General features: G+C 32.6%; 3 protein-coding genes across 6 annotated transcripts; 2 read left to right on the top strand and 1 right to left on the bottom strand.

Moving 5' to 3' along the window:
* The first annotated feature begins 3,830 nt into the window (after positions 1–3,830).
* On the top strand, positions 3,831–18,815 carry LOC114754801 (golgin subfamily B member 1). 3 transcript variants are annotated; one of them, XM_028943635.1, is made up of 5 exons: positions 3,831–3,846; positions 15,006–15,380; positions 15,479–17,495; positions 17,670–17,876; positions 18,398–18,815. In XM_028943635.1, exons 2-5 carry the CDS (start codon positions 15,046–15,048, stop codon positions 18,713–18,715), a joined length of 2,877 nt encoding a protein of 958 aa, XP_028799468.1. In that variant the 5' UTR covers positions 3,831–3,846; positions 15,006–15,045; the 3' UTR covers positions 18,716–18,815. The 3 variants fall into 3 exon arrangements, with proteins under 3 accessions (XP_028799468.1, XP_028799467.1, XP_028799466.1); XM_028943634.1 differs by lacking the exon at positions 3,831–3,846 and adding an exon at positions 13,239–13,339 and having other exon boundaries at positions 14,945–15,380; XM_028943633.1 differs by lacking the exon at positions 3,831–3,846 and adding an exon at positions 13,666–13,754 and having other exon boundaries at positions 14,945–15,380.
* A 13,870-nt stretch (positions 18,816–32,685) lies between these two features.
* Positions 32,686–41,165, top strand: LOC114754759 (nitrilase-like protein 2). 2 transcript variants are annotated; one of them, XR_003741248.1, is made up of 10 exons: positions 32,686–32,920; positions 33,581–33,717; positions 34,248–34,376; positions 35,847–35,905; positions 36,498–36,610; positions 36,681–36,773; positions 38,024–38,126; positions 38,778–38,860; positions 39,851–40,019; positions 40,762–40,841. XR_003741248.1 is itself a non-coding variant. In XM_028943580.1 (9 exons), exons 1-9 carry the CDS (start codon positions 32,696–32,698, stop codon positions 40,801–40,803), a joined length of 984 nt encoding a protein of 327 aa, XP_028799413.1. In that variant the 5' UTR covers positions 32,686–32,695; the 3' UTR covers positions 40,804–41,165. The 2 variants fall into 2 exon arrangements, 1 of the variants encoding a protein (XP_028799413.1); XM_028943580.1 differs by lacking the exon at positions 39,851–40,019 and having other exon boundaries at positions 40,762–41,165.
* Positions 41,166–41,804: 639 nt separating this feature from the next.
* Positions 41,805–48,784, bottom strand: LOC114754758 (cell division cycle 5-like protein). Its single transcript, XM_028943579.1, has 4 exons — positions 48,248–48,784; positions 45,606–47,324; positions 44,755–45,036; positions 41,805–42,869 (listed from the first exon to the last, which is right to left on the bottom strand). Exons 1-4 carry the CDS (start codon positions 48,422–48,424, stop codon positions 42,132–42,134), a joined length of 2,916 nt encoding a protein of 971 aa, XP_028799412.1. The 5' UTR covers positions 48,425–48,784; the 3' UTR covers positions 41,805–42,131.
* Positions 48,785–72,089: the final 23,305 nt, after the last annotated feature.

The raw sequence follows: 72,089 nt of genomic DNA, 5'->3' as shown, positions 1-72,089 counted from the left end.
AGCTCATCATCAAGAGCTTTCATTAACGTCCTCTGGCTTTCTTCAAGCTTCTTCACAAAACGAGCCCTCAACTCCTTCAATGCCTGCATATACAGTAAATGAAGATATTAAAAAAATTGTTCACTGTTATCGAATGCCAGTATCTCACTGGTCATTTGTAAATAAAGTCTTGTCATCTCAAGTATCAACCTTGCTAATAGACTGACTTAAACTCAGGTCACGTATATTTTCTAAGTTCCCACATACCAGATCTAAAGACTGCAGAATTGGACTGTCCTTATGTCCTGCTGAGTATACCTCGCTGCCACTGCTTCCATGCAATATTCCCATGCTGCTACCTCTCTCTTTCTCCACCCTCTCCTTTATCTTCTCCTCGGTCCAATATTCAATGGCGCTTGTTGAACCCCGGTCAACAGACAATCCGAGCAGGAAACGCTCAGCAAACTACAGCTGCAAAACCAAATAAAGATAGGTCACACTTCTGCAACAATAACATAAAACAAAAATATAGTGAACCATAAGAAAAAATATTGACTTACCAGCAGCAAATAAAGACACCCTCCAACATTGCAGGTTCCTTTCTTCTTCTTCTTTGTCATCTTCACAAAATCTCCCATTTCCTTCCACAGGTTCTTGATTATGTACGTTGACCAATCATATTTCCTAAACCCATCCATTGTGTGACGCATCACTTTCAACAAACGTATATGTACAGTTGTGCTTGACCCAGGACATAAAAAAACTCCAACTATATAAAGCATAAATAGGAACTCAAAATTGTCGCTTTCTTTCCCAGATAATATCCTCTTCAGTATCTGGGTAAATGGAACCTTCCAATAAGTGTCCTTCAACCTCTTGTATTCTGAGTCATCCTCACTAACATCAGATTTCACTTCCTCCCCACTGTCAGGTACACCTAGAAACTCATGGGCATCTTTTGCCTCAATTTCCTGCCCTTGCCCTCTAATAGTCAAAAAATGCGTTGGTGGGTCATAGCATCTCAACAATGACACAAGTAGATCACGTGGAAGTTGCTTCACATTCACATTAAGCAAGTGCCCAAATCCCATCCTCTAAACTTTTTGCCTCAACCGCCTGTTCTTCTTCACATATTCAGCCAATGATAGAAATTCGGGCAATGAGCACCGGGTGTACAAGGGAACATCATACTTCTTCTTCTCACCTTTCTGTGGCTTCGTTTTCCTTGCCCTCTTATTATACCTATCTTTCTCTTCTTCACTCAGGGCCTTCCATGCCTTCCCCACTTCAATTTTTTCTTCTCTTGCGTTTTTACACTTCTCCCCTCATTTTGCCATATACTCCCTTCTGAACAACACAAGCCCACTGTGGACTCCTTTGCTTGTGGACCCTTCCCCTTCTTCCAACACCATCTTGTATAGTTCTGCAAAGTCATCAAGGTACCATCATTAAATCATAATTTTTATACATATACTAGATATCTAGTTCTTTCCAGATTCGTTATGGTCATTTCCAGTTCCTTCATTGTCATTTACAATATGGCCATTACAGACTGACAGTAAGGATGCTACTATGAATATGGTCGTTTCCAGTTAATTTATTGTCATTACCAATATGCCCATTACAGACTAACAGTTAGGTCATTACTATGAATATGGTCATTTCCAATTAATTCATTGTCATTACCAACATGGCCATTATAGTCTGACAGTAAGGTCGTTACTATGAATATGGTCATTTTAGGTTCGTTCATAGTCATTTACCAGTATGTTATTGTCATTTCCAGTTCTTCATATAATCTTTCCAATCAATCAGACAATTTTCCTACTGATTTGAAAACCCATTTTTTCCTAACATCACAGTTCTCAACTTTGTTATAAAAAACAAAATAGCTTGCCACAGAGACTCAGCATAAACCCTTAATCGCCATTCCTGTCATTCACAAACTTCATCGCGTCATATCTAAATATTGCCCAATCATTGCTTCCCAGACTCACCCAGAAACGTCGACCACAACACGAAACTTAAATGCCTAAACTTACCTCACTGAAATGTTGTTGATGCTTGTTAACTGCAATGGTGAATCACCGTGCGCCAAGCTTTGTCTTTCCACACAATCAGTCTCACGCGACCACGTTTGCCCTTCGAACAGCACACCCTTCCACTTCCAAATCCTCTGCTCTCTTACACACACACTATTTTGGGGTCCTCAATTGTCCAGCTTGCTGGTGTTTTTAGGGCAACAATGGGGATGGTGGAAGTGAGAAACCGGGAAGCACGACGGGCAGTGCACTAGTGTTCGTGCCTCTCTCTCTCTGCTTTCAAACGATGACTGACAGAAGGGCTGTTTCGTAATTATGCAACATTTGCATAATCCCAAATCAGGCAACACTTCCCTATCTGATAATACATTTGCTTAGCTTCCCATTTTGGCATTTTATAATTTCAGGTTTCTTTATGTGTCATTTTTCCTAATAAATATGCAAAAATTGAAAGTTTTTTCCCCCAAAATACCCTCATTCATGAGGGAAAATAGGATAAGAAAGAGAATAAAAATTATTATAATAAAAAGAATTATGAAAGAGAAAGAATGTGTGATGGAGAGAGATAATGGTTTGAAAAATAAAATAATAAATATATTCATTATTAAAATGATTAATTAATGAGGGTAAAATATGAAATTTGCTACAAAAATTTAAGACAACTTGTAAATGTTGCTTATATCTAGGGACAACAGGAGAATGATAGTTGTTGATTATGAAAAGGGATAAAGGGAATAATTATATATTGTACACTCAACAAATATATTTTATTCTAAAAAAACCAGAATAGATATTCTCCGATTTCATTATATATTAATTTTTCACAAAAACAAAAATTACGCATTTCACTTGACCGCCACAATGCGGTTGGTATGATTATCTGATCTGATGATCTGATGATTTAAACAATAAATATAAAAGAAAAGAAAAATATTAAAATAGATGTTTTTCTGATGTCATTGCATATTATTAGTTCATAACAAATATCAGAAAATGTAAATTTTTTTATGTTCAGATAAAGGAAAAAAATTAGGAAAAAATCATGAAAAGATTCATGACGAAATAATGGGATTGGTTCATGACCTGGAAGAAAGAAACAAGCTATTTCAATACGAATGTCTCTCGAATGTCCCTGAATCACCAAAAGGCTATTTAAGTGCAAATTAGGAAAACAAATTCATAGGAAGAATAAAACCACTCTAATGCTGTATCAATTGCATGTGTAAAAAAGATTGTTTTTTTTATTGAAATTTAAAATTTCAATAATCTAAATTTTAAAAACAGGATAACAACAATAGTATCAATCAATTAATGAATTAACTAATAAAAAAAGTCGTGAATTACCCTCTAGTCCCCTTGTTATATGAAATTTTTAGAAATAATTTTTTATCCTAAATAATTATCATCTTTTGATATGTGAGAATTAGTTGATTTTTGGTCTAAAATAGTTTGAATTGAAGTTTAAATTTTAATAATTCAAATTTCAAAAACAGGACAATACCAATAGTAGTTAATTTCGCCATACCAATTAATCAATCAATCAATGAATTATCTAATCAAAAAGTCATGAACTACTCTCTCCCTCTCTCGTTCTTGTTATATGATATCTTCTACAACTAAATTTTGGTTTCAAGTAATTGTTATCTTTTGGTATACATATACAAGTTAGTTGATTTTTGATCCAAAATAGTCTGAATTGAAACTTAAATTTCGATAATCCAAATTTTAAAAACAGGATAAGAACAATATTAAATCACAAATTTTTGGATTTTGTTATCATCAAGATGAAAAGTCTTTCTTGCCATCAGAGAAAAGGCCAAGCAAGGTGCACATGCTTATTTTACTTTTTCTTTAGGGTCAGATATAATGACAATCTGCTTAAATATTTACACATTTTTAGGGATAAAATACGTGACCCATTACTAATTAAATACCCTTTAATTTAATAGCATTGAGAATTTGTACTTCTTTGAAAATGGGAATTTTTATGTATGTTTTCCATTATCTTTTGATCTTTTAAATAGAATAACACATCTTATAGATAACCCAAAATTCAATGCATCTCTAAATACCCTTTAGTTTAATAACACTGAGAATCTGGACTTCTTTGAAAATGGGAATTTTTATGCATGTTTTCCATACATGTTATAGATAACCCGAACTTAAATGCCCCTCTCTCTTAAACAGAACTTAAACATTGATCTCCTTTTACTTGATTTTAAGGTTTTTACATCTAGAGCAAAATTGTGAGAAAAGCTCCATATAACAAAAGGATTGGCTGCATTTGATAGTCAAAACTACTTAAACCTAAACCATATACACAGTTACATTTTTACCCTTGGCAAAAAAAAAAAAAGGTTACCTTTTTTCCCTGGTCATCCATTCTATGAGTACAGTATTTTGTTGTTTACAATAAAATTATCCATGTTAAGGGAAATAAAGTAGGGAAAATTGCAAAAAAAGACCTTGGAATTGTAAAAACGCAGATAGGGACCCTTGACAACTTCACTTTAGGTTTTGACAAGAATAATATGCCCTGAAGTTGTCAAAACTCAAAGTGAAGTTGTCAAGGGTCCCTATCTGCGTTTTTGCAATTCCAAGGTCTTTTTTTGCAATTTCCCCAATAAAGTATATATGCAAAGCGCAAATAAACATCTTACAGTACCACTTGGGCTCGTAATGCATGGTTAGAAAGTAAAATTGTAACAGTAGACTCCACTTTTTTGTTTGAAAAATAACAATATAATTCAATTTCCATGACAAGTGTAATAATACATTTTTTGAAATGAAAATGTGGGTGATGATTTTGATTTCAAAACAAACAAAAATAAGCATTTGCATGTTTTAGTCGCCCTTCAACTTCTAATTTATTGTTATGCACAGCAAAATAAATTTCGGTCATTAGCAAAAATCAAATAGGAAGTTTGCTTTCTCCTAAAAGCATCCACTTGAATGACTGCAAAATATGATAGGAATACTGAAGGGCAACATAATTTGAAATCCTATTATTACTGGCATCCGCTTATAACATATTAAACTTTCCATTACATATAACATTAATATAATTAAAAATCCTATTATTATTGGCATCGGCTTAACATAACAAACTTTCCATTATATAACAGAATTAAACCATTTAAAAATACTCTATCTGATTCTAAATATAAGACCCAAGACTTGAGAAGTATATAATCGTGAAGCACACAAAGAAGGTCCAGCTTCGTTTCGTTTGGTGGATGCATCTTGTGGTGTAGTATTCCAAATCCATAGTGGTTGATCATCATTGAACACAATCTTGCTGGTGTTCTCATGATTTTTCAGCATCTTAATCCCTACACATATCCAAGAAAAAACAAAGAAAGAAAGGAAAGAACATAATGTTTCCAAACAGTTCAAATACTTTATCATGCTGGAATATAGTAGAAAAAAAATGATTAACAAAGAAAAAAAAGCCTCTAAACACCAGTGAAGACACAAGATATATCAAGGTTTTCTCTTACATACTGAAAGGGTCTGAGTAATAAAATAACATGAAATCTCACTTTGCTTGTAACCTCATCCTATTGCCTAATCCTTTAAAGTGAAAATAAATAATATATGAAGTATACTTACGTGTGTTCTTCCAAAGTTCAAGAGGTGGCCTTTTTTCTGATATGACCACTAGACCTGGGTGGCTGATTGATTGAGGATCGCAGGAGGGCCAAGCGTGAGTAATACGGTGCTGGAGCCAACACAATTCAATATGGACGACGTCACGATGATATAGAGACATCCGATTACGGAGTAAGAAAGATAATGACGGATATGGAAGGGATAGCAATATGGAGTCAGCAAGAGGGGAGATCTCCAAATTTTGCACCAGGAAAATAATAATAGCAAGAAAGAGGCACTCAAGATAAAACCAAACTTAGAAGAAAGCAAGCCAAACCGACAAACTCAGAAGACGAAGTGAAAGCGGCCAATATTCTCCTTTCTTCATTCGCCTCGATTAGGACGAGTGGGTTCATGGGTGAAAGAAAGTTATAGAGGAGTGGCTGCAAAACTATGAAACGATGATTACTACCTAGAAATATCCACCATGACAACCAGATCTTATTGCCGACAAATAAATCTCAAAGACACTCGAATAAGCAAGAGAAAACAACATCGCAAAACCCCACCAACCTCCGCATATTTATAAGAACACCCACCACTAAAATGCAAAGGAAAACGCGAACGCCCTCATTAAATGGGAACAGACCATCATTCATGTATTGATAATCAACACAAGCGAATGGATGAGCACGAATCAGTTCACCTAGACGTGGAGAAGCAGAAATCGGTTCATGAGAAACCAAAAGCCCAACACACACGTGGACAGAAAAAATAAAGCTAACCAATCAAAGTACTAAACTAATGATGCGGCTGATTCATGAACTTGGAGAAAGAACAAAACACGAAGCCTGACCCCTAAACTTCCCCAAAAAAACTGATGAAAGCAAAACTAAATATTCACAAGCCACAAAATACAATCCACGTGGCCCAATACCTGCACATCTACATGGACCAATCACAAAGCATTCACAACGTTTATAGAGTATAGATTAATAGATTAATAGATTAAATACAAAAACGTCTATTAAAATTATCAAATCATTTTGAAGTCCCAAAAAACCTCATTGCAAGATACTCCCTCCGTTCCTTATTATAAGAAACAAATAACCGAAGTACGTTGATAAAAAAAAACAGTTAAAATTAGTTAAGAACAATTAATGTGTAAAAAGTATAATTTTTTTTTCAAAAATGCCCTCATTAATAAGGAGAGAGAGCATGAGAGAGAACAATTAAATTATTAAAAGAAAGAGAAGTGAGAGGGAGAGAGTGTGTGAGTTGGAGATAATAAATATGGGTAAAATAGTAAATCAACACAAAAAAGTAGAGACAACTTGTAAGTGTCTCTTATATATAGGAACATGTCATAAGTATCAAATGTCTCTTATAATAAAGAACGGAGGGAGTATTTTATTTATTTCATTATCAAATTTTCCTTATCTTTTTTTTAAAGTATATATTGACAATTGAAAATGTATCATTAACAATTTAAGGTGTAATGATTAACAACTATCACGGCAACTATTGACAACTCATGCATTGTATTTTTATGATGCACTGAGAAAATGTATTGTTAATACCTGTCACGATAATTGTTAATTATTACATCTTAAGTTATTAAAGACTACTCTTTTAGTTGTCAATGTATATTTAAAAAAAAAGTAATTTGATAATTAAATAAATAAAATCTTTTACAATGAGGTTCTGTGGGATTTCAGAATGATTTGATGATTTTAAGGAACCTTTTTATATTTAATTCTCTTAGATGGGGCCTTATGACAATTTTTCCTATTATTTATATAAGATGTAGTCTCATTTTCTTAAAATTTCATATCATACATAAAAGAATGTCTACTAAATATGGAACTAATAACATTTTTTTTTGATGGCACTGTTCACAAATTATTAATCATACATTTAATGAAATAAAAAATTATTATCTATCTTTTCAAACCGACGGGTCAAACATTAAAGGTTATCTCTTTACTTGTTTTTTTTTTAATATTGGCACTGCATTCTATTTTTATCAATAGATTAAAAATTGGACAAGCTAATAAATCAGTTAAAGTAGTAATTTAAAAGTTAATGATCTAATTGAATTAAATCAGGATTAACACAATTATAATTAAAGTAATATAATTTAATTAAAAAATAATATTAATATATCATCTTAAAAGGAATAATATTTAAATAAAAATATATTAATACACAAGTAAATGAAACATTCATATTCAAATAAAATATAATCTATCAAAATAGAGTTACTAAAATATAAATTTGATGGTTTGCCATTTTATTAAATGCAAAACGATATCATTTGAAATTTAATAAACACATAAAAAAAATATAACGTTCTACTTGATTAATTCATCCAAAACTCTTGAACACCCTAATTATAAAAAAAGAGTAGTCAGCCAGTTCATGAGCAGATTTAAACTGGATTTTAATACTATCTTCTATTATTAATATAAAAACTAATTGACTAATATGAATAAATTAAAAAATAAATTAAGTTAGTTATTTGTAATAAATAAGTATTGTTTTTTTAAAATATCTTTGTTAATATATAAGTTAGAATTACCATTATTATAATAATTATCTTGAAAAAAATATATAAATATAAAAGATAAAATAAATTAGAGTTTTATATTAGAGATTAAAATAAAATCAAATTAAACCTTATATTAAAGGCATAACTTTTGTTTTTATGCCTTGACAAATTAAAAAAAGAAAAATAGAGGAAGAAAAGCTGACGGGCGCATCTTTGTAAGAGGACTTTATAGTAATGATAGCGGGCATCATGAAGCAGCAAAACGAATGATTTCAGCTTTGGCGCGCAAAGAATGAAAAGGCAAACCATACCAAAAAGCAATTAGGAGGGAAAAATACAGAACATAATGATGTGACGTAAAGGGCAAACACCACCAGTGGAGTTTCCTAGTGGCGTCCAAGCATTTCCTGGCTTGTGTTCTTATTTACGGAGCATTTGACATTATTATTGTTGTTATTTATATTTTCAGCATTCTAGTCCTATTTATAACTACAGAAAATAATATTAGGGTATTAGATGTATCAGTAAAATACTTTCTCTGGTCTTATATATAAGTTTTAAATAATTGAATCATGTTTAACGAATTAGCAGTTAAAAATAATAAATAGGTTTAAAATGTATTTTTTTCTCAAATTTGCCCTTATTTATTAATAGAGTAAATGAGAGAGGTAATAAATAAAAAAAATGATTAAAGAGAATATATGAGAGAATGAGTACTAAATAAAGTCAACTAAGCAAAAAATAGAAATAAAAAGCAATAAATGTTCACACAGGGCTCAGTTTTAAAAGTGAAGTTCATATATACAATTGAAGGGAGTAATAACATCAGGGTATTAGATACATAATAAATAAAAAGTACAAAGTGCTTAAATACTTCGAAAATATACACAAAGGAACACTCAGTATTTGAAAGTTTTTTTTGTTATTATATATTCTGAAAGTCTTATTTCATAACATTTCTATCATGAACGTTATTTGCTGTTAAGTTTGACCATTAAAGATAATAGTCAAGCTGCATAATTTAATGATCAAACTTAATAACAGATAATGACCAGGGTATTTTTGCTGCAAAAATAATCTTTTAGGGCAAATAAGAGGTAAAGAAAACTTTCAGATACTGATTGCTTCTTCATAAAATACTTTTGGAATATTTAAACACCTTATTTCTAGATGAAATTAAGATATTGAATACAAATGAAAAATAAGTTAGCATGCTTATAAAAATAAAATTTAATGTAATGTATAAAAAAAAACCATAAATATGATCGAATAAGGTATATAAAAAATTTAGGGGAAAAGTAATCTGCGGGTCCTTAAAGTTCTACAGGATTTTTAATTAGGTCCCTAATGTTTTTTTCTTTTTCATTAAATCCTTATACTTACTAAGATTATAGCCGTTGGTCCTTCCGGATGAAAAACGTTACGGAATGCTAATAAATTGAAAACGGCATTGGTACTGAGGTGGAAAACCCAAGAGCCGCGATATACATCTTCAACGAAGGGGCAGGGTATAAGATCTTCGGCACTAAGGAACACCCGTAAATGTTTCTCCAGGAAGCCATTGCCCACTTTTCGATGACCATGGAAGTCCAAGGAAGAGCAAGTGTTGCCCAGTGAGGGAAGGGAGTGAGGAATGCTGATGTTGGGTATTGATAAATTTCGCAGGCGAGGGGAACAAAAATAACACTTGTTATCACCATTCTCTGTTGTCTTCCGGCTAAAATCCGTTTCAAAGTTTAGGCCATTCCTTCCTTTCCTCCACTGAATCCAACAGATTGTTTTGCTCAATACCCAAGAGTTACACTTACGTATATAGAAGTTATGAAAAACTGGATCATATCTAAAGCTTCATGCTCAGGTCCCAAAAAAAAAAAACAGATCCAAAGCTCCATGCTTGTGTAATCTATTATATGTTTATTGGTTTTAAGCCTACCTCTGTTTTTTATCCTTAAAACAGGGATAAATAGAGTAATACAATTTACCAAAACGTAAGATTGAAAAACCAAGAGATAATATTAAAAAGTATTAGGTACTCTTAATTAGCGTAAGGGGATAAAATTATCGGCTTATAAAGACTGGGTATTGCACTTTGAATTGAAGAAACTCTTGTTTCAATTCTCCAAATATATCAGGAGATGCTTCTATAGCACTTTGAACATAGGTAATGATTGGAACAATTTGTATAATACTGCTGCTATAGCTAAGTATTAGAAAGTTTTGGGATATGCATTAAAGCAAGAAATATATTATGACAATAGTGAGAGAATGATAAACCGAGATGCTTGATAAACGGTCTCATCAAGTTAACCAATTCTTTCTACTTTGACGCAGTTGTATTAAAATTCCAGCAACGAGCAGACGTTCACTAGGGACCTCAATGTCAGCGCCGTTTACTATCTGTTAACATTTTATAACGTATTTCGTCTGAAGGATTAACAGCTATAACATTAATAAGTATAAGTATTTAATAAAAAATAAAAAAACTTTAGGGACCTGATGAAAAATCATGTAGAACTTTAAGGACCGGCAGGTTACTTTTCCCAAAATTTAGCATAGTTCAACAATTTCTCCTAAGATATAGGAGAATATAAGGTAGAAACGCTTTAAATTACTCGTTCCGCAATTGGAGTTAATGACTATGTACAATAACACATTGGAGCTTAGGTATAATTAACTTTTTCAATATTTATTATCATCAAAACTTATATTAAACACAATGTCATAAATTATTATGTCAAACAAAATAATACTGAAAAGAAACTCCCAAAAATAATTTTACTTTCCTCAGAATATTTCTAAAAACTGATATCCTGTCCTTTGTATTTTCTCCTATTTTTTCCTTATCCAAACCAAGCGTTAAATATTCAGCATTAATTGAGTTTCAAATTCTAGAAAAATTAATGAATGTGTCTTAATTAAGTTTGATTCAATATTGAGAAATTATAATTGACAAGGCAATTATGAGATGAGACAATCTTTAATAAAATTGCCCTTGTTATTTAACGTAAACGTGAGATTATAGACTAGCCATTAGGTACTTAGTATTATTAGAATATGAACTCATGAACCTATCGTTTTGTTGATATGAAATGAACCTATGAGACAATAATTGTGTTTTGTACAAAACTTATCCAAGAATATTTGTAAAAAGGCTCAATGATGAATTACCACTTCTATTATAAGGAATGTTTAAGTTACTCCTTCTGTTTTTTTTAATTAAGATTTGAATTTTTGAATAGATTTGGTCCCTTTCATAAGATATAGTTTTGGAATTGTTTGAACATTAATACATTTTTATTCATCCTTAATCAAATGCATCATCTTTACATCATACATTTTTCTTCACCAAAATACTTTTTCCCACTATTTCTCTCTTACTTACCCTCTTATAAATAAGAAAACAATTAGTTAAAAATATAAGCTACCTCTAATTCTAAATATAAAATCTAATTTATAGTATAAATTACACTACAAATTAGATTTCTTATTTAGAACCAAAAATAGTATTCCTCATATATTTATTATTTCTAACTAATATTGATGGATTTTTTAAGCCATACGATTTGGTTATTTGAATTTTAAGAAAATATTAAGGGGCTGGAGGGTTACATCAATTTTTTTTTTGTTTTAGAAAAATCATAGTCTCCTTTCAAAATTATTTTAAGGGAAAAATCGTTAAAAAAGCCCCTAAAAATTTTAAAATTACAAATAAGGTATTTTGTCAAAAAAACGTGTTGTTGTTTGCAATTTAACTAGAAATTTCTCCCTCATGCGATGCATAGACTGGTATAGTTGATTAGAGTTGTAATTGGATAATACTGACATTTAACTCAATCTATTCAAATCCTAGTTAAGATATTATTCAATTTCAAAATTAATTGCTAATTTTTTATTTGAGCCTCCAATTGAAATCCCATTTAATTATAATACTCTTCATTTAATTCAAAATATTTAAATCTCAATCAAGATACTTTTCAAATATCATTAATTCTGGTCAAAAAAAATATCATTAATTGAATATATTTAAATTGCACATTGTTATACTTGACTCATTTTTTAAACGAATCAGATATTACTAGATTTCTAGCTAATTAATAGTTAGCTGATTGATATTGATTAATTAATTTAAATTTCAATGAAGATATTATTCAAATCTTGTTAATTGAATATATTCAAATTGCATACTATTCTAACTTATCCATTTTTAAACAAATTGGGTATTACAAGATTTTAAAAATATACCTGACGGTAATGATTGATAGAAGTTGATGATTGGTTGGATGTTGTCAAAATTTATGAGATTGTTGCAATGGGTCCAACTTATGATTTTATAATTTCCGTGGTTTTTTTTCCTTTTGCAATTTTTCCTGTTTTACAAGATGCATCGCATTGACCAATCTGTTAATAAAGTTAAGTTATGATTACATAAAATAATTTAACCAAACTATTAAATTCTTATATATATTCATTATTGTAAAAACAATAACCATTAAATATATCCTTATCTATCGTTATGATAACATATATCCTCATCTATCAGAGCACAAAATTATCTTTAAAAAGTAAAATAAATTTAATTTATGATTTGTAGCATAAATAAATCAAATAAAACTAAAATTTAAAATTTTTTATAATTAATACGTGGGATGCACACGACAATAATAATTTAATCAAAATATTAAATTCTTATATACTCTATATTCTAAAAAGTACCATTGCTTGTAAAATCTTTTTAATTTATTTTTATTCTTAAAATATTGATTTCTATAATGTTTTCCTAATGTTATCATTATATTTTAAGAATCATTATCTATCATTTTATACGGCTATTAATTAATCCATATTTGGGGCCCACACGACGATGATTAGCTCGTTCAACTCCAATGCGCCTGATCCAAAAAGCCCCGCTCCTTCACCCCGCCTTTTCCGCGCAACACAAAACCTTTTGAAAACTTTATTTTCTGACCAAATTACCCTTTTCTTTTGTCAAAATACCCGTCATGATGACCCATCCGCTCACTCTCACGAAAGTTGAACTGTCGCTTTTTCCCTCACTGGCTTTACCACGTTGGCCTCCGACCCAGCAAGGGAGCGTTACGAGTTACGAATCTCTCGCTGTTCAAATTCTGTTTGAAATTTGAATTTTCTTGCTCAAACTGGATACCTCTCTTTAATGGTATGTCATTAACTCCTTGATATTGGTTTAATTTTTTCTGATTTCATATGAGCAACGGTAATTTTCTTCCCATTTGAGTTATGTTTTCTTGGGGGCTTGATTTTAGTTTTCTTGTGCTGTGCGTCTATATCTGTTCCATCGTCTTATGGTAGAAAGTAGTGGAATGGGTTGTTTTCTTTTCAGTATTTTCTGTTTGTTTACTGGGAAAGTGGAGTAAACATAGGCGGAGAAGTTTCCCTGTTCATTTTGAAGTTGAATTGATCAATGGAATTACACTGATTCCCGGTTTTCTTGCTTTGTTTTTCTGGAAAAACTTGAATTGTAAGTGATCTCGCTCTCTGGCTCGCTCCCTCTTTTTTCGCAGTGAACTTGCTTTGCCTTTTCCTTTACCATTCCTTGGCAGGTTCAGATAAAGGTATCAAAATCTCCCCAAAACTGTTCCGTTCTGTATATATTTGTATACCCTATGTTGTTTTCTGTATTTTATATCTTTCAAATAAAAAGTTGGTGGTTGATCTTAGTTTTTTTTCCTATCATGGTTTTCTCTGTTTTGCTGACTTATAGTTCAATTACATCAGATGAACATGGTCATCTATAAATATTGATTATTGACCTTTGCGTAGAGCTGTCAAAATCAGCTACCCCCTGAGTGGACCCATAAAATTGGCGGGTTGGGTTTAGATTTTACTTCTTGGTTTTAAAGTTTTTTTGTAACAACATGCATTCTCTACATAATAGCTTTGGATTTCTTCAAAACTAGGAAGCTATGAAGTACGTCTCAAATCTTGCAGATTCTTAGACATTGATTGAAAATGACATGCAACTCTATGTTAGTGTTAATTAAATTTATCATACAACATGATGCTCCTTGTGAAGTCTAGCAGACTAGAATAATGGACTGTTGTGCTAATTATTTGCAGAATTGTTGGGCTCATCTTTTGTACTTTCACCTATCAGCATGGATTACATTGAACCAATCCCTTTCTTTCAATAATTTTGTATTCTAGTTATCTAATCTACATCTACTATGTGCAGCAATGGTGATAGAAAATATTGTCAAAACATGAGCTCAACAGACAGTTCAACAATAAAAGCTGAACTTGTACTATAACCTAATTCAACTTAAACCAATGTAATTGTTTTCGCTTGGTGAGTTAAACCAGCCTATTGGCACCTCAGCCCATGATGTGTGGATTGGGATATACTTTTCGGATAGCTATAGGCTTATTATTAATATTATTTTTTGTGGCTGCCTTTTGTTTGGGCTAGTTATTTTCCTATTTAATTGTTTTCCTATTTAATTCAATTTTGTTAAATTATTTGTTATATGAGCATGCATTAGAGTTGGGGGTTTGAATCTCAACTCTTGTGTATAAGCAACCAAGTTGGGCTGGGTCTACCCTTTACCCTCAGTAAAAGAATATATCGGGCTTATTTTTCTTTAATTGTAAATTATAAATTATATTTTCTCCATGACGTCCTTTTTCTTCTTTCAGTTATGTTCTTCATCTAATTAAATAATTCTCCTTATTACTATTGTGTTTAAGCTATACATATATATTCTGCGCTGATATGGGCTTTTTGTGTTTTTCCTTTTATTTTTAGGTTCAGTGAGATCTGAGTTTTTGGCATGTTAGTTCCTTAGATCCCAGGAAAGCCGATCAAGTTCATGAGATTGTGTTGGAATTACAAAGGATCATTAACACATGAAGAAACTGTTCTTTTTTAAATCTTCTGCGTCTAGCAGTGGGAACAATAGTGCAGTTCCCCCAAGACCCACAAATAAGCAAATATGCTGGGAGAACTCGTCAGAAAGTGGATTATATGGTCAGGCTCTTGGCAGAGCCGAGGATAGCTTCCAGAGTCCAACGGGATTGTTCTCTAAATCCCATAAGCATGCAGATAGCCAGGGTTCAGGTAGTGGGCCAAGACTTAGAAGGAGCAGGTCTTTGTCAACAGCAGCCTACCAAGTGAAAGATCATAGTAGGTCTCCTAGTTTCATTTCAGGTGATCAATATCATCAGTGTGAGAATTCTTCTCAGTAAGTATTTATGTCACCTAATTTTGAAGTGCGCGCACACACGAATATCCTATAGAAGCTTATTCTAAATTGTTCGTATTTACTTTTTTTTTTGGCAGAGATTTCTTAGTTTCTTCCTGCTATCAGACTCTTACTCCTGAGAAGCAAAGGCAGTCACCTATCCACATTTCACATGGAACTGAGAGGCCTGGCTCAGCTTGCTCTTCAAGGTCTCATAATGATTCATCTGGGAACTCCTCCACTTCTTCTAGCAACATTTCAAGTAAGATTGTTGACCGTTATATTGATGGAGAGCAGCAGCCAGAAAAAAGCAGGTCAAGGAAAAATTTACAGAAAATTTATGGTGAAAATGGAAATCATGGTATGAAGCTCCCTCCAAAAATTCAGTACACAGCGCCTAATTCACCAACTGATGGTGGTGCTAGATATAAACCAAGAGCTCATTCATTTAGAGAAGCTAAAGGCGCTGATATTCACTTTTCATCCAAAGACTGGAAAGAAAATGGGTTTGGCCATGAATCTCCTCGGAGCCTCGCAAAAAATGTCATTGAGAGACTTTCTCAGTTTCATTCTTTCTCTAAAATCACTTCAAAAGAGGTTGGTCTTGATAATCCAATTACAGTTGAAGATGTATTTGCTAGATCTGTAAATGAAGGCTGTGAGTCAGATCCAGATGAGGCTCTTCCAAAAGGTTATTCTTTTGATAAACCTCACAGAATGGCAGGTGGTTATCATAGCATTGACGATCAAAGATTCCAGAAACATGATGTCTCTGCAGCAGCCAACTGTGACGGCTTAAGCTATGTTGTCCTTGAAGAGGATGTTGATGCAGAGCTACAAAGACGATTAAAGGAAGTCAAAGAGAGAGTTACTCTTTTTTCGAAGGAATTTGAAAGAGAATGCTTTCTTCTTGACAGTGGTTTTGATGTGTCTGTGTTGGTTCAGACAATCAGAAACCTAGAAGAGGAGAGGTTAAGTTTGGCAATGGAAGTTTCAGGCCTTCTTCAGTCTCGCATTGCTGAAAGGACATCTGCTAAGGAAGAACTTAGATCCTTAAAGGAAGAATCGGGGTTACAGGCTCGACGGCTAGAAAAGGAAAAGAATGAGATACAGTCAGGATTGGAGAAGGAATTGGACAGAAGGTCAAGCGACTGGTCACTTAAGCTCGAGAAGTGTCAGCTGGAAGAGCAAAGGCTTCGTGAACGTGTTAGAGAGCTTGCTGAGCATAATGTATCGCTACAAAGGGAAGTCTCATCCTTTAGTGACAGGGAAACAGAAACCAAAAAACTAATAATTTGTTCTGACCATCAACTCAAGGAAATGACTGAAAAGATGGAAGAAATGAAAGAGCAAAATTTGTATTTTCAACAAAATGTCTTAGAATTACAACAGAAGTGTAAGATAGTAGAAGAGAAAAGGGACATTTACCGAAGAAATTATGAAGAGAAGGAGAAGGAATGTAAAGAGTTACACAAATCCATCACAAGATTACTAAGAATATGCAGTGACCAAGAGAAGACAATCACGGGGTTGCGAGATGCATTTAGTGAGGACTTGAAGAATCCTTCTATGGAGAGGGTGGAGAAGCATGTTGCAAGAATGCAAATGGAGCAAATGAGGTTATCGGGTGTAGAAATGGCCTTGAGAAGGGAGTCAGAGTCTTATAGGATTGAAGCAGATTCTCTTCGCCAAGAAAATATAACTCTACTAAACCGCTTAAAAGGGGATGGGAAAGGAATTGTTGCTGCTACTTATAAGCTAGATAAAGAGCTGTTGGCCCGTATTTATTGTCTGCAAAATCAAGGCCTGACAATGCTAAATGAAAGCTCCGACCTATGCTCAAAGTTGTTTGAATTTATCAAAGGGACGGGAGGTCAGCTTCTTCAAGATTCACGGCAGGAAATGGAAGTGAAAAGAAATGGTCTAGATGGGCAATTTATTGTTGAATCTGAAAGTAGAATTCAGAGTCTTAAAAGTGGAATTGAAAGCTTAACTAGGAGTTTGCAGATGATGTCGGGTTTGGTTGCTGAAAAGTCAAGTTCATTGACAACTAAATTTCAGTCACAGTTTATTGATCCTGATAAACTAGCTAAATTGAATGATCAATCATCTGAGGTAAGTCACTGCTAGACCTTTATAATATATTATCTTAAGCAAAATGCGGATTGTAACTTGTCTATTTCTTATATTTAACCTTTAAATATAAGCTTTTTTTTTTTCCTTCTTTTTTTTTTTAGCACGTTCTTTTTATTAAAGACATATAACTAACCTTTTAAAAATCTTTTGTAGGATATGATAAAAACTGAACTTAAAGCAGAATGCTTGCTTACAAGTCTGTTAAGAGAGAAGCTATACTCGAAAGAGCTCCAAGTTGAGCAGCTGCAAGCTGAACTTGCTACAGCAGTAAGAGGAAATGACATACTTAAATCTGAGGTACAAAATGCACTAGCCAACCATTCATGTGTCAACCATAAGTTGAAGGACCTTGAACTTCAGGTCAGTCCCCACTATCAATTTTCGTAAATTATATAGGTAAGCAGGCCATTTTCTGTGGAAAATGTCTAATAAAATGTGCTACCTCTAATTCTAAATATAAGAACTAATTAAGAGATTTGTTTTGGTTCTAAATATAAGGCCTCAATTTACTTTACCTTCTAATTTTATAACCTCAAAGTACCTCTGTTGATTGCACATAATAAGAGGGTTTTCATTGAGAAGTGGTTACAATGCACATGATAAGAAAGGATACTTTAGAAAAACCAATATATTTGTTATAAATAACTAACTTAACTAATTTTTTTAATATTTATAAATTAATTATCTAGCTCTTATATTAAAGATTAGAGAAAGTAATAAAGTTTTCCGTAAGTTTATTTTATTTAAGAATTATCTTCCAACAAATGGAGTGTAGAGTTGGAGGGTTCCTGGCAGTACTTTCGGAAGTTGCTGTTGCTTGGACCTGGTCCTACTCGGCTAGGAGAAGTATGGAAATTAATTTATCATGTTCTGGGTAACAGATGTTGAAGAAAGATGAGAACATAAGCCACCTCCACAGTGATCTGAAGGAATCTATGAAAGAATTAGCAATCGTTAAGGGAATATTGCCCCAAGTAAGCGAGGAGAGAGATCGCATGTGGGAACAAGTGAAGCAATATGCCGAGCAGAATATGCTATTGGACAAAGAGATCAATGGCTTGAGGAAGAAGATAGAGGTCCTTGATGAAGATATACTTGTAAAGGAAGGTCAAATAACAATATTAAAAGACTCCCTTGGTAAAAAGCCCTTTGACCTCCTTGGGAGTCCTGATTCTATGCATGAATTTTTGCTTAACTGATTGCTATAAGCGCATATTTCTTTTTCATAGGCCAACTCATTATACGTTGTTCATAGTTCTATACATCAATGAGGTTTTGAAGGTTCTTTTCTTGAGTTTATAGATGAATTTGTGCTTGCATTATTTTGTACAAGCTTTGTTCTTTTTTTAAGGTCATGTTATAATATCTACTTTTTCCTATTTGATTGACTCTTGTTATCATCAGTCAGTGTATCATAATATGATATAAACTTCGATTTATTTAAAACTTATAAATAGTGTGGCATTGGGGCTCATTTTAATACCCATGCAAAGTATGAGACATCTAATTATTTTTTCCCCTTTAATATTTTAATTATGCATGATCGATCAACTTCAAACCTAAGGGGTCTATCTTCTTGGGAAATAGAATCTTTTCTTTTAACCCTCTACTTTGAGCAAGCTTTTTTTAATGAAAAAAATTACTCATAGTTATCAATTAAAAAAAATAAATACAAATAGATTTTTTGAACTTTAATTATTACTTATAGGTCCAAGGGGACTTGGAGTAATTTGAAGGAGAAATTCTTGTGCGCTCCAGGAGCACCACGTCATTTATGGTCTGACAAATAAAAACCTGCCATCTCATTAAACTTAATCTTAGCTGTAAACTTAGCTGTCAGCTTTTAATTTGTATTTACTTAAGTAATTTAATTTAACAATTTCTTTTAGAAAGTCGTTCTCATCTTTTGTTCCTGACTTTTTCTGCCCTCGTCGCTAGTTCGTCGTCTTCTCCATTTGTTTTTCCAAAACTCCCTTCCACATAATTTTTCTTCTTTGTTGTGTGTTTCTGCGTCAGGAGCCACCATGTTTCTCCCCTCCTCTTCCCTCATCACCCTTACCTTCTCTATATTTATCCTCTCCCATCTACCTCACCTTCACCCTCCAACTCCTCCCGCCGTCACTTCCGCCCGCCTTATCTCACTCCTGCCGTCAGTGATTCCGTCTAGTTCGCGTCTCTCCATTTGGAAGATTGTACATCATTGTCTATCTCCTTTTTCAACTCATACCCATCTTTTTTCCTCTTTCAAGTTCTTGAATCTGGTTGCTTACTTCTCTAGATCCAAAGCATGAGGGGAAAATTGATGTTCTTGAACCTGAGTCCACGATTTGAAATTTATGTTTGATTTGCTGCTCTTGTTTTGTGTTAAGCGAAGGAAGGAGGGTGCTGGACAGAGAAAAGAAACACTACTCTTCATCTCGTGGGTCCATGGAGTACATGGAGGAAAGAGAGGGTTTGTTGGTGGGGAGGAGCGAAGATGATGGAGGAGGGCAGAGAAGTCAGGAAAAAGGATGGGTACGAGTTTCTAAAAGTAATTGTTGAATTAAATTACAAAAAAAAATATAAATAAAAAAACTAACAGCTAAGCTCACAGATCAGATTAAATTTAATGAGATGGCAAGTTTTTATTTGTCAGACCATAAATGACGTGGTGCTCCTGGAGCACAGAAGAATTCCTCAATTTGAAGTTGGCGTGAATTGTGATATAATTTGTAGTAGGTATGAAATGACATCAATGTCTGTGTTAACCAAACTTGGATGATTGTTGACTGATTGCACAGACAGGCATTGATCAATCGACAATTGAACAAATTTATTTTATTTTCATAGTTTGAAAATTGGGTTAAAGGTAGTTTGTGCCCTGGAAGTTTTTGCGAATGAGTAGCGGGCATCAGAAAATTTTTTTTGGAGCAATATTGCCTCAAAAATTATAAAATTATAGTAATGTTACCTCTTTTTAATAGCACCAAACGGTCAACTGTCATTTGACCAATTTTGCTGAGTTGGCTCTACCATATAAGATATTATGCCATATAATATACCACATCAGATTATAACAAAAATGGGTGGGGGTGGGGGTGGGGGGAGGGACGTGACTGGCTTCTTTCTTGGCTTCGCATATGCTCTCTTCCGATTCATTCTTGCCACTGCAAGTAAATCACCTTTTTACTATGTCAGGCAAAAAAAAGTTCACCTTTTCACCATGATTTCAGCTCGCTAAGATCAGATAGCAAATTTTCACAGGGAAGCAATTGATTAATCGAAACCAATCATTATGCAGATCAATGAAACTCAAAGAATAGAGGGTAGATTAGCAAACAAAAAAAAAACCCTTCTATTATCATTAGCATCTATGAACTAGCGGGTTGAGGTATAAATTTACTCTGAAAGTTTTTACTCAAAAATATTGGTATCTAAAAGTTTTTTTGGGAACAAATTTTTTCCGTAAATTTAAAATTGTGACAATATTGCTCTTCACGGTTAAAAAACTTACGTCCGCTAAAATAGTTATGTTGATCATTAATATTGTTAACAGTAGGGGATAATATTGCCACAATTTTAAAGTTTCAGGGCAAATTGACTTCCAGAAAAACTTTTGGATACCTAATGCTCTTGAGTGAAAACTTTTGGGACAAATTTATACCTTAATTCATAAAAATTGATATTTATAAGTCATATTTTCATATTTATATGTGAAGTTGTGTCATTTATAAGTCAAATTTTTATATTTACAAAAATAATTGCATCATTTAAAAGTCAAATTTAACAATTTCATATCTATGAGTTGGGTTGTGTCATTTAGAATTGATTATAACTTTTCTCCCAAAAATTGTACAGGTCAACAAAACTGGTAAAAAAGGCACACACATTTTTTTGTTGTAAATGACAAAAATTTTACTTGTATTTATAAAAAATTGATTTGTAAACGTTAAATTAAATTGAATTGCAAATATGAAAGTTTGACGTGTAAACATCAAACTATTAATATTTGAGTTGAAGAACATTAAAAGAAGGGAGCATTACAATCAAGTCCCATAGAAAAGAAATAATTACTAAAAAAGGCCTAATAACAACCTGAGCAGCCTGTAGGACTTATCATTATAGTGGAGAATAACAACCTTTAAGACTTGTTTTGTTATTTTTCTTTTTATGGGACTAGATTGTAATTCTCCCATTAAAACAAAATATATTGTCTGTCTTACTGCTTAACAATTGTTCATTGGTGGCAGGCAATCAGTCAACTACAACTACAGACAACCATTGTTCAACACTAGGTGGGTGATTGCTTTTTTTTTTGGGAGAAAAAGACAAAATGATACTCCTCTGATCTTTAATATAAGACCTGTTTAACTAATTTGATTAGATTAACAAAGTTAGGTACGTTAGTTAATTATAAAAAATATGATATATTTTTCCTAAAACACCATAATCATCTTTCTTATTATCCTCCCTTCCTCTTTTACTTGCTTATGGTTGAGGGAGTATCTATAAGAGTAATTTAGGAAAAATTGATCAATATGAGAAATATGTTTTATGTTTAGAACTAAAATCAACTAAACAATTAGGTTCTATATTAATGACTGGAGGAGTATTAAATAATATAAGTTTACAAATTACAAATACTCAGAAGTAAAATGAGTTCCTAAGAAATTGTAAAATGTTGATATTGGAATGACCCCTAAAGTTAACAATAGAAAAATCAAGAAGCAATGCTAAATCTCCTACCCGACATTGAGAGTTGAAGAAACTTGTGGAGAAGTCTGAAGAAAAGATGTCCTAACACAATAAGTTGTTAATAGTGCCTTAACATCTACTTTTCTGGTTCTTAATATAAGACCCATTTAACTAATTTGATTAGATTAAGAAAGTTAGGTAAGTTAGTTAATTATAAGAAATGTGACACGTTTTTCCTAAAATACCATAATCATCTTTTACCCTCTCTTCCTCTTATACTTGATTATGGTTGAAGGAGTATCTATAAGGTAATTTAGAGAAAACTGATAAATATAAGAAATGGGTCTTATATTTAGGACCAAAACTAATTCAACAATTAGGTCTTATATTAAAGACCGGAGGAGTATTTGCAAGATCACTGTGACCTGAATCCAGAAAAGAGCAGCATGGTAGCATTTGAAAAGTAAAGTTGTCCTTGGGGTTGTTTTATTTTCCCACAAGAATTCCTTCATGGGATCCATTATGACAAATAATTCCATGGCAAAAGTGTTTCCCTGACCTCTTATACTTGTGAAAGAGAACATTCCATCGATCGTCATGCAAAGGTAGACTGGAATCAATAATGGATTTTAGTTTACCCAACTTTGCCATGGAAGAAGAAGTCGAGAATGCAAGATCCTGGTAGTTGACAATTTATTTTACTTCCCTAATTATTGTCAAATGGCTATCTCTTTTTCCATGATGTAAAGTTTAATTCTTTTTCCTCCGAAGAGTGTGCAAAAGACATTATTTGAGAGATTAAATTAAAAAAAAAATTATCTCTTTGGAGATTGAAAAGAGTGCCCTTAAGCCATTCCTTGAAACCAGTGAAAGTTAAAGAAGGAATTCTAATATTAACACATCCACACCATATACTTCTTGTTAAAGGACAATTGACAAAGAGATGATCCAATGTCTTTGCCGCATCACAACCAAAGACATATAAAGTAGATAAAGGGAAGTGATGCCTGGTGAATATGCCACTTGATGGGAAGACATTATGAAACAGCTTCGAAATGAAAAGAAGTTGCTTGTAAGGCAAATGTAACTTTCACAGAAATCTCCAGAAATGATCATCAGCAGTACCATCAGGCCTGGGATCTTGTAACAGTAGTTTAACACCATCCTTCATTGTATAATGTCTTGAGGGGTTGCTAGTCCACATCAAAGTATTTGGAGAGTTTAAAATGGAAATAGGGATACTGAGAATTTCCTAGGCAACATTGGCCGAATATAGAGAGCAAACTAGCTGTGAATTCCAGATAATAAGATTCCAAGATAATGAAACATGCAATAATAGATCAACTACTTGTTGAATGTTCAACGAAGAAGCTCGACCCTGCTGCATGGGCCACCAAAGGTCGTGATTAATCAGAACCATGGTACCATTCCCAACATGCTATTTTAATCTCCTGACAATGATTCCTGCATTTTTAGAAAGCTCCTTCCATATCCAAGAAGAATTGTAAGGATTCTTGACAATTGTTTCACTAGAAAGATCAATATACTTGATCTTCAATGTGGAAGCCAAATTGACTATTCAATGACTTGTCAAATTGTCAAATATCAAAGGTGTTATGAAGCCCCAAGTAACAAACATAATTATTAAAAAGTCCTAATAGTGACAAAGCAGCTTGTAATGACAAGTTCCAGAGTAGTAAATGATAACTCCCTTGCTGATAATTATTTTCTTTTTTTAGAACCTCATTGTAATTTTTCTTAATTTTAATAAGATTATATTCTATTCTTGACTAACTCTTACGAATATCTTTAGCTCTTGTTGATGACCAATGATTTCTATGCTCTTTTTTGATCTTGAGACATTGATGTTTGCATCAAACATTAAAATATATATTGAAAGTAGGGATAATTTCAATTAGGGACTATAGTTAACAATTTATTTCAAGCAGTCCTCAAAACATTCTGAAATGTCACTATAGGACCAAAGGAGCAAACTAAAATTAATTTAAGAAAGGAAAAGACATTCTTGCCCCTCAAACTGTGACTCTGAAGCTCTTCCTCCTCTCTCTCTCTTAAAACTGTCGATAACTCAAGCTCTCCTCTCTCTTACTCTCTGAAAAATCCATTGTTGTGTTGAGAGAGATCATTCGCTGTCATCGCTGTTTCGATAAGGAGAGCCTTTACCGTCACTACTATTCTAGTATGGAGTGTCTTCACCGTCGGTGCTATTTTGGTAACAAGAGCTTTTGTTGTCACTATAATCTCTCTCTCCCTCTCTCTGTGTACATGACCTCTTTCACTGTCTTTCCATTAAAAAATTTCTACTTATAATACTGCAAAATCCTTCTCCACTTCTTCTATTGTAGATTTTATGGGTTTGGTTTGGGTTGTTGTGAAGTTCTGAATCAGTAAGAAATTTTTTTACTACTCAGATTTGAGATAAAATTATATAGTGTTGAGTGTTGAGAGTATATCTTTCATTTCCTATCATGAATTGCATTTTGAATTTGCAAATTCCACTTCTCTAGAAAAAATGGTGATTTGGTGCTGTAAAAACTCGTATTATTGTTGTGAATTTGCAAATTCCTGTTGTAAACATATATTGTGTTTAATTATTAAAAATTAATTGGAATTAATACTTGAATGATGTGCATCAATGTATCATATATGACTAGCAATGGTGAAAAGTAATTATTTTATATCTTCCATGCGGGAGGCGAATTTGTGAAGACCTTAGAAGGCAAAATGATATATGAAGTACTACATTGAAATTGCTTGGCAACTATGTAAATGCAAAACAAATTAATCAACCTATAAACATATGTATTTATGTTGTTAATGGGTGTATCTGTATTACAGATGTCCTAATCCTACTTGTGAACTATCACTCTTAGACTTGTAAATTGTTCTGTTCAATTTTATGAATGAAATAATCCACTTGCAAATAGACGTATTTATGATGTTAATGGGCGTAATCATATCCCAGATTTTCTAATTCCACTTGTGAACTATCGCTTCGAGACTTGTGAATTGTTGTGTTTATGAAGTAAATAAATTCACTTGCAAATAGATGTATTTCTATTGTTAATGGACGTATCTGTGTTGCAAATTGCCTAATTCTATTTGTAAATAGTCCCTTCTAGACTTGTTAATTATCATGTTCATCTTCTTCAATTCAACTAGCTCGCTTGTAAATGGACGTGTTCTTGTTATTATTATACATATCTTTCTTACAAATTTTTTAATTTCAGTTGTCAATATGATAGCCACATCAATATATATATATATATATAAATACTCTTCCACCAAGCCGATCTCTTTATTTGGCTTATTGATGGCTCTCCTCACAAAACACTGTTCATAAGCTGCTTGGTTACCATCTCTGGCTGCGTTTAAGTCGGCTTCCTATCATTAATGTATTTGGCTTAGCAAAGGACCTGTTATGTCAGCACGTCAGAATTTAAAATTCAAATACTATTCAAGTGGGTATCTATTTTCCGCCTATTTCAATACTTCCTAATTTCCTATCTCGCTTTCGATGAGTCACACATTGGGATACATGATATTTTGAATCTAGGATCCCTAACCTAACCTCTCATCTCTTAGCCTAGGCTTCAATATTCAAAGAGCCTCCCTTTGATATCTTCTCTCTACTCCTTTCATCAATTTATTCCTCCCCTGTACTCTCTCCTTCATCGATTTCTTCTTCTTCTTCTTCACAATCTTCTTCATCTTCTTCCACTTTGATCAATGATTCCATGTAAGATCGCAGCCAAGGGAAGGGTTTATGGAGTCTTTGCATCTAATGGGATTGTGGTACTATCCAGGTGTGAAGACCCCAGAGGTGATTGTAATGAGTAGAGATCTCACACAGCTTCCTGAACTATGAGCAAACACTCGAACGTGAGAGCAAGGAATCACCTAACGAATGGACGAGCTCTAAGGAGGGAGGAAAGTGGAAGGCAGGAACCACGCTTTCAGTGTTGATTGTTAATTTTTCTCATTTTTTGTTGATCTTTTGACAACTTATTTTCTATTGTGTGTCTATTGGTTCTTACCCTCTTTTGCTTCAATGCATATATACTCCATTATTTTTACTTCCATGGTCTACCTTGCAATGGTTAGTCAAATATTGTGTTTAGGCCACCAGATACATCTCAGCTACAGGATTTGCTGCTAAATGGCTTGAAATTTTCAGAAATGGCTTGGTGCAATCTTTTATCAAAGTACATACTCTATCTGCATCAGGTATATATTTGAAAATTGCTATAAGGATAGGTAGTGGCTTCATATGGTTAGTAAAAAATCAATAATATTTAAATCATCTGATGGGGGTGTTCATGATTCTTTATAAAATTTTTGATTGAAACTTTCAACATCTATGAATAGTTATTCTCCCCACAAATTCTTATTGAGCTTTTTTTACCTTATCTTTTTCGGCATTTGCTCTTGAATTTGATGATACCGAGAAGTATAGGACTTATGAGATAATGTTATTTCAGGAAGTCCACAGTGCAATTTTAGAGCTCAAGGTATTTATACTTTCCATACATTTCCTAAATGGGCAATGTTCACTTGATCGGATTTGATAGACTTCATCATTCTTATTCCATGTAGTAAACGTTATACATTTCTATCATTATCTCTTTGTTCTGAATGCACTTTATGAATCATACTGTGAAATCCTTGGCTAAACCAGTTTTAGTTAATGAAAAATTTGATAATTATTTTCTCTTTACTGGAATATGTTTCTTGATATTGCATCAAGAGTTAACAGATTGGCTCACTTCTTTGGTTTTCACTAACAATGATTTGCTGTCTAGAAATATAATGATAAATGAAGATGAAGGCATTCACAAAATCTTGATGACAAGCGTATTCAATAGTGCACTCTAATTTTGCCAATGAAAGTATGTTTCTGATAGGAACTTACCGTAGTTAGTATACTCATGCTTTAGGGAGCTTCTTATTAATAATTAGTTCTACAGTCTTGCATTACTTTGTAAATGGGAACTTCCTGTAGTGAATCCAGAGAGTAATGCCATGAATTAATGTACTTTTTTCATAGATCAGATTTTTGCAGTGTGTTGAACAATATTGGGACCATGAGTTGGGAAATCTCTGGTGAAATGCATGAGACCAAGTTTATGTTATGTTTGTCTAGTTATACACGTAAACATTGCTATATTTTAGAAAAGTAGCTTCATAACAATACATTAAATAATTATATGCAATTATGACCCTCAAGATATCCTGTTATATAAGGATCCATGGTTTGGTGAAATATTAGACTAGAGAATTAAAATTAATAAAATGAGGGACATCTTTTTGCTCACCCTCAGCCTCTATATTTAGCTATGTATGAAACCCATGTATATATTAAAAGGAATGGTTTGGACGAGGCAAAAAATCCAAGTGCAGCGATAAGAAGCCACTGAATAAACAGATTTCAATACTTAAAGGTTGAAATTGTTTCTTATTTCAAGTTTATGTTATCTTTGTCCAGTTGATACAAACTCTGAAGATAAAAATGAAAGGAGATATGTGTGTTGTGTGAGTTGTATAATATGAGAGGATGAAATAAAGACAAGAGAAAAGGCATAGATTTAATCGAAGCTCCACATTTATACAGAGAGGAAAGAAGGGGGTGGACACTTAGTCATAAGTGTATGGCGAAGAGGACATAGAGAAAATTTGATTTATTTCTTTCCTCCTTAAATATAATTCTCCCTTTCTGAATTTTAATATAAAAGTTTCAAAACTATATTTTTTTGGCCAGAAGTTTAAAAATTAATTTAGATAATTGATGTTTTATTATTTGATATAATTAAGTATTAAATTGAAAGTGAATGCTCCCCGTGCAACGCAGGGGGAAGCACAATCTAGTTTCTAAAACATGAAGTTATTAAGCAATGTATCCTTATTGCAAATTCTCCAATTTCATTTGTCAGTGGTACATCATATACTTATAAACTAGTGGGGATAAGTAGAAGATTAGAATTAATTGACATGAAACATACTTATAATATATGTTCCCCAAAACTAAAATTGTACAAATTATCTATACACAAATTTGAACACATTCTAAAGTAGGTTAAATTACATCTCAGAAGAAATATAACAATTGCTATGTCATCGCTTTTTTTTTTGGTTGTGTCTTTATCAGTTGAAGTAGTTTCACAACAGTGCCTGACTTCATATTTTTTCTGTAAGTAATGAGCCACCACAACAGCTCAGACTTTAGTACAGTGTGTTGTTCCTATGGCACAAAAATAAAAAACCATCAATACATTCGCACAGGTACAACAATAAAAACTCAAAATAATCAATGAACTCACAAACATTTAATTCCACTGCTGCTAGCCATATATGATACGTTGCTGCACATCATTCAAGTATTAATTTCAATCAATTTTTAATAATTAAACACAGTATACATTTACAACAGGAATTTACGAATTCACAACAAAATATGAGTTTTCACAGCACCAAATCACTTCTTTTTTTCCTGGAGAAGTAGAATTTACAAATTCATAATACAATTCATAATAGGAAAGGAAAGACTTACTCTCAACACTCAACGGTGTGAATCTAAAATCAACCTACTATATAATTTTATTTCAAATCTGAGTAGTAAAAAAATTTCTCACCAGTTCAGAACTTCACAACAACCTAAACCAAACCCATAAAATCTACAATAGAAGAAATGAAGAGGGATTTTGCAGTATTATATGTAGAAATTTTTGAATGGAAAAGCAGTGAAAGAGGTCGCGTATACAGAGAGAAGGAGAGAGAGATTATGGCGACAGCGAAGGCTTTTGTTACCAAAATAGCACCGACGGCGAAGGCACTCCTTACTAGAATAGTGGTGACAGCCAAGGCTCTCCTTACCGGAACAGCGACGACAGCGAATGAGTGGTGACGACCAAGGCTCTCCTTACCGGAACAGCAATGACAATGAATGAGTGGTGACGACCAAGGCTCTCCTTATCGGAACAACGACAACAATGAATGATCTCTCTCAATGCAATGCGGATTTTTCAGAGAGTAAGAGAGAGGAGAGCTTGAATTATCGATAGTTTTAAAAGAGAGAGAGGAGGAAGAGCTTCAGAGTCACAGTTTAAGGGGCAAGAATGTCTTTTCTTTTCTTAAATTTATTCTAGCTTGCTCCTTTAGTCCTGCAATGACATTTCAAAATGTTTTGGGGCTGTTTGAAATAAATTGTCAACTATAGTCCCTAATTGAAATTTTCCCTTGAAAGTAATATCATTATGTACACATGGAAAAAAGGATATCTTTACCTACATCTCTCCACTTCCTCTTTACTTGTTATCTCTGCCATCAAATCAACTTCCAATAGTTAAGATTTAACATATTATAATATTATAACATTAAATAACAAAAATATGTATACCTAAATTTAAATTGTTAAAATTTAATATGAATTAAATTTTAAAAAAAAATTAGATTTATTTATGTGTTTTGTTATATAATATTATTATAATATATTGAATCTGAATAATTGGAAGTTGATCCAATGATAGATACAACAAGTGAAGAGGAACATGTAAAGATGCTAATTCAAACAAGTTAGGCTTATTTGAACTAACCCAAATTATTAGGATTTTTATTTATTTTTTAAATACTACGTCAATTTCTATCTTTAAAAAAGTCAAGTCTTAAAAGTCTAGTTTTTGTCACTTGTCCAGAAAAAAAAAGTCTAGTTTTTGTTACATATGTCAATATTAGCATCACATCAACACGAAAGAATTACATCATTAGGCGTGAGTTCAAATAAAACACAAATAATGAGATAATAATATGAACAATTACTAATTAATTAACAGTATAAAAACAAAAAATAAAATAAATCCATATTTGAATATTAAGCTAGCTTGAACTCGAATGGGAATGCTACGCCTATTCTGGCCAGCTCAAAAAGCCTTGTTATTAAAAATAAAAACCTATTTATTCTTTTATATATACTACTTTCGGTTCTAATTATAAAACCTCATTTGTAGTTTACAAATAAAGTTTTATAATTAGAACCAGAAGTAGTATAAGTGAAGACTATATATATTAAAAACTAAAGTTCCCCGTTAGAATAACTAGAAATAAAAAGTTCCAAACAAAGTCACTATTAAAACAACAAATATCATAATAGATAAAAATAAAATATAGTTTTTCCAATTTCGACACAGAATTTTTGTAAGTTTATTTAGTTATCATCTCAAAGTTTTAAATTGTAGTTGTAGAAAGATAAACCCTTTGCATTTTTACATTTTTACAACAAACATCCTTTTCGGTATGCGCGTCACATGTTCATAGTTGTGACGAGCACGCAAAATGGATGTTTTATATTTAAAGTTTTTAATCTAAATTTTTTAATAATAAATTTATTTTAAAGGAGGGGTCAATTATAAAATTAATTTTATTTTAAATTTTATATCTATTCTAATACAAATCTAAAACAAGAAAAAATTAAATTAAATATGGACCATGTAAAATCAAGATGAGCACGTAATCTGCTCTGCAAATTCATCGACAAATTAAATAAAATGAGGGAGGTTATTTATATAACTTGGGAAGGGAATTTATATCAAATTCTATAGCTCAAAGAAAATTATTTGCCAACAATTCAAATTTTGGGGAGGGCTATGTACTCTTTCAGTGAAAACTTAAAAATACGAAGATTCGCCTGAAAATTTGTGAATGGTAAGAATTAAATACAATCATAAAGTTTGACCAGTTCGGTCATTTTCTAAATATTGTATTTATAGCAGGTTGTAAATAATACTACGTCCGGTCCTTAATATAAGACCCCGTTTGACTTTTAATTTGATTCTAATTATAAGACCTCAATCTATTTTGTCTCTCATATTTATGCATTTTTTCCCAAGATAGTCTTTCTAATAATGATAGTTCTAACCAACACACTTAATTAGTAAGGATATTTTAGGAATGACAACACTTATTTGTTACAAATAACTAACTTAACTTACTTCTTTAATTTCCTCAAATTAGTCAACTGGGTCTTATAATTAGGATCGGAGGTAGTACCACATCTGGTCCTTATTGTAAGAGTTAGATAATTAATTTGGAAAGTGAAAAAAAAAATTAGTTAAGTGGGTTATTTATAATAAATGTGTATTGATTTTCTTAAATCAGCATTACTCAATCATGTGTATTAAAATTATGCTTCAGTGAAAATACTTTACAATTAATAAGAATATTTTCAAAAACATATTGTAAATTTGAAAGACAAAATGAATTAGGGTCTTATATTTAACACTGCCAACTAGTTTTTATATTTAGAAGAACCGGAGATAGTACTATGAGAATAAGATTGTACTAATCCATATGGAGAAATATGGGACAGTTTCACGTGGAACTTCTTCTATCAAGGTTTAATGTTTTTGATTTTAAGGGTTCAAACTAAAAATCTCTAGTTAAGTTGAAACAATTCTTTTAATAGCTGATCCAGCATTGAAGGGTATATCATGTTCAATCTAATCATTCAAGAAAATCAAGTAACCCACAAACTAGTAGAATCCGTCTCAAATCAATCAAAACTGATAGAATTGGACATGTTTTTTTTTTTTTTTTGAAAAAAAAGTAATTCATGTTTCTAAGCTATAGTTTATATACATATATGGCTGATAAATATTGGGAAATAAAGAGAAATGAACACAAAGAAATATGTATGTTTGCATATATTCTTCTTCTTCTTCTTCTTTTTTCCAATAGAGATGTTTGTATATATTCTAAAGTAACGAACCAATGTTTGAATTTTCGTTAGAAGAAGTGTTTACATTTAGTGTCTGATAGTGTCTTAAATAGGATTACCTCTAGTAGAAGAATACTCTGCCGTAGCAAAAAAGAAAGAAAGAAATAAGAATATAGATTTTGGATGAGAATAATAGAATATTGATAAATATTGTCTTCTTTTAATTATATAAATATTTTTGAATTTAAATATTTATTTGTATTATTGCAGATAATTACTTCCTTTTCTTTTAAGCGTATATGGTATAAAATATATAAATTCATTCATGACTGATTCCGCTACGAATCTGATTTCTCGACTCTGGTTGTAAATATTATAATTTGCCACCAATTTTTCTCTTTAATTTAGTATTAATATTGGATTTTAACAAAAGAAAAAAAAGGAAAAAAATAATAAATCCAATCCTTAATATAACTCATAGTTGACTAATTTGAGAAGATTAAAAAAGTTGTTTAAGTTATTTATTTATTTGAATAGTAACTCCTTAAAATAAGTACTATTATAGGAATTAATTGAGAGCAAAATAAATAAATAATAAATATAATAAATTAGAGTCTTATATTTAGTATCAAATTAATTATTATTCTAAAAATAAGAAATAGTATATTGATGCAGCTTAAACGTTGGCAAAAATAAATAAATAAAGCTTAAACGCACCGTATATGGACTGAATAAAATGAACTTCGTCTGAAGCTCTGGGAAAAGATCAATTGTTGTCATGCTCAGTGCTTCAGTGCATTCGTTTGGTGTAGTCATCAAGTCTCAGATTCTGCCATTGGCGTTGGGCCATAAGCGCCAACTCATCGCCTTCTTGACCGCGCGTGCTCCCGTTGCCGGCGAGTCATCAACTATGGCCACTAACTCAGTCCGAGTCGCAGCTGCTCAGATGACTTCCATTAACGATCTTGCAGCTAATTTCGCCACCTGCTCTCGACTCGTTAAAGTAACACATGTTCTTCATAAGTTTCACTTCTTTGTCGCTCTTTTTATCTTGGTTTACTTTATGTTTCAGAATTTGTTTTACTGGGGATTTGTAATTAATTGCTGACTTTGGTTTCTCTCCTTTATGATGAGTCAGTTATTTATGGTGTCTTTTTTTTTTTTTGGGGGGGGGGGGGGGAGATTGTCATAAATTTAGTCGCAAAACATATCATTATAGTCTTTTTGACCTTTTAGGCCAACTATATCATTCTAGTCTTACCTTAACTTTGTTGGGAGCACAGAATTGACGAGGTGGACTAATAGATGCGAATATTTGCCACGGGCTAACACACAAATATTGATATTGCTATTTCCATGAATGAGTCTCAGGACTAAAACTAAAAATTTTTATAAAAAAATTAAGACGAAATTGGTGATGAAAAATTTTTATGGATCAAAGGGATGCCAATGAATTTTCATGGACTAAATTGATGACAGGGTTCTTTTAAATTGTTTTCTGTGGTTGGGCCAGATCTTATGAACTAATTGGCTAATAAGCTGGAAATATTGCAACATGAGACTGTAACTTCTTGATGTCCAACCACAATTTAGTTTACGCTAGTTCAGTTATCTGCAATATATTATTCATAGGAGTTCTTTTGCTGGCTAATGTTCGGTGAAGGAAGCAGCATCAGCTGATGCAAAATTACTTTGCTTTCCTGAGGCGTTTTCTTATGTGGGTGCTAAGGATGGGGACAGTGTTAAAATTGCAGAATGTTTGGACGGACCAATTATGCAAAAATACTGCCGTTTGGCAAGGTAATAAAATAAGGTGTTCCTTGATTGTTCACTGATCCGATATCAGCCTGCTCAATAGTTTGATTGCTAGTCATTCACTCTTTTCAATGTCGAATCATGCAACTGGGTTCCTTTCTCGCAAGTCATGCATGCTATTACTGATTCTTCTCTACATTTTCAATGGTTATTTGTGGAAACGATGCCACCTTAAGGTGCTCTTTAATTTTTGTTTGTTGTATGAAAGATTGTTTGCACTCCCTCTGTCCTATATTAAGTTCTTTTAATAAATTTTTTTCCCCCATTTTGATGGTCCTTTTATGCTTTCAATGCAGAGTTAAATGCTTTTTTCCAGCTGCATACACTTACCTTGTAATTAATATGGGAAAGATGGAGTATCCTTTATATATTCTTTCCCCCAAGATGACCAAACTGTTGCCAATAGGGCTCGCTTAAAACATGTGCTCAAGTCCACGCTGATTTTGCATTCTGAGCACATTGCTGATGAAGATTTCTTTAATCATGTAACTACATTGCATATTTTGATACTGCAGAGAGTCCAGCATCTGGTTATCACTTGGAGGCTTCCAAGAAAGAGGATCTGATGATGATCACTTGTGTAACACCCATGTTTTAGTCGATGACACTGGGAAAATTAGAAGCTCTTATAGAAAGATACACCTGTAAGACAAATAGTTTATGATATTTGCATTCAGAATTTGTTTGAACTGTTATATTAGTCTTATTGTCTTTTCAAGACGATACTACTTTAAGTTTTGATTGGGGATATCGTTTCATCAGATACACACTGGCACGAATACAAGTGCAGAAAGATGGTTTGAGAAGAGAGAATGGGGATAAAGCCTGATATTTATTATATGAGAAAAGAAAAAATGGATAGAAGGATAAATGGATAAAAGAAATGAAAATTACAGTTGCAATATCATTACATGTTTAAATCTGAGAAACCAAACTGGTTAGATTGCCACTTTGAGAGAAACCAAAACATTACATCCTACATTATTTCTTTTATTACAAACCTTAGTTTATCAACCAAGTGCTTTGGAGTAAGGAGGAGATGTTTAGAGGGCAATTGGGAGGAAGAATAGAGAGTGTCCTAAGATGTTTCTATGTATGCAGAAAATGTAAGTGATGATGTGTGTGAGAGTCAGTCTTGTATTTAGAAAGTAAAGGGTCATTTGATTGGGAGCTTAGTGTATCTAGATATTGAATATTTTAGCCATTACATTTACACTCAAGTAGATCTAATGGCTAAGGCACCTAATATTTGAGAGGCCCAGCTCTCTATAAAATTGCTCAAAGAAAATTAAGATGGTGAAAGATGATAGAAAGGGTTAATGTTGCATTGGATGTTGACTAGAGAGTGAGTTACATGTAATTTATAAATAAATGTGACATAAAGCTAACAGTGCGGGGCCTTTGTACATGTATTTTTTAGGGGAGTAGAGTTCGTAATGCTATATATGGGAGATGAATGATTTTTGTCCTAGGTAAATCTTTCTCTCGAAGGGTGTAGGATCCTCCAAATAGTGAGAGGAAAAAAAAATGATGTAATTGTCAACAATTTTTGCCTGCCACTTAAATAAACATAAGGGTTAAGGAGCAAATTTGCTACGGGAATTTCCACTTAGGAGTGTTGGACACTTGAAATTTTTCTGGGTGCAAATCTGTCTCAGAACTTTAAAATTGTAGCAATTTTGCCTCAAACCATTAAAAAACTATTGTTGACCATTAAAATAGTAACACTGATTGTTAAAGTTTTTAACAGTTGGGGGTAACATTGCTATGATTTTTGACTTTTAAGGCAAATTTGCACTCAAAAACTTTCAGGTGCCCAACGTTCTTGAGTAAAAACTTTAGGACAAATTTGCACCTTAACTCTAAACATGATACTGACCAAATGCTTTCTTTACCACTAGACCATTACCCTCACTCTTTTTAAAAGTAAATGCCAAGAAAATAAACTATAGGAATATAATGTCGTGGCATTTAAAAATTTACTCTGTCCATCTTAGAGCCTATTGAATTATTTGAGTCCTTCCCTCAATGTACTAAACTTTTCAACTGAAATATTAAATCTTTTTGTATGTCTTACTAAAGGTGTATTAACATTCATTTTGTTTTATTTTAAGGTTTGATGTTGATGTTCCTGGTGGAAGGGTATATAAAGAAAGTAAATTTACAGAGGCAGGTAGGATATCAACTCTTTACAAGGTATTAAACTAGAACTAGATGATTTATTTTCTTGGTTTGATCCTTACTGGAACTTCTCTTGTTTTATGATAGCTTTTCAAGCGAAAATTAATAAATAAATAAAATGATCTTTTAATGTTATGGCTGCTTTTAGCTGACGAATGAAGTATTATTTGAACGGGATCCTTACATACTAGGCCAGGATCTCTGTATTGATTATCATAAGTTAGGTCAATTTGAATCCAATTGATACAAGCCTTGTTCACTAGTAATCAATACACATTTTAATCTTTTCATCACATTCTTAGACTATTCTAACACATCCCTTGAAGCTAGAGATTATTCGAACTCCAATCTGTTGCAAACAAACCCTTATTAAAATGAAGAAAAACATATTCAGACTTGCAAACCTAAACATCCAGGTAAAGAATGGTCATTGACGTGGTTGTGCAACCACAAATGGAGAACTTAAAACAACTAGCATTTCCATGTATTTTGTGGGTTTGGTGTTTGTTGGCTTGACAGAGAAACCAAGTATTATAATGTTCTAAATGTTTCATGGTGAAAATATTCTATCCTGATGCTTTCAGGAAAGGATATTGTTGCAGTAGACAGTCCCATTGGTCGTTTGGGTCTCACTGTTTGCTATGATTTGAGATTCCCCGAGCTTTATCAGTTATTGCGTTTCCAGCATGAAGCACAGGTATTACTTTATTATCGTTTCCTTTATGATTGAAATGGGTTGTTTGACGTCTAAAATTTGATTACTTCAGGTGCTATTGGTGCCTTCAGCTTTCACTAAAGAAACTGGTCAAGCACATTGGGAGATTCTTCTTCGTGCTCGTGCAATTGAAACTCAATGCTATGTGAGAAATTAATTTTACATCTGAAGACATTTTCCTTTCTCTTTCTTACCCTAGTTTCCTCATCTCATAGGTGCTGTGTGATCAGATTCCACTGCTTAGATAACATTAAATTCTTTAAGAAGGCTGCCTTCTTGTCCGCCTATGTGAATTGATTCCCATACGAAAACATACTAATTGTTGACATATATAAAGTGATTATGGATTTGGAAAAATTCAATGGCTTCACTATTAGTTTAGTCTCAGTAATGTGTGATACCACACCAGTTGGACTACAGATCTCAAGTGATGGGTAAATATGATTTGAAAAAAAGTTTACATGGCAGTGGAGATTACAGTTCATTGCTTTGGAAAATATGAACATCGTAATTTCATATGTGAGGAATGAAGAACTTAATGTTGTGGAATTAAATTGGAAATCCATTATAAATTCATCCGGGTTTTAATGCTGAACTTGAGAGTTAGTATTCCACAGACGTATATATTGTTGTTAGATGCAATTTAATGCTAAACCGCCAACATCCTACTAATTAGTGAACCAGCTGATTGTTAGATGGCTAAATTTCTTTTAACTAGTCTCTAAGATACAAGGAATATAAAAGAAGTAGTGGTATTGTGGAAATATCTAATGCTGGTGTCATGGACCCTTTAATTTTTGAAAGTAATTTTGGATTTTTAATGGATTACTTAATGTTTTACTACTCCTCCGGTCCATAATATAAGAACCATTTAAGTAATTTGATTAGATTAAGGAAGTTAGGTAAGTTAGTTAATTATAAGAAATATGACACATTTTTTCTAAAATACCATAATCATCTTTCTTAATACCCCCTCTTCCTCTTCTACTTGATTATGGTTGATGAAGTATCCAGAGGGGTAATTTAGAGAAAATTGATAAATATGAGAAATGAGTCTTATATTTAGGAAAAACCAACTCAATAATTGGATTCTATATTAAGAACCGGAGGAGTATTATTTTATTATTCTCTTGCCTCTTATAGGATGATAACATCTTTAATTATTTAGGGACATGCTGAGTGGAATAAACAACTACAAAATTCTTTAATAAAATGATTATAATTTATGAAATTAATTTTCTCTACCTTTTATAGATTGACTTGGTAAGACTGGTGACTTTAGAATCGGCTTATCAGTGAGGGCAGCAATCATCACGAATATTATCTGTTCATATTGTTTGACCTAGTTATTCACTATTCATTAACACGTTTGGAAGTGGCTGTTTGAATTATCAGGTCATAGCTGCTGCACAAGCTGGGAAACATAATGATAAAAGAGAAAGTTATGGTGATACATTAATTATTGACCCATGGGGAGCCATTGTTGGTCGATTACCTGGTAAAAATCTCCTTCCTGTTGCATGCGTATGATTCCAACTTGATTGATTCTTCATTGAAAGTAGAATATGGAGCACAGGCTTTTTTGGTATGTTATATAATATGTTTAATACCTGTTAGACTTCTCTTTCTAACTGATATTCTTGCAAAAGCTACAATTGTGGGTTGGAAAAGTCAGTTCTGAATTCATTTTCCTTGCTCAGTTCTAATCCTATGATCAAATTTTCAATGCTGTTTACGAGACCACTTCTCACTCTTTTGCGCATTCAACTTCAGTTAGTGCCCAACTTTTATGTTAGATTTGTGGAGTTGACCATATGTAGCAATTCATACAAGATCAAACAAAGGGAGGGAATGAGATATTTCTAGGAGACAAGACATGTAATTTAGGTTCAAGTTGCTTCTTTCTTAGAGAACACTTGCCTGTGTCTTCTTTTTTTTTTTTCCTTTTTTTTTTTTTTTCAAATTGGCTTTCTTGATGGTATTGAGTGCATTGCTTTCCTACACTAACATTGCATTTTTACTTTGGTTGATGAATGCTTTTCTTTTAAGTTTCAACGAGTCATTTGGTTATTTTTATTGTTTTGCTGGTTAGATCTACCAGTTATTTAAATCTTAGTTTTTCTGGCTCATTCTAGTTTTTCTGTTTCAGATCGCTTGTCTACAGGGATTGCTATAGCTGATATTGATTTATCATTAGTTGATTCTGTCAGGGAAAAGATGCCCCTTGCTAAGGTAACTTCTGTCGTATTGGGGACTTGTATTAAAACGTGTAAGAAATGCAAACTGGTGGTCCATCTGTGTATATTTATGCTATGTTTTAAACCCGAAGGATCCATTTGGGAATTTATTGGCTTTTTGACAGCTGTTATGGGTGCAGTGAAAAATGTGACCTAAACCAAATTAGGAGAAAAAAAAAAATGATGTCTAGTTAAAATCTTCTGAAAACAACTTTGAGAAGCAGAATTGTTCAATATGGTGTTTTTAGTTGTTGTAAGAAACATTTAAATGGTACTAGTATGCCTTGTACCCAAGAGAAATTTATTTGCAGGCTGAACAATTTAGAAGCAGTCATATCATTCATGACCTATAATTTTGGGATATAAAAAGTCAAATAGAAAGTAAATTAGAATAGTACATTTTCCCAACAAGAATAGAAGAACATTTGAGACTTGTTTACTTAATTGTGTCTTGGTGATGGTACTAGTGAAAGCATGATAGCAATTTCTAGTTATAACTGGAATGTAAAATATGTATAGTTAGCATAAAAAACTTAATATGAATTCAATAAGGATATACCTTGCAGTTTAATTAAATAGAAAGTTCGTTTTAGTCTTTTTAAAGCTATGACAATTGCGGCTATTTGGTGAAGTAACTCCTTTGATGCTTTTTGTAAAGGCACTAAAATCAACAATTAAAAAAAATTTAATGAAACAAATTCCTGAATTTTGCTGTAAAAAATAACTGAAAGCAAAAGACATGGCATTCACGAATTGGGCCAGAATCTTTGAGATGCATACATATGAAATGAAAAGGGTTTAGGGGGCAAAAGAAAAAAAAGAAAAAGAAAGAATTGGGGTCTGAATCGTTACATTAATATCAACCTTCAAAGCAAGATTCCAACCTTTAACGAAAATGCCTTTCTGTCAGGCCTGCTCACAGGGCTGACTTTCGCTTAAATTGTGGTCAATTTGTGGCATTAGATCCCCCAACTGTGAATTATAGGGTGGTTGATGGGTATCATCGAAGGAGTTGATCGTACAAGTGTCTGGGAAATGCGGTGGTTAGTGTTGGACATGTGGAGGCTTACGAGGAAACTTCTAGAAGATGATTGGTTAGACTATTGGAGGTAAATAGGAGATGAGAGCAGAGCAGGATGTAATTAGAAAATATGGTAATTCATCTGGGAAGTTTAGCCCCTGAAAGTGCTTGGAACTTTTTTCTGTTTCTTTCTGTTTTTCTCTATTTGTGGGGTTGATTTCTAATGTAATTCATGGGAAATTCTGCATTCCTGACCTGTACTAACATCATGTACCCTTGAATTTATTAGCGTTTAGTAGGGCCATACATTTGATGTTGATTGGAACTTTAAAACTCTGGAGAGCATAATTTATACGTTAATTTTTGCATTATTAGCTGAGTAGCAATAGAAGATCTTCCGCTCATGAATCCATAACCAATGAGCGTTCAGGGACTCTCAACTGTTGTTTAGTCTTAGGATGGCTCAAGCAACGAGTGTCTATGGTCAGGGACTCTCAATTGTTTAGTCTTGAGATGATTCAAAGTTCCAAATATAAGCTAACTCCCGTGAAAATGTTCTATTTCACTTTACACGTGAAAAGTGCTTTATTTATTTATTATTATTATTATTTTTTTGCAACCACATAGGATGTATACTCCTCCAAAATCAACATTATGATCTTTGGAAAGATCGAATAAAATCAACCTTTTGAGTAGTTAGTGAAAAAATAGATATTTGATAAAGCCTAATACTTTTTGGTTCCAGTTGCTTATATCATGTTCCTGCACCTTACAGCCTCCTCTTTGTACTCACGTGCTGTTGTGATTGCATTTGCATGCGTAATTGAATTTCTGTTGTATTAGATTCCTGACTTATATTCTTGTACTAATTTCAGCAAAGGAAGCCATTGGACTTTTGGAAAACTTCATCTTTATAGTTTGAGGGCCATGTCCTCTTGCGTTTCTCTGGGCTATCTGAATTCTGTGGGTAAAACAGCATGCAAGTTTCTTTGTGCACCAGCTGTAATTTTTCCAGACAACAGAATTGAAATGGAGCAAAATCTCTTTTAGTCCTCACAAAATAACTCTTGTATCAATTGACTTTCCTGGAGCTGTTAAAAGAAATCAATTGATTTTCTTGGAGATCCTTTTCCATTAGTTTTCATTTTTCAATCGCATAAAATATTTGCTCTACTTTTACTCTTTTTTTTTTTTTACCTGGAAAATATTTGCTATACTTCAAAAAGGGTGAATTTGAAATAAAATTAAACATTTCAATAGTAAACTGATATAATTTTGTCTTCTGGAGAGCTAATTGATATTTGATGGGACTTGCATTTTAGATTATGTTGAAGGATGATGTGAATCTTTGTATTATCCGTATTGAATTATTGATTATGCCAGTCAGAACTTATTTTACAATTATAAAACGTCACTCTAATATTTTTTTTTCCAAGTCGCGGGAAAAAATAAAAATACCACAATGTACAAAGGCGTGTTAATTTAATTTTCAATCTTTTAGGAAAAAAAACTACAATGAGGTCTAAAAAAAAAAAAAAATTACCACCAAGTCCAACATGTAAGTAGACTGAAATTTGTCATCGCAAGTTATTGTGTTGCTATTAAGATTTTTAAGTAATTATTTATTTTATTTGAGATTTCATAGGGAAAAAAAACACGAGAGCCTATTAGGTGTTTTCAACACAAACTTAGAAAAGAGAACGATTAGCAATACGATGGCTGCCTTCACCAGACTGCAGACTGCTTTGTTTGCACGAGAGAAACGAGAGAGAAAGGAAAATTAGGAAAGAAAATAAGAGGATAAATAATTTTTTTCTCATTTAGACAGGAGAAAAGATGGGAGGAAGGAAAAGTGAGGGAGAAAATAAGTAACTCCATACCCTCACTTCCCCCAAAATCTCTCCGAAAACTCAATGTTAAAAAATTTGAAGCACGCAGGCGGACTCAAATGTAGTTCAGTTCTCAAAATTTGAGAGAAATCACCAGTTACCGTCTCAAAAACGCTCACAAAGTTCACGTTTGGAAGCTAAGTTACAAACGTCATATTGTCCATATTAAAATATCCGGGCATCAATCTATATTTAGTGGAGATACCCTGCCAAAGGACCAGGCCTAACAATCCTAGAAAATTGCTCAATTAATACCTCATGAGAGTTGGCATAAAGCAACTTCAACATCAGAAATTTCCAAAACAGCGGCAATCTTAACTGACCTTCCCGCCAAGCAACTTTGCTTCATGTTCACCCTAACTCAGATCAGTGGATTCGGGTATTCTGTCATCATGCGAGTCTATGGCCACATTATCTGGATTCTTCAAATCTTGATCCTCCCTACATCTCTCAATACTTGAGTCCTTTGAAGCATCCGTGTCTAGAGTGGACTCCGAATGGACAATACAACTATCATCGGTGCTCTTTCCTGGTACAACTGTTGCACTGAGCCCCTCCTCTGCAATGGGTGTCGCGTCTTGGAGTTTGACATCAGTGTTGTGTGTCATTTGCTCTTTTTCACCATCTGCATCCATATCATTTTTGGGGCCTGATGATGCCTCAGCTTGTACCGGGTCTACTTGCTGTCCTGAAGTTTCATCATGTGTTGAATTAACTAACATAGCATTTCCATGCTCATCTGGGTGGGATACACTTTCATGATTCTCTACACCCTGCATGCTCGTATCATCAGATGCAGCCTCAGCTGACTCAAGAGAATGCTTCTTAGCAGCAACTTCTTCTTGCGCCCTGTATTGGTTCATAATGTTTTGAATCCTTTCCACTTCTGCCAGAAGATCCCCATATCTCTTTTGTAAGATTTTCTCGAGTTCCTTTTGCTTTCCTACTTCAGCCCATATATTGTTTATGCGATGCGATGCAGCTAGCTGCTCCTGCTTTTGCAAAACTTGGAAGCACTCTAGTTCTGTAGCAGCAGTGTCCATCTGCTTGAACGTGGCTTCGATTTGTGGCCAAAGACTTTTCTTTGCCCTCATCTGAAAATTCCAATAGCCAAGTATATGATTATAAACAGTCAATAATCACAGGTGATATATAGATAAGATCCACGAGACATAGGGGCCAAAGACAATCTTCACCCTCATCTGAAAAATGCATTAGCCAAAGAAGCTTAACTGAAAGTCATTATGAAAGGCATTATAACAATAATTTCACTAGAAGGAACAAGTAATGGGACCATAAAACAAATTAGTCACAGCTGCACATCTATTGTACAAAACCACATGTGATTTGGGAATAAGTTGTTGGAGTAGTCAAGTCATTTTATCATAATTGAAAGTATTTAATTAGAGTTGAGGTTAGCCATTAGGATTTGGATTAGATATTTAATTAAGTGTAGGATTACTCATAAATAAGGGTAATCATCCGACTTATTCCCTTGCGTTTTGAATTCCTGAATCATTTAGTATAATTTTAGTTATTCTTTCGATTCACTCTCTGTTCTTCTCTTCCATTCTTTTTCCTTCTTTCCAATTTCAACCTCTCACTTGCTCATGCTCCCTCTATTTTGATATTTGTCGTTCTGGTAGATTGGCTGGCCAAAGGCTTTCGCAAAGTATTTCATCTGGCCTATTTATAAGGAAGAAAGAGAAGATTTTTTTAGTTCTATTTATAAGTCACCTCATTTAAACTTTAGCATGAATTTTTTTTTTTTTTAATGTGTATATATTAAACAAGGGTAACGTTAGAAAGTTGTTATATTTTAAAAGAAAATTAATACAGTTTAAGCTTTTTCTTGGTTTGTATGAAACATAGTGGAAATTCCCTATAAATAGAACCAGAGGAATATAGGTTATGTATGTGCTTCAAGAAGGATGAAACCAGTTTCTCAGAAAATCACGTAGCTACAATCTGAAGGGTTAAACTTAAAGCTGGCAACAAGCAGAAAAGAGAATGGGTTCATGGGTTTTGGGTATATGGGCTTCGTCTTCAAAGAAAAGGGCCCAAAGCAGTTGCTCCGATGGTTTATTTTTAACAAGCCTCCAAATATATTTATTCATCAAGTTCTCATGCTCAATGCTTCCCTACAAGGTTTTTGGTCCAGATTTGGTTCAAAGGGGAATTATTCAAAATGCTTATCGACTCTGGCTTGGTTTAGTACCGTTCTTTGTGTACTCGCCTTTGAGTACAAGGGTCTCTTGAGGAGGGAGTATTGATGATATTTGAAAATAAGTAGTTAGCATAGTTAAGTCATTATATTATAACTAAATGTATTTAATTAGGGTTGGGATTAGATATAGGGATTTGGATTAGACATTTAAGATTAGGATTTCGCATAACAAATAAGGGCAATCATTAGTATAATTCCAATTTCTCTCGCTATTCACTCCCTACTCTTCTCTTTCACCTTTCTTTCTATAATCACCCTATCATTATCACTATGCCACAGAAACATTTTAGTCCCCTGAAGAGGAGACTGGTAATTTTAAAGACCAAACTACCTTTGAAAGGACAATGTTCTAGATAACAAGCATTCTACACAAACTGAGCACTATTTCCTAAGCTTGAGTGATTTTTTTATTCACTCAAATATGTTTTTATTTCCATTCCTTTCTAGTATTAAGCTTTAAAAGTTGACCTTTAATTACCCCCCGGGGACACCCCGGGGGGGATTAATGCACAATTTCTGCAAATGCCTAACGCTTAGAAAATCGAACTTTAAATAAGACCCTCTAACAGAATGCATCACAAATCTGAATGATACTAATGTAGATCAACTCTTGAACTTAAGAAACCACTGAAATCCAACAAACCACACAAGAATTAGTAGTGCCATTAACCTAACGGGAAAAAAAAAAAAGGGGAAAGGCGATGCTACATGAAAGAGAAATATTGCTAGCATAAAAGACAACAATTACATACCTCATAACCTTGTGTAAGAACCATCACCTTCTTCTCAACGCGTACCGCCTTCTCCTTGCCATCATCCAACTTTTTTCTGACATTCTCAAATTCATTCTGCAAAGCTGCAAGCTTCTCCATGTTTCCAGCAACACTTGACAGCCCATAGGCATTACGAGTAGGGAAGTACATTAGATCATTAAGGCAAGTTCTATGTGCTTCAACAAATTCATCAAGGGGCTCACTTTCATGTCCCATTGCTACACGAAGGTACTGAGCCTCCTCCTTGATCAACTGATCAGCCTGCAATATTTGACACATAAATAGGAGGCAATTTAAACATGGTTTTCCTAAAATATAATTATATCTCCAACAGATTTTATAGGAACCCCCATTTTTCCCAAAAGGGGGGGGGGAGTAAAAGGGAAATTGAATAAAACCCTTAGCTACTCAAAATGGGTCAAAATTCCTTTTTAACAGAAAAAAATAGTAAAACCTTTCATCAACAAAGGAACGAAGTATAGAGCAGAAGGATAAAATATTCTCTTAAAAAAACAATAGCAAGACAGACATATATCTTTCTATCTTATTATTATGTCAAGATGCTTTTTTGAGTAGTTTCTTGAATAGGGTGTAGACAGAGTGTTGAAAAAGGAAAGGGAAAAAAAAGGGAGAAAAAAAAAACCTAACGCACTGATGAGGTAATTTTAGTGCTCAAGAGTCAGGACTACGTCAAAAGGGAGTGATATGTGTTCTCTGCAAGGGAAAGGGAGAGCAAAGTTGGTTCTGCTCCAAAACATGGAGGACCACCAAGTTTAGAGCATTCAATTAAACAATGTAAACAAGCAGCAAAAAGCCATGTAAATACATACATCTTTAATTTCATCTTCCTCAAAATCTTCAATCAGAGGGACAACAGCAGCCCCATTTGCAGCACGCTTGACTCCTTTTTTTCTGTCCTTATTAACTTTCTCATCAAGTGGGTACTTGGCATTGTCATGTTCCAGTAAGCTTAGAAGCTCCTTCCTTATCGTCTCATCAGCTTGCTCAATAGAAGTAGGAGGAACAAACGAACTCTTATCTCCATCAGCAATAATCAAAGAATTTCTTATCAGTTCCAAAGATGCAGCAGGAGGTCTAGGAAGCTCCCTCTGAAGAACCTTTGATCGTTTTCTAAGTAATGCTTGTTGCCGAGCTTCTTCTTCAGCTTTTTCTCGAGCAACTCTGTCAGACATATCCTCTTCAATCTTTTCCTCAGGTTCTTCAACATCTTCTGGAGTTGGTTGCATAACTATCTGGTACTCATTTTTTGGCTGTGGAAGACTGCTTAAACCAGAGCGCAAGCTTCTTTTGAGATCAGCTTGTCTACGTAGCTCAAGTTTGGTGCTCTCATTCATATCCATGTCTTCATTGATACGAAGCTCATCCCTAAGAGGAGTTCCCTTTGGAGTCATGCCAAAAGAAAAGCCATCCCTTGCTGGTGTCATACCACTTCTAGGAGTGACACCTGCACCTCCAGGCGTTGCAGAGGGGGTCAACATAGGATTTGGAGTCTGAATTTCTTTTTTCTTAGGAGTGACCCCAGAAAAGTCTGAAGGATGCAACTCTGGATTATCTCCTCCCAACAACGGTGTCTGAGACTCCCTCAACCTTGCCAGATTTTCAGCTTCCATCATGATAGCATCTCCTTTACCAGCTGGTGTTCTCTGAGGAGTTCGCAAAGGAGTCACTCCCTGGCCAGGCGTTTGAGCATAATTAGCCAGAAGAGCATGTGTTGCACCACTACCTTCAGCAATTTCCTCACTCCCCACAAGGTCACTAGCACTACCCATCTTTGCAATTTCTTCTAATTCATGATCAGAAATTTGGGGTGGTGGAAGCATCAGTTTTGACCTTTTTCTAACTGTTTCTGGGTCATTGAGCTTGTTGGCATGCAGTATAGCAGAGGGGGCATCTTGCCTTTGTGCAATCTTATTCTTCGCAATGTCTTGCTTTCTTAACTGTGCTTCCACATCCACCCTTCGTTTTCCCTCAAGTTCTTCAATTGTGGTAGGGAACTTAGGCTGCTCCACTGCTCTGTTTTCATCAGTAACATCAAAAAAACCTGGAGGTGGCCTTTTCTCAAATGGGATTTCTGCATTGTAGTCTATTCCTTTCCTTTTCCTCCTCCGCTGCCTGATATCAATTCCAGCAGCCTTCAATTCTCTCTTTTTTTGTAAAGAGGCAAGCCTCCTGGCTTCTTCTAGTTGTTTCTCCCTAGCTTTTCGTTTTGCCTTCTTACCCTTTGTGTTGGCTAACCTAGCTCGTGCTTCAGACAACATTTCCTTCTCATCCTCATCCATATCAACAGGATCTGGCCGTGCAGGCTTTGACTCAGGGTTTGGGTCAATCTCACCAGGTCGCAATTTTCGTGGGTCATCACCAGGTTCATAGTTCTCATCCTTGACACAGGCTGCATCAAGGAGTTTCTCATACCGTTCAAGGCACTGGGAAGGGGTGCGGCCTACAATTGGAGCAATTGTTCGCCACTGTGTGGGCATAAGCTTAGCAAGATGAAGAAGCTTTTCATCCTCTTCTCGTGTCCATTCAGTCTACGATGAGCACACAAACATAACAAAGTTTTAATGTTAGAACCAACACAATATCATAGCGTAAAAGCACCATAAAATAAAAAATAAAAGGGGAAAGGTAACATCAAATTGATTGCTCGAAAAAGGGCAGAAATATTGCACTTCTTGAAGAAAAACACACTTGAAAAGAAGTGTCAAATAATAACATTTATACTAAATTCCCAATTGTTTCTAGCTCAAAGAAACATATCAGTAACATCCATAACTGAAAGGAGAAAAAGCACAAATAAAATAGCCTAATAATTCCCAATTGTCCTTTGAAGTTAAATTTCCAGTTGTTATAACCTTATCACATGATCCGATGATAATTGTATGTCCACTTCCCCTACTTAAAAAAAAACCAAAAAGCACAAGACCGAAAGCAATCAGCTAACAACATGGTTTAGGTTCAGTACTATCCATTTGGACCCGGGTCACTTCAAAGCATAGAGTGGAATCAAAATGTATACTCTTCCGGAATCAGTGTCATTCAAAGTTCAAAGCATCATTACAGGTAAGGTACCTACTTATCAGCATTAATTTTCATAAGTGAGACATCATATCAATATATATTAGTTTTAAAATCACAATAATAATTAAACCTGAAAAGGATCAAAAGCTTAAATCACATACAAAACAATGTTTAGCACCCAGAACAAGAAAAATCAAGAAACACTCAACGTCGCCAACAATTTCATATGTAATTGTAGGGATGCAAACACCAGAAACCTTGGGTGGTTGACATACAACCAAACACTCATCAGTTCTCCGTCAACCAAAATAGAACGTCCCAGCGAAGTTGCCGCAGCACAATTACTGTCCTCACACTTGCCCCGACATGCTAACGGCCAAAGGATAAAAGGAACAGGACACCATGCTTAAAATATAATCGATAAGAAGGGCACCTTTTTAATTGAAGGATCAAGCCACTCGTACCACCGAGCCTTACATTGCTTGGCGGATTTGCGAACCAGAAGCGAAGAGATTCGAGCCCACTGGTTTTTACCATATTTCATGACAGCCGCTTTGAGGATTTCATCCTCGGTGTTTTTCCAAACACCACCCTTTATCATAATCCTCATCTTGACCCCCTTTTAGATCGCTCCTACTTGCTTCAAGTTCGGATTGTAGGGTTATCCAGGTTTAAGCAAAAATTAATCTCACAACACAAATACAGTACAATTTTTCAAGGCCGAGGGTTGAATCTGAAAATAAAAAACAAAACCAAACTGCTAAACAAAAAAAACAAATCACAGGCCTATCTTTCAAGAAGACGCCGGAAATGAAGGAGACGAGGGTCGCGCTGGACGCCGAAGCAGAAGAAGACGACGTTGGGTTGAAGAACGCGGCTACGGGGGGGCCGGACTCAGATTGTCTCCGCGGGCACAGCGTTTTATTTCATTTTTCTCTACTTCCCAACACTCCAATACCTTAGCTCTTGTTCGGTCCTCCCTCCCCACACTTCAACGTTTATCAATGCTCTACAGGGACGAGGGGGCAAAAAAACTAGTTCATCAAACAAATTAATTTGCTAATCATTGATCAATTTTTCTTGTATTGATCATGGGACATATAAGTTGTCATAAAATACAAAATAAAAAATTTAAAAATAAAATAATACCACAAATTTGTTTATTATGAGCGTCATAAAATATTATTATGCTCATATACGTCTCTTTCTATTTATATTAATGTCAGTAAGATAGTTTGTTTTGATTTTCTTTAGATTCACATATGTAACAAAATAGTTACGCTAATTACCATATTGCATGTGTAACATCCTTAATTTATTTATTTTGGAATTAAGTGACAATTGTGGCTTAGGATATAAAATTAAAAAATAAAATAATTTAGGAAGGGTGTTAAAAAATAATAAATTATTATTTTTAAAAATCTAATAAATAATAAAATAAGTAATAAAAAATATGTGTGTGACAAAAATATTGTTACAGTTACTATTTTTATTTTTAAAAATATTTTTATGTTATTTTTATAGTCAAATAAAAAACAAACCCTATCCCTAAATCCTCTTTCCTATAAATTCTCTTTTTTTTCCTATGCTCCTTGCTTTTAGCTCCTGTTCAATCTCCTTAGTACCCATTTGGATGCGGTAGAAAGAGTAGCCTATTTTCAATTTTGCCAGGTTAAATTGGATAATATAATTTATGTTTGGATTAGTTTTTAGAAAAGTTAGATTGGGTAAAAGTAAACGTTATTTGGATTATGACTAAATAAGCAAGTTTAGTTTGTAAAATTATCAAAATAAGTATGACTTTTATTACACAATATAAAATGAAAAAAATTATCAATTTACATAATATAATGTTTCTTCTCAAAACACTTTTGCAAGCATCAAGTTATCACTCTATTCCTATTTATAAGTTACTTGTAGGGAAAAAATTTGTCCTTAAATACAAGAAGTCACTTGTAATATAATTAATAAGCTTTTTTTCAATTTTACTCCTGTGGACTTAATAAATACAGAGAGAAAAATAAAGTAAATAGGTAAGATAAAATATAAAATACATTTTTAATATCCTTTCTTTAATTAGGGCATATGTAAAATTTTTTTACCAATTTAAAGTATTTTCTCGATTTGTGGGTTTAGTGAAACAACCTTCCTTTAACTTCTCAGAGTACGTATTTGGAAATATTATGATTCAAGTGATTACAAAGCTAGCCCGTGTATTGAAAATTTATAATTGGTTTTTGGATTACTATTCACTGGTTAAATTTTAAATTTTCAGTCCAACTTTGAAAAATCATATCTAATTATAGAAAAATCGTAGTGAGGTGGTTCAAAATTATATTTGAAGCTCTTTCAATTCTCTACAAGAAAAAAAAAATAAAACTGAACTTAAACCTTGCCAATTCATATAGTTTATTCGTTGAAATTTACTGTTTATTTGGTCAAAACTGTACATTACAATTTCTTTGCCCTAACTTTGATCAAGTATAACTCTTAGTGCACATATCCATTTTAGATGATCTACCACTTGTTTTAAAGCTTAGGATGTGTACTTTAACCATACCAAATTTTATGGGCAGAATCAATCCTTTGCTTCACTTCCACTCTGTCTCAATTTTGTTGCTCAATTACGGATAGTTTATTCCTTTAACTAGTATTAATAAATCACAATTAATTCTTTCCTTACATAATATCATTCCATCAATTCATAAACTATTCCCATACATTATTATAGTCAATTATACATGCTATCATCATTATTTGTCATCACATAACATTAATGGCATGGTCATATCATGCATTAACATGCAAATTATACAATGTAATCCAATAAATTTTCTCAATTCTTTTCTTCTTTCCTTGCTCCCACTTCATGCATCCTTTACTTGATTATTATCACCTATTATAGTTGGTTAGAGAGTGAGATTCAAGAGAATCTCAGTAGCAAATATTACTATTATCCATGCAAGATAGATGTAAATGTATGACATGCTTACTTGATCTAACTTATACTTACATATAACATATTCTCATGCTCAATGTTTTACGTTAACATGCATGGCCATGGGAAACATAAAGAAAAAAAGTATCATACTTGCATTTACATCACATATCATCATCAAATCACATAATGCATATCAACACACAAGCATACTCATCAAGCACACAAGAAAGGTAAGTTCACTACCTTGTATCCTTAAGTTTTCTTCTTGCTCTCTTTTGCTTCCAACCATTAAGGTTGGTTGCTCAACCTTTGCCATTCTTTTTTCTTGATGTCTCATGGTCTTAAATGTATCAACACATCATTTCTATTTATTCATTAGAGCCATGGTAATCAACAACATCAACACTTTATTTGTTTGTGAACTATATTAACTTCTAACTTTTGAATTTGATTTTCAACTTTTCTAAAATTAATTTCATATACTATTACCACATAATTTTGTATGTAGAATACATTTTCAACCTCAAAATAATCAAAATCAAACTCCTTCCTCATGAACTAGCCTTGACCGAATAGTATGCACTTGGGGTCCAAAAGTTTCATTTTCAGTTCTAATGCTTCTAAACTTGTTTTCTCACCTTTATCCCACACTATTTATTATTTTAAACACATTGGAAGCATCAAAATTATCAAAATACAATTCTAGTCCCAAGAACCAGCTTCGGCCAAAATATTATTAAGTTACATAATCATGAAATTCAACCAATTTCAACGTAAAATCACTTGATTCTTGTTCTTTTCAAGTTTTTAAATATTATTCTAACATCAATTTCATCTTTCATCACACTTAAAAATTTTGTGCAATATGTCCTTTTAGGGTTTCAAGCTCCCAATAACTATTAAAATTCATAACCAAGCTCAACAACAATAAGGGTAGTGAAAACTATATCAAAAAATGTGAATATACCTTGTTTTAGAGCTTGATCTTACATAAGATCACTTGGCCTTTCTCTCTCCTTCTTCTTTCTCTCTCTAGAATTTATTTTACAAGAGTTTCCCCATGTTTTCCATAGGCCTAGGATGAAATGAGGAGAGGGGAGGGGTATATATAGAGTTTGCAAACAAATCCTAGCCATTGATCTTAAAATTGCAAGATTAAATCTTAGCCATTCATTTTTTTTTTCCTATTTGTCTTATAGTGACAAGTGTTCTCATGACATTATGCTTACCTCATCATGCTTATATCATCAAACCACATGTCTTTAATCCAACTGTACACGTGTCTTGCATCAAATCATACACGTGTCTTGTATCCAATCGTACACGTGTCTCTTCCATCTAACCATACACTTGTCTTTTCCATGTCCCTTCATCATTTTGCCATTAAAATAGAGAGGAAAATTAATATAAAATTTGTGCAAAATACAACATTTAGTTATTCCTCCACCTATTTTGTCATTCTGCACTGTATCAGGTACTTTTTTGGGTCTTGACTTCCTCGGGACCACTGAAATATGTTTTGGCATCCTTTTCTCACCTCAAATAAGTCCACATAGCATTATATAACATGCCTAAAGAGAAAGTGATGCTCTTTTCTTGTTCTTCCATTAAAATAATTAATAATATTTATTTAGGAGTGAACTTGACCAAATTCTTTCTACCGATCAACAACTCTAAGAATCTGTCTCTAGGTATCCATATTATTTATTCATCACGGGGAATTTTTCTAATTTTTCTTAAGTCAAAAGTCAACCTCTAGATAGTTTACTTTGACTTTTCTCGGATAGTTTATAAATAAGTTTTAAATTCTATTAAAATCAACCTCTTTACTTTCTGGGGACGAAATCTCAAGTATTTTTCTCCCATTTTTGTTCAATTATCTGAGGCCTCCCTGTATTTTAAATAATTCAATTTTAGCTAACATTCAAAATTAGCCAAAACCCTAAGAATTCCACAAATTCCTTTCAAAGGTATTTTCATCATTTTTAGCTTTATATGGGCGTCTGGATCTCATTCTTTCTTTTTTGGAATTTTTTAAAATATTTAGGTCTACTTTCCATCACTGCCTTTTTCGGCCTAAAACTTTGCAAAATTTGTGTTTTAGGTCTCTGCTTGGGTTTAGTCACAGGAATCCACTTACTGAGGTTCCTAGCACAACCTTTAGCCTTTAGTTACCTCAACTCCTTATATTGAACCCCCAAACATCCATACAAGCCTTAACATAGCATTTCCCATTTTTTTGGGATTTTTCTAAAAAATTTTGGCATAATTTTTATTTTTGCCCTTATCGGCTTGAAATTTGCAAAATTATGATTTTGTCCCTAGTTTGGCTTAGCCTATAATTCATCTCTTTGAGGCCTTTAATATAACATTTGGCCTACATTCATCTCTATTTCTCGTTCTTGGGTCTCGAGACTTCACTAGAGTCTCTAGCTTTCTTTTTTCTTAGTCCCAGCAAACTTTCCACTTACGATTTAGTCCCTAGCAATCCCTCTACCCCTCCATGGAACCTCTGAGCCCTCTACCAAAAGAGGTCTAGTAGTCTGCCCTTTTAGGCTAATTCTAGTACTTCTAGGTCTAAAATTCAGGATGTGACATTTAGAGCACATGTGATTTATAAATAGGAATAGTGGCATTATTTTTTTTTATTGAAATAAGTGGCGCCCATAAACTTTGTTCTCTTCTTTTTTTATTGTCCTTTTCTCATCTCCCCACAGTTAAAAAGTAGCTTTTCTCCTTTATAAGCAACTCAAAATGGCTTATGGCTTTTACTTGTTAAGATTAGCTTTTGGCTTAAAAGCTACTGCCAAACAAGGAGCTGAACCATCACCATGCTTTTAGACTATGAATCATGGCTTATTCCTTCCTAAACACTCTGCCAAATAAGCAACTTAGGATCCGTTTGGATCAGCAATTGAAAAAGTAGTTTATTATTAATTTGGCTTATAGAAAATTGAAGTTGGGTAAAAGTTAAATTAGATAAGCTGAATTGTGGTTGGATTGGAGTTTAGAAAAGTTTGCAAAAGTGAGATTAATAAAGGATTGTTTGGATTATGGTTGAGTAAAAGTAAGTTTGGTTGTAAAATGACCAAAATGGGTATGAGTTTTAATAAATAATGAAACATAATTAAAAAAAATGATTTCACATAATACAATGAAATTAAAATAATTTAATATGAAATAGTCAAATTTAATGAGTGAATTAAATTTTAAAACTTTAAAGAAATCATAAAAATATTTTAAATATAAAGTGAAACATGAAAAAAATAAAAGTATATTTTTAGGAGCATATTTAAAAACAAAAGTATATTTCTAACTTATTTATTACTTTCAACTAATTTTAACTAATTTTTTATTATCTACAAATTACTTATTTGAGGCTTATAATAAGAACCAAAGGAGGTAATAAATTTCTTAACTTTTTCTCTCTCCATGTTTCAAAGCTATAAGTCATAATAAGCTGTTAATTTTAGCTTGTAGCTTATTGTAACTTTTCGTACAAAAGACAGATTGCCCAATCACCTATCTAAACAGCATCCAAATTTCCAATCGGGCTTTTGCCCAATTTAAGCTACTTTTCACCCCTAAAAAGCCTAACCAAACAGGCACTTAAAATGGCTTATGGCTTTTACTCTTGCAAGTATGTCCTTTTTTTCCTCTCCTTTTATTCTGGTTAGGCGTCCTCTCCCTTACAATATATGGCCTTCAAGTGCCCATCTGAATTGATGGTAAAAAAAGTAGCTTATTTTTAATTTGGCTTTTGAAAATGTTAGATTAGGCAATATGATTTATGTTTGGATTGGCCTTTATAAATAAGTTAGCTTGTAAAAATAGAAGTTGTTGGGATTATGATTAAATAAGCAAGTTTAGCTTGTAAAATTATCAAAATGAGTATGTTTTTAATTAAATAATGAAAATTGAAAAAAAAAATCAATTTACATAATATAATAATTTAAAATTATTCATCTTCTTATTTGGTCAAACTCATTACCATGCCCTTTCTCCTTTCTTTAACCCTCTATCAACCTTCATACTCATACCCAAACACATTCAGCATTCTCCTTCCTTTGCACTCCTCCATTTTTTTGCCACAATCCTCCATAATCGACACTCTAAGCTTTCTTCATAGCTGCTGAAAATGATTATTCATCTCTCTCTCATTCAGCCAAAATCATCACTACCCCCTTTCTCCTATGCAATTTGAGATGAGCAAATCCAAGAAGCCAAGATGATTTCAGGGCCAAGATGTCCACGCCCAACTGACATCCACAGAGGAGATGATGACAAATGACTACCACAGCGAGAAGCAGATCATCCAATAAAAGAGTAAAGGAAGAACAACGGTGAGATCAGACCAAATAGAAACACCCCACAAACAACCCAACACAGCCACAGGAGAGAGGACACAGACCTATGAGTTCAATGGTAGAGAGGATGATGAAGAACCATCGACGACAGAGAGAATGAGGAAGAATCATGTCTAGGACAAAAAATAAGGGGAAAAGAGGGAGAATCTGTAACATTCTAAATTGTGGATCTAGAAGTCTATGAATTAGCCTAATTCAAGCAGGTTAACAAGCCTGTTTGAGTAGAAATACGAGAAATATCATAGAAAGTTAGAATGGTCCTTAATAACTACTGTAAAGTGAAAGTTTCTAGGGTTTGAAATAAAAATAAAGTTAGAGACTTTAGAGAAGCCTTAAGAGCAAAGTAGAAATGAAGATAATTGTGGATAAAAGGTTATGATAGAGACTTCAATGAGATAATCCTTGAGGTTAAGCCTTATCAGGGGCAAAATTATAATTTTGGAAAATTTCAAGCTAGAAGAGGATAATAATAGAAAATATGCTCAAAAACTCCAAAAAATTTATAGAAAAATGGGAAATGATGTTTTAAGGCCTATTGAGATTTAAAATGATTAAAATATCTCAAAAAGTGAATTTATGATATTTTTAGAATTTTGGCTAATTAAGTGACATTTAGCCAAATCCAATTACTAAAAATGTAATGAGGCCTTTGACAATTAGAGAAAAATGGGAATTAATTGCTTGAGGAATTATGTGAAATTATAAAAATAATCTCATTCTCAAAATGTGAAGAGGTTGACTTTAAAAATATTTAAAGTCTAATTAGGTTAAAAAGGGCCGTTTCTAGGAAATTCAAAAACTAGTACTATCCAGTTGAGTTTTGGCCTGAGAAAAATTAAAAAATTTCTCCATAATAAAAGGGAATTTATGGAGCAAAGGGATGAATTTTTAAACTTAGAAAATATTAGAAAGTAATTAGTCAATATTTTGTTATTATAAAGTATTTGATGTTTCTTAAAGGAAGGACAGATCTTTAAAGGTCAATTCTCTCATATTCTCTTAATTATTATGCCATGTGAGGTCACAAATAAGGAGAGATGTTTTTGAGCTACAAGATGAAAGTGATAGGACAATTATATAAGTCGCCTTGATGAAATTCAAACCACTTTCCAATGAAATTAGGAGACACTGGTGGAGCTTGGAATGATGACACTTCACCATATAATTTGAACCAAGTTTGAAGACAAAAGCTTGGACTTGAAATCACAATTCAATATAGTTAAAATTGGAGTATTATAAATACCTCTTCCCTCCCATTTATGTGAGAAATTTCAGCCAAAAGCAAGAAAGGAGGGGGAGAACAAAATTTGAGCCAAGAAAGAGAAAGAAGAAGAAGGGAAAGCTCAAGCAAATCAAATTCTAACTCTAGGTAAGTGTTAGATCTAGTTGTTGTTTATGTTGTTGCTTGACTTGTTAAGCTTGATTATGGTTTTTGATAAGTTTTGGAAGCTAGAAACTCTATGCCTAGATGCTGGCCTAATTTGTATAAAGTATGTTAAGAATGTTTTGAAGTTACTTTAATGATTAAGAGGTAGAAAATGATGAGAATTTTCTATTATTCCATGAAAAAATGGAAGGATTCGTTGTTGCTCATCTTGTATATATGTTTCGGCCAAATGGGGTTTAAGGGACTAGGGTTTGATACATGTTAATTTTACACTTCTAATGAGTTTAAAAGGCAAATTTGTATAGCATTATATTAAGAGAGAGTGATTCGAGGCAGTAATTTTGAAAATGAAAATTTTGACCCTAAACCCTAATGTTTGAGCCAAAGATAGTTTGATAAGGAGGAGTTGGATTTTGATGAATCTAAATTCAAAAATGGATTACACATGCAAAATTATATAAGAATAGCATGTGAAAATAATTCTAAAAAGGATGGAATAAAAACCCTAAAGTATAAGTTTAAGGTCAAGGGTTTAAGAAGGTAAGTCACTAGCATTACTTGCTATCATGGCTCTAATAGGTGAAATGCACAATGTGTTTGTGCATTTAGGCTAGTGGACATTATAGAAGTGGAATTGAAAGCTTGGACAATGAAGCTTCAAGTATGGAAAGAGAGGAAACCAAGAAAGAGAAGTTAAAGCTTTAAGATAGCACACTTCACTTTATTCTAAATGCTTCGTTGTTGCTTACATGAATTGACATGTTCATTATGCATATGTGATTATGTGAAACCATACATTTATTTATGTGATTATATTTGAAATATACCTAAGCCTATGTGTTTTATAATTGATGCATGATAATTTAAACAAGTCATTATACGATATTGTCAAGTTATGATTCCAAGCTATGCCATATATGTGTGAATGGTGATTGTTTGCTCAATAATTAACCATTATTGCTAGCATGGAGTAGGAAACATGAGACAAAATAGAGAGAAAGAATTAGAAGTTGAAGATTTATCAAGATATGTATCAATTTTCTTATTATATTAATTTTTGTATGAACGTGATGATGATGAATAGGATTATGTACAAGACTAGTAGCATGTGTATCTAAATATGTGATGATATGAAGGTAGCATAAGTGTGTTGGAAGAAACTAGCATAATGTGAATAAAAATGAAATGAAGAATTGAAGAAATGTGTTTGTTTTTATGCTATGTGCCAGCATTCCTTTTATGTAGATGTTATGTAATTATATATGGCATTTATGATATGCCAACCTGTGTACAAGAAGGAATGACTTTGGCATATGTTTATGATGGAATAGTTATATGTATAAAAGATAGTTTTGGTAAGTTATGAGCAAGTAAGAGGATAAATAACCTAATATGAAGGCACAAAATTGGGATACAATATATCCAAAAGTAAAAGTATGAATTTTGCTATTGAAATTTTCTGAGTGGTTAATACTCATCTTGACCTTTAAAACAAATGGTAGACCACCTTTAGTGGATGCGTAAGTAAAAAGATATGATTTTTCAAATTTAGGGCAAGAAATCTGAAAATTTTAGAATTTACCATATGAACAATACTATTTCATGCATTTTTCTAGAATGAATGAGCAAGTAAATGAATCAGTGAATATTTTTTTCCTGTAGAGAATTAAAGAAAATTTAAAGGAAGGCTTGAATCACCTCCATATGATTTTTCTACAATTAATTATGAATTTTCAAAATTAGACCATAAAACTAGAATTACCAAATGAATAATAACCTGAGAATTAAAATATAAGATTTTAGAGTCTGTTTGGATTAACAATTAGAAAAATAGCTTATTGTCAATTTGGCTTATGAAAAAGTAAAGTTGGGTAAAAGCTAAATTGGATAAGCTGAATTGTGTTTGGATTGGAGTTCAGAAAAGTTATTTTGCAATAGTGAGATTGGTAAAAAGTAGTTTGGATCATGGTTGAGTAAAAGTAAGTTTAGTTGTAAAATGACTAAAATAGGTATGAGTTTTAATAAATAATAAAATATGATTTTAAAAAATGATTTTAATAATACAATGAATTTAAAATAATTTAATATGAAGAAGTGCAATTTAATGAGTGAATTAAATTTAATTTAATATGAAGAATGGGAAAAAATTATGACAGGAAGCAACTAAAGAATAAGCTTCCTCCTATTTAAACACATGTATATAAACAAAGCAAAGTGGTTTATATTTGAAAATGCATTGGCAACAAATGGGCCTCGGCAAAATGAAAAGATCGTCTAAAATGTTACTTGTTATTATTATTACTCTCACCAACATTTGTTGGTTTATGATCACCTAGATATATGTGTGTGTGTGTATGTATATTAAAAAAGGGAATGGGGAGAATTTGATGAGGGAGCGACATAAATAGGAGAGGTATTTGATATTTTGATGGGAAGATATTATTAATTTGAAGGAAGGATGGTGGTGCGTGTCACTTTCGCACTGGTGAAGTTGTCACGTTGGGGTAAGTATTGGGCCCACAAGTGGAAATAAGCTCTTTAGATGTCAAAATAAGCTCCCTCTTCTGGCTTATTCCCAACGTACATGCAGTCAGCTTAAAATTTAATAAGCCCAAAACAAGATAAGCCCTCCCAAACAACACCAAAAAATTTAATCAGGCTTATCTTGAATTTAAGCCATGTTTGGGCCAGTAAACGCTGACCCAAACAGGCATTTAATCTATAGGCTTAAATTAATGACTTGCCTAAATCATAGCATTTTTGAATGCTTATTAAAAGGGACAAAAAGACGGATATTAGAGAATCTCATCACAATAAGCATAATTCAAAAGCAAAAAAGCATCCTGAAACTGCTTCTCACAATTGCACTTAATTAAGTAGCTTTTGGCACAAGAATCATATGGGCTAAAAGCTACTCCGAATACAAGAGAGATTGCCCAATCGTATTTAAACTCCATAAATATCTTATAAGTGGGTTGCACTATCAACCCAAACAGAGCTCAAGTCTTATCATAGCTTTTACTTTTCTTCCTTCTTTCTCCATCGAATTATCTTATAGGTATTTTCTTATCAGATCCATTTTTTGCACCATCATTTTATTGTGTGCATAATTTTCTTTAGGAAAAATTGTAATAAGGTCCCACTCAAGAGAATTAAATATAAAAAGATTTTTTAAAACCATCAAATTAATTTAAAGTCTCAAGGGAACTCATTGCAAGATATTTTAATTGTTTAATTACTAAATTACCCTTATCTTTTTTTGAAAAAATATGTATTGACAATTGAAAGAATAGTCATTAACAACTTAAGGTGTAATGATTAACAACTATCATGATAGGTATTACCAGCATATTTTCTCAACATATTACAAAAAAGTAATGTATGAGAATACCTGATGTGATAATTGTTAACTGTCACCTACTAAGTTGTTAACAACCGCTCTTTTAGTTGTTAATGCATACTTGAAAAGAAGATAAAGGCAATTTAGTAATTAAACAAGTGGAATCTCTTGCAATGAGATCTATCGGGACTTCAAACTAATTTGATCATTTTAAGAGAACCTTTTCTATTTAATTCTGTTAGGTAGGATCTTATTGCAATTTTCTCTTCTTCTTTTTTTTTAATTTCTTCATGACCCCACTTCCCTTCTCAACTTATGTGAATGAGTATGTATAAATATTATTTATCTCTCTCTTTGTGACCCTACTATACTTTTTTCCATCAAATCAATATTTTTTCTTTGTGAATTTTTTTAGCCCTACATTTATAGCTTGATCTTTTTTTGTTGTATTTATTTTATTAACCCCCTCAGACTTTTGTCCTTTCCCGTGTGTGTATTTTTTAATTTTTTTTTCTTCACAATCCAATTCATTCATCCTTTCTTGCTTTCTTGAATGAGTGAGGGTGAGTAATCCTATATTTCAATATTCTATATGTGTGGGTTCAAAATATATATATATATATATATTCATGTTTTAAGGCCCACATTTTTGCCTTGGTTCGTCCTGCAAGTGTGTATATACATATATCATATATTGTTGTCTCAGCCTTTCTTTTTCTTTGTGTATCAAGCACCCTAACACCATATATATGTTTATATTATATTAAACTACTAAATTTAAATCCTTTTATCTTATATGAAAATTTTTTCCCAATAAATGCATTACTTATCATAAAATGGCTAGATTGGTGGGAACCAATCTGTGTTTATATAATATTACTTTAGGGTAGTTCTAAAATTTTAGAGTAGATCTAGGATAGTTTTAAGTTATACATTGATAAATATTTGTGCGTGATTTTTGTAGACTCTTATTGAGAACTTAGAAACAACTTTGTATGATTACCTATTAAGCTAAGGAGTAGCAAGTAACTTTGAAATTTTTTTCATATATATTTATTGTTAGTGGATGTTATTGTTGTTAGATAATTCATAAATTAATTATTTTAGTATGAAATGTGTGTGTGTTTTTTTTAATATGTGATAATTATTAAGTTTTCAAATAAATAGACCTTTAATATAGATATTTCTATTTTCATTCTTGACTTATGCTATTAAACTATATTTGTAATAATTAAATATCTTGTTAGTTATAATGATTGAATTACAATGAAATGTATTGTTGATGATCTGCATTGGTTTTCTATTGTTTCATGAGTTAAAATAATAGTATATTTGTTGATATACTCTATTATGCCATTAGTTGTCAAGACACTGCATTATGTGATGGGTTGAGGTCAGATGGAGATTGATATGTTGATTAATTACCAGGTCGTATACCATCACTCAGTACATAGTGGATAACACTTATTAGGACCCTTGTTCTATGTTTTCCTTTGGTCGAGATTGCATACGGGACATATGATACCTCCTTAGTCTTGTGCTTTAAGGAAGAGAGCCATAGTCTAGATTTGAGCTTTGTACTTTTGGTCAAATATATTTGAAGTACTGCTGAGCTTGAAAGAATCCAATTAAATATATTAGTTTCGGTCATACTATGTGTTAGCTTATGATTCTAATCAGTAGAATAAGGATGGACAGTGATATAACAGATGTTGCATATTGCATTTATTGAGGTAAAATGCATGTTGTAAAGAATTATCGTGATGGTTATGTTAGTGATTTCATGATAAAAAATTTTTATGCTATTTAGGTATTTGATATTTATATAAATATATATTTATACAACTAGTTTTGATGTCATATAAATGTTTTAATTGTACATGTTAGGATTTTAGTTCTTACTAAGCTGTTTGATCTCATCCCTTCCATTAATATTTTTAGGTGATAGACCTAATAGAAATCAAGAGAAGACACTGATAGAGTAATCAATGAAGGCTCTTTTGTGCTCCTTGAATATAAGTTAGGGAAAAAGAATTTGAAGGTCCTTATAATTCACCTCAATTTTGAATTAGGTCCCTATACCTTTTTTTCTTTTTATTGACTCCTTAAACTTTCCACTGTTAGATATGTTAATCCCTGCTATTAAATAAGTGCTAATACTATTAAAAATTGTCATTAAAATGCACTGATCCATGATCCATCATCCACATATGAATTATCGCCTTCATCATCGTCTTGGTTGACTCTAGTTTCAAGCCTCTAGTGATTGAGCTTTCCCTTGCCCACACTAGAGTAACCCACAAAAGAGTTTGCTAGCACACCTCTGCCTTCAATTACTACACTACCCCTTACCTTCTACTCCCATTTTGTTTTTCTCTCTCCTTCCTCTTCCATCACTACCTTCTCTTTGTCTTCATCCTTAGTTTTCTTCTTCTTGTTATTATATATATATTGATAAGAAGCTCACTAGAAACTGTTGAAACCAATATCATGATGAACTGTACCATATCGCAATATCAAGCTATTTATTCAAGCAAAACAAGAGAGAGAGAAAAAAGAAAAAGAAAAAGTAGAGGCATGTATAGATCAAAAGCAAACAACATATAAAGAATATGAAAATTAATCAAGTTGATAAGAGAAATTAGAAGTGTGCAACATGAAAATAATTACTTGGTGCTTGTAAAGTCATAAAGCTTGCCACTGTTTTTGTAATAGAAAAATAGAGTTATTGTGAGGCATTGATATTTGCGGGCAATGGAACAAATGCAACATTGATATAGTTACTGCTTTTCAAATTTCTCTAATAAGGAGAACTATAATTGAAGGTGGGATGTTTATATTCGTATCATGTGCAAGAGCAAAACACATATTATCAAATTGAGAAAGGCCACATAGATGATCAAGAGAATCTCATAAAAATCATCAACCTCACAAGTGTTATTATTATATCCAGATTTCTATTATATTAAGTACTATCTCTAAAGGTGTTTTCCTTGTGCTGAGAACAAATCAATTTACTCCTTTGATTGGTAACGTTATTCTCAAAAAAATTTCATTTGGGTAACGTCAACACAGTAGTGTTCGGTTGAAATGCTTACTAAACCAATGCCAAGCTTTTCCTTCATTAGCAACTAATCTATTATCAACATATATCCATAGTGTTGTAGAATCAGTGGCCCTTTCACAAGAAAAATAAAGAGCAAACCAATGAAAATAGAAGACGAACAAATTTTTTATTGACCAAAGAAGTAGATATAGCTCAAATACGGGAGGTTCCAAATAGTGGTAATATTGGATGGTGAAGGAGAAGATACTAAGGCATGAGCAAAGAAGTGGAATGAGATAAAAGCAAAGGCTTCAGGCGTTTTAATAGACATATTTAATGGTGTTAGCACTTATTTAATAGGAAGGATTGACATGTCTAACAGTGAAAAGTTTAAGGAGTCGATAAACAGAAAAAAAATGTAGGGACCTAATTCAAAATCAAAGAAAACTATAAGGACTTCCATATTAGTTTTCCCTACATGTTATGTTATATTTACTTGTTATGACCTTATAATTTTATCATTTTGTTTTGTTAAGATATTTCAAGGATTTGTTTAAAACTATAACATGTTTTGTTGTTTCCACTGAATATGATCTACTTTGATTATTAGATAATAGAAATACTTATGGGCTATTCATAGAATACTTTTGTTAAGTATATGGATTATTTGTTTGAGGGGTTACAGCATGCATCAATATCAATATCAATATATAAAATTAAAGCAAATTGATAATATTTAAAATGAATATAAGAAGAAGAGAAAAAAGATATCATTGAGAAGCTCAAGATAAAGGTGCACATAAGTAACAATATGATGCACAATGATCTTATCTTGGTTTGGTCTCTCTATTGACCTACGTCTAATTCTTAAGAATCACTTGAGACTTTCCAATCCACTAAATTTTCCAATATTCAAATGGGCTTTTGGTTCCTTAACATAGTAATCCACATATTGCATTTGTCAATCTCTCTCCCTCACAACTTGGAAGGTGACAATCAATATGTAACATCCTAAAATTCTAAGCCAAGGTTTAGCGATATTTAAGCTTGATTCAAGGGAAAAGCATAAGTGATTGATTTTTGTTTGGGGTTTAGTTGAGCTTAGGGAGAGTTAGGTTGGATTAGAGAAGGAAAAGAGCTGAACAAACCCTTTCGAGGTTGTTTACCGCGCAAACCTCACTGTGGAAGAAGTGTTAATTCTAAGCACCATCCTTCTTGTCCAAAAACTCTGATTTTCAAACTCTAGCCATTCCCTCATATTTAAAGAAAATACACATTTGTCATAGTGAATGACATAGAGGGGGTCATTCGCTCACCTCTATCAACTCTATCATGGCAAAGGGTGGATTACTCTATTAAGGTTTCATCCTTTTGACTTGGGATAGTGTTTTTAAAATTCTAATACTTCAAGTAAATGATTCTAACCTCTTTTCCACCCCTTTCTTTGTGATTTTTCAAGATTGAGATGGTTGAATCTTAGGATTCTTTATCATTTCAAATGGACTAAGGTTTTGATAGATTATTTTAGTTTAAATGAGATATATAGGCTAGATTAAGTGATCAATCAGTTTAGTTTTCTTAGGTTTGGAGTTTAGAGGATTTTGGAGCAAGGGTTTACGATTCTTAAAGATTTTTGGATGGTAGACGATAATGTGATGATTCAAAATGAGTTTTGAGAATTACGTTATGCTAATATAAGCTAGAATTGATGTTTAATTAGTTTAGAATATTGATTTGAGTTGATTTTCATATTTGGGTATTTTTTATTATGAACCCTAAATTGAGAAATTGAGGCTTTTGATCAGTTGGTATATTTGGGAGTCAATCTAGGATTTCTATGAGTCATTTGACCTATTGAGATAGTGTATTAAGTTTTGGAATGATGAATTTGAAGTTGGGATGAGGATTGGGTTAAGTAAGGGATTTAAGCCTCTAATTGTTATTGTTAACTACTTGATTAGATTGTTAACTAATATGTGGTGATTATATAGATTATTTGTGATTGGTATTATTATGTATGAGGCAATTTAATTGTGGTAATTGGTCCTTACTGAGATGAAAGGTAATCACTTTTCACTCATTATATATGCTAATAGATTGTTTGTGAGTGGTTTTATTGCTTTGAAACTATAGACGGTATTTTGGAATATACTTGGAATTTATAGTGATATGATATAATTAAATAAGTTATGTGGAACTAGGTCATTAAAAATGCAATCTTTGGAATTTATGATATCATGTTATCTCCATGGGTTTTGACTTAAAAATTGATGATTGTGTGATTTGGATTTGACCACTTGTTGAATTTTTGAGCATGATGTAAAGATGGGAATTGGTGAGTAAAGTGTGTCTGTGACTGTCACGTTATGAGTGCCTCTATTAATGCATAATAGTTGGTTCTTTACATTTTCCCATAGTGAGGGAACACCCCTCTTGGCTTTTATCCCCTAGAGTGAGGGACAAGCCTTGGGTTCCTTTATGTACCCCATAGCGAGAGACTACCCTTTTGGCTCTTTCCTCCAAAGTAAGGGATTAGCCGTCTGGATTCTTACTTTACCTATAGTGAAAAATGGTCATAGGGATTGTATTTGCATAATGACATTGAATTATTATTAATGCATAATAGTTGGTTCTTTACATTTTCCCATAGTGAGGGAACACCCCTCTTGGCTTTTATCCCCTAGAGTGAGGGACAAGCCTTGGGTTCCTTTATGTACCCCATAGCGAGAGACTACCCTTTTGGCTCTTTCCTCCAAAGTAAGGGATTAGCCGTCTGGATTCTTACTTTACCTATAGTGAAAAAATGGTCATAGGGATTGTATTTGCATAATGGCATTGAATTATTATTTATAGGATCAAAGGATTGAGATATGAGTATTAAGAACTATTGTTATTTGAGATATTTATGTATTTATATATGCCTTCTTAATTGTTCCGCTAAACACTTCACAAGTACGTACTAATATGTATGACAAGCTGGATTGTTAGTTACTAAGGTTCATGTCTCATCGCATGGTTAATATTGTTTCTAGGTGAAAGTTCTAAGGTCGTACCACTAGGGAAGAATCTGAAGGTTTAAACTTTTATAACTTCTTATACTGCCTCTGTCTCTTTTGTATGTACTGATGGGTTATATATTGCCACCTAGGACCCCTTATTTTACATACTCTCTATTGATTAGAGATCTGACTATTTAACTTATATTTTTTATTATTAAATTGTGGTCAAGTGCTGGTAGTAGGCCAAGGGCTTTGGGATTATGTAAGTGTTATTATGGAACTACTTTGAATATTTATGATATATGACAAATACTATTTAGTAATTCGATTGTGTTGTAGGCTTGGTATTTCTATTTTCTAGGGCTTGATGCTCGAAGGCCTATTTTAAGATGTTTGGAAACTGATCATCATGGCAATCAAGGGTATGGTTCTTTTAACAGTCTCAATGGGGCTAAATGCTTTCTAATATGGTTTTGCAAGTCCCACCTATGTAAAATTCTTTTATTCATGTGAGTTTTTCAAAGTTGAGTATATTCCTCTACTGACATAAAGTCGCGCAAAAGGTAACGGAGATAGATGTTTCCGGGTAATCTTTTCAATTATGGATATATGTTTTTGAAACAAGACGAATCTTTTGTACTATGGTTTCTTCATTTAACTATTTTCTTTTTTTTTTTGGTCATAGTAGTAACTTAAAAGGCCTTAGAGTGGATAATCTTTGGTTTAAGATGGTGAACTTTACACAATCTCCCCTTACAACTTGTAAGGTAACTATAACCCCTTAAAGTTTTATAAACCTGAGCAACTCTTCCCCAATAATAAATATATAAAGGTATCACTCACTCAATAAAATTTAGTGTTGTTTCATATTAAAGTACAAATGAGTGAGTAGCTTATAATATTAACTACAATAATAAATATGATAAAGTGTGAGCATGTGTATATTGTGCTCCTTTCTCTTCTCTCCAATTTATAACTCATCCAACACATTAATCCAACCATTAAAATCATTAGTTTTCTTATTAGAGTTTTCATCTTGAATGTTCCAAGTGCATTTAAATGCTTTTGAGAGAAAGTAACTTTAGTAGATAAATTAGTCATTAAACAAATAAAATTTTAAGTACCTGCAAAATAATAAGCTTGGTTTCCTTGGAAGAAACAAGTTAATAAATATTTATAATACATTCTTAGAGAATTTAAACAATTATATAATTGTTTAGGGTTAAATCTAAATTTTTAACACAATGATTATTGATACAAGGAAACACAACTCGAGTTTAGACTCGAATTAGCTATTTAAACATTTAGTATAGGAAGTTATAGTTAGAGAACTTTCAATCTAGTTGCGATTCAAATAAGGATAGAAGAAACATTGAGGTACAAACTTGAGTGCAACTTTAAGATTTCCTGGAAAACAATGAATAGTAAAGATGACTCCAAATTATAACTCAAACAATCTTAGGATTTGTTAGTACTAAAGTTAGGGGTCAGCAACAGGTAGCTCAAAGGTATGAGCTAGCATATACCCATTAGCATCCCATTTAAGCTCAAAGTTAAATAGGGTAGGAGTACCCATCCAAGTTGTGAGAACCTATGTGTGTGTATAGGAAAAAAAAAATGTTCTCCTACTCGCTTGAATGTAAGAGCTAGAAAACAATTCATAGGGAGGAAGGATGATGTTAGTTAGTCAATTTTATAGACAATGCATATGAAGAAATTAGAATGAAATAAATAATCAACAAAAACCACATGCTAAACACGAATAATAAACAAAATAATATACTCATTCTACTACATTTTAATATCACCAAATACACATTCATGAACTGAAAGACTGCAATAAACCAAAAATTCCTAAATTGAGTTACTATAAATCTGTAATGCTATTCCACATTAGTCACTACAAGTCTACACTGCAACCACATTAGTCATTACAACTATCCAATAAAAAATTAATAAAAGATTGAAAATATAATCATTCCATTGAATCCTCATCAATCATCATCCTTGCATTTCTGTGAGATCTTTATCATGTTTAGATTCACTTAAAAATGATTGAAGTTAGACCTATTGACTCTTTTTCTACAAAATAAATTAAGATAAATTATATTCATTAATTTTTGTAAAAAATATGAAATAATACAAACCAAAAATAATAAAGAAATTACCTACAACAATGTATGTACTCATGAAAATTATCAACATGAAAGTCATTCAATTTGTGGGAGTTATATATAGCCAATTTTGAGCACTTGAGCGTCCCTACCACCTTTAAAGAAAATGAGCTCCTAGAAATTTCTAATACTTGACCTTGAGTACTAAAAGCATATTCTGAAGAAGCAGTAGGGACTAGTATATCCAACAAATCTCTATCAATTGCATGTAAAACCTTATATTTGGAAATATTCTTTTTTCACTATGCCAAAAGGTTAAATTTTATATTAACAAAGCCAACTAAATCAACTTGAAGATATTCATCAACCTTTGAGACTTGCCCAATCTCCTTATACACTGTGTTGGTAATGGTTAAAAGCTTTTGGAAGGTTGAATCAATGTTAGATAAAGATACCTCATGTGCAACTTCAGGAACTAACACATTATGCCTATCACCACTAGTATCCACTTGCTTTACTTTTACCTAAGATCCATATGCTTTGGATGAATAACATTAGTTGCATACTAATCATATAGGCAATACAAGATATTGATACCCTATCATTACATGACCTCATACTTTATATGATTAGAAAAATCTCTTCAAAAGAAACTCTGACATATGTCACTTTATATCTAAGTTCAATTTTTAAATTAATTTGTGTAACGTTGACTAATATTGGATTTAACTAAATAAAAGTGATGTAAACTTAGAGGGCAATTTCATTACTTTGCATGAGATTAATCAAGTTGAGGAATATACAATGAAAAGCTGTCATATTCAAGAGGTTTCAATGTGTTTTCAAATCTCAATCCAATAATATTAAAGGCCCAAAGCACAAATATACACTTGGGAGAGGCAAGTTGGGCTATAGTCTTGCATATTTAGCCAATAAGCATTATTTGAAGACCAATCCAACTAAAGTCTATTTATTTTACTTAAGTCATTAATTTTTCTAATTATTTTGTAATTTTTTTTTTAATAAGGCCATGAGCCAAGAGTCATTCATTGGTGCTTAGATGTTATTTAATCATTAAGGGCATATTTATTTATGATTATTTTGTGATTAATTTTTTAGCTTGAATGTCCATAATATTATCCCCATATAAATCAAATTATCTTTGATAATACTACCCTTGGTCCTTAACAGAAGACCCAATTGACTAATTTGAAAAGATTAAGAAAGTTAATAAATTACTTAAGTATAGCATATGTTATACTCCTCCGGTCCTTATTATAAGATCCAATTTAACTTTTTATTTGGTCCTAATTATAAGACCCAATCCATTTCTCTTTTATATTTATGTATTTTTTCCAAGATAATCCTTCTAATAATGATAGTTTTAGCCCATATACTTAATTAGCAAGGATATTTTAGGAATAACAACACTTATTTATTATAAATAACCAACTTAACTTACTTCCTTAATCTCCTCAAATAAGTCAATTGGGTCTTATAATTAGGACCGGAGGAGTATTATCTCTTTAAAATACTTATGTGTATTATTAGATTATATATCAATTTAAAAGTGAGGCAAATTAGTTTGAAAAAACAATAAATATAAATACCTTAAAGTAATTTAGTAATTTTCTTAATCTCTCCAAATTATTTAACTGGATCTTATATTAAGGATCGGAGGTGGTATGATTTTGTATCCATATAATCAAATTGTCTTCTATGATCTGATTTACCCAATTTTAAAATATCTTTGTTAAACATTAAGTCTTATCCATTCATAAATTAAGTCACTTTAATAACCTAATATCCTTCAATATCCTTAAACATATTCTATGTTCCTAATATCCTTCATTAATTAATTCATTATGTACATTTATCTTTTAACCCTAACCCCCATTATCTATCCTAATCCTTTTAAGCTTTTAAATTAAATTAATATTTGTAGAAGAGTCTTTGTAAGTTAAGAGTTATAGTTTGTCACATCCCGAGAAATTTCATCTAGACATAGGAAGTTAAAAATTTGAATAAAGGCCCATGTAGAAACTAAATGAGGAGATGAAACAACTTTTGATGAGAAACTCAAATAAGGTCTAGGCTAGTATTTTCCTAATTATCAGTTTAGGAAGGGTGAAACGGAAAATTTTGAGAAAAATTCTATAAAATTCTCTAAAAATAAAAAAATTGGTGAATTAGAGGTTTTGACGATGAAGGCCCTAAATGTGAAAATTATGGAAAAAGAAATTTTTATGGAATTTCTCGAATACAGCGGTTTTTGGGGAAAACAATGAAAAATTGAGAGAAAATAATTATTTTAAATAGCTAGAAGCCTTGATAATTTCATAAAAATATGAAAAAATCATATAAATATTTTTTTGAATTTATAAAAAAAAATTTAGGCCTTGAAAGCCCCAAAAATAATTTTAGAAAATTTATTTTCCTGCAGTTACACCGATAGAGGCCTAATCAGGAAAAATTTGAAATAAATACCTAGAGGTGGTAAACAATTCTGAAAATTTTTATATCATGTTATTATATTAAAAGGTGAATTATCATGAAGAGAAATAAATTTTTAGAGGTCTAAAAAAATTATGGAATGTTACTAGTGAATAGTAAGAGATAAAGTTTCAGAGTAGTTTGAGATTTTGATTTAGTTTATGGGCTATCTTTTTAGGCCATCCTAAACCATGTGTGGGAACCATATTGGGCCTGGAATAAAGCCTAATTTCATGATAATTCTGGACACTTTACATTAATTAAAATAAAATCTAATTTTCATGGATAAATGTTGGAAAAATCTAGAAAAAAGACACTTGTTCAAATTGAACCCTTCTTGCATTGGATGGCTACCAAATAACCCTCCCTGGGTGGCTTTTGGATGTGCAAATGGGGGAATAAGGGTCAAATTTATTTTGTCTATAAATACCCCCTCAAAATACCCAAAAATAGGTAGAAAATTGGTAAAATAAGGAGAGGTGTTGCCCATTTCATTTTTTGAGCTGGAGACTGAATTTGATGAGTGCTTTTGGATAAGAAATCATCAAGTTTTAATCAAGGATTCACCAAGGTATATTTGAGTTTTGGTTTGGTTAAGATTAAAGCTTGTTTTGGTTAGGAAACTAAATTATTTTGGAGGTGTTTTGCTGCCATAAATTCGGCCAATATGCTTATGCTTTAGGGAAGGATAGGAACTTTAAATATGATGTGGAATAAGCATGTTTAAGTAGTGTATAAATTGATTTTTGGAAGAAAATCAACCTAGGCTTCAAGACACATCAATTCGGCCACTATGCTATCTTGGGTAAGAGTTTGTTTTGATGTGTTTTGATGATTCCAATGAGTTTAAAATGTGTTTTTGTGTAGAAATATATCAAGGGAAGTGTTTGAAATCATGGGAATAACAAAATGAAATTTTTGGAAAATATGGACCCCTATCTGGCCAAGCTTAAATGAAAGGGAAGGAGTGTGATTTTTATAAATTTGATTAGATATTTGGATTCTACACAAAAAATTGTATAGGAATGGACCAAGAGATTGAAATTGATGAATTGGAATGTGTTTACACTTGAATTGATAGGCTTTATGGAGGAAATTCAAAGAGAGCATAATTTTCTTAAGGAGGCCGAATTGCACCATGGATTAAGAGGTAGTACTGAATTATAATTTGATTGTTTATCTTGCTTGTTTAATGTGATTATGTCGATTGCTTGAATTGAGAAATTTATGTGGTGTTAATTGTTGATTTGATGATATTTGATTGTGTTTTGGTTAAATGCATAAAAACATGTCAATGTGAAAGTGTTGATGTTCCTCTTTTGGTATGATGCAAAATATGGTTTTATGTGACTTGAGGATGTTTTGAAGTTTTATAATATGTCACATTATCCTTGCTTGATTTACATGATAATTGCAATCCATTGCTACTGAGATTTTAATAAAATCTCATTCCCCTCAATGTATAAATAATCAATAGGAACCTCAAGGATATGTTCAAGAACAGGGAGATGGTATATTGATAGAAGGAATTATGTTACGGAAGCATATGGAAGCAATTTACCATCTTTGTATATGTATGACATTTGTT

Source organism: Neltuma alba, unplaced genomic scaffold, assembly GCF_004799145.2.
Source record: "Neltuma alba isolate B1F8T4 unplaced genomic scaffold, ASM479914v2 tig00010189_pilon, whole genome shotgun sequence".
In the NCBI taxonomy this organism is placed as follows: Eukaryota; Viridiplantae; Streptophyta; class Magnoliopsida; order Fabales; family Fabaceae; genus Neltuma; species Neltuma alba.
Note: the sequence above shows the minus strand (reverse complement) of the source record. Positions and strands in the feature narration are given on the sequence as shown.

Coding starts and splice junctions, on each gene's coding strand:
- LOC114754758 (XM_028943579.1), bottom strand. CDS start 48,424: ATGAGGATTATGATAAAGGGTGGTGTTTGGAAAAACACCGAGGATGAA. Junction 47,325..48,247: donor TTGATCCTTCAATTAAAAAG/GTGCCCTTCTTA, acceptor TGCTCATCGTAG/ACTGAATGGACACGAGAAGA. Junction 45,037..45,605: donor AGGAAGATGAAATTAAAGAT/GTATGTATTTAC, acceptor CAAATATTGCAG/GCTGATCAGTTGATCAAGGA.
- LOC114754801 (XM_028943635.1), top strand. CDS start 15,046: ATGAAGAAACTGTTCTTTTTTAAATCTTCTGCGTCTAGCAGTGGGAAC. Junction 15,381..15,478: donor CAGTGTGAGAATTCTTCTCA/GTAAGTATTTAT, acceptor TTTTTTTGGCAG/AGATTTCTTAGTTTCTTCCT. Junction 17,496..17,669: donor TGAATGATCAATCATCTGAG/GTAAGTCACTGC, acceptor AATCTTTTGTAG/GATATGATAAAAACTGAACT.
- LOC114754759 (XM_028943580.1), top strand. CDS start 32,696: ATGCTCAGTGCTTCAGTGCATTCGTTTGGTGTAGTCATCAAGTCTCAG. Junction 36,611..36,680: donor GTTTCCAGCATGAAGCACAG/GTATTACTTTAT, acceptor TGATTACTTCAG/GTGCTATTGGTGCCTTCAGC. Junction 38,127..38,777: donor CATTGTTGGTCGATTACCTG/GTAAAAATCTCC, acceptor TTTCTGTTTCAG/ATCGCTTGTCTACAGGGATT.